The sequence below is a fragment of the Podarcis tiliguerta genome, assembly GCF_965153285.1.
Source record: "Podarcis tiliguerta genome assembly, chromosome: 7".
NCBI classification, from domain to species: Eukaryota; Metazoa; Chordata; class Lepidosauria; order Squamata; family Lacertidae; genus Podarcis; species Podarcis tiliguerta.
In genome coordinates, this window is record NC_139540.1 from 901,423 (window position 1) to 966,264 (window position 64,842).

General features: G+C 51.4%; 2 protein-coding genes across 3 annotated transcripts; one reads left to right on the forward strand and one right to left on the reverse strand.

Moving 5' to 3' along the window:
• The first annotated feature begins 10,519 nt into the window (after positions 1–10,519).
• On the forward strand, positions 10,520–49,859 carry HSF1 (heat shock transcription factor 1). Of its 2 annotated transcripts, XM_083449054.1 has the most exons (14): positions 10,520–10,684; positions 21,506–21,614; positions 22,507–22,643; positions 23,874–23,998; positions 38,383–38,458; positions 39,209–39,270; positions 40,374–40,470; positions 40,588–40,724; positions 42,549–42,806; positions 45,248–45,334; positions 47,474–47,579; positions 47,711–47,770; positions 48,454–48,523; positions 48,905–49,859. In XM_083449054.1, exons 1-14 carry the CDS (start codon positions 10,565–10,567, stop codon positions 49,105–49,107), a joined length of 1,647 nt encoding a protein of 548 aa, XP_083305180.1. In that variant the 5' UTR covers positions 10,520–10,564; the 3' UTR covers positions 49,108–49,859. The 2 variants fall into 2 exon arrangements, with proteins under 2 accessions (XP_083305180.1, XP_083305181.1); XM_083449055.1 differs by lacking the exon at positions 45,248–45,334.
• A 1,682-nt stretch (positions 49,860–51,541) lies between these two features.
• Positions 51,542–60,588, reverse strand: LOC310681385 (uncharacterized protein). The gene is made up of 9 exons (XM_083449113.1): positions 60,492–60,588; positions 58,658–58,713; positions 57,386–57,436; positions 56,874–56,930; positions 56,254–56,289; positions 55,746–55,880; positions 55,018–55,062; positions 54,595–54,639; positions 51,542–53,239 (listed from the first exon to the last, which is right to left on the reverse strand). The coding sequence occupies exons 1-9, from the start codon at positions 60,506–60,508 to the stop codon at positions 53,232–53,234; spliced, it is 450 nt and encodes a 149-aa protein (XP_083305239.1). The 5' UTR covers positions 60,509–60,588; the 3' UTR covers positions 51,542–53,231.
• Between the last annotated feature and the right edge of the window lie 4,254 nt (positions 60,589–64,842).

A 64,842-nucleotide genomic window follows, 5' to 3' on the forward strand; every position in this document is an offset into this window, starting at 1 on the left:
ATTTTTATTGGTTTTTAACATACAAAATGGTTTTATTGGTTTTTAACATACAAAATTAACATACAAAATGGTTTTATTGGTTTTTAACATACAAAATTATAAAACATACCACACAATTTATCACAAATACATTCTTATTGGACTTCCATCAGCACCTCCGTCTTAACCACTTCTTACGCATTTCTTAACTTAATATTGCCTTTACATCTCTTAACATATCACGTCTCCTTCTCCATTTTTGCAATATTTCTAATATTTATATATATATATATATATATATATATATATATATATATATTAGTTTTTTTAACGTATCATTTCCAACAATCACATAACTTAACTTCTTATCTTATACATTGTATTAGACTTCTGTCAACAGCTCTGATGATTTTCCATCTTTTATCACTTCTTCTGCATTTCTTAATATATCTATCGCTCTTAACTGTCATCAACTAATAATTCTCCTCATAGTCTTTCTTGTAATATTTCATATAATTCTCCTTACAAAACTTCTTACTGTCCTACTAGTGTAATCTGTTCATTACTATTACTTTTCAAATAGTTTGTATATTTACTCCAGTCTTCTAAGAATCTCTGATCCCGCAGGTTTCGAATCCTTCCAGTTAATTCTGCATAGTCCATCAATTTCATCTGCATTCTCCCATCGTTGGTAATTCTTCTTGCTTCCATTTTGGTGCCAATAATATTCTTGCTGCCGTCACAGCAGCTTCGGCTGGGGAGGGTGGGATATAAATAAAATATTATTATTATTATTATTATTATTATTATTATTATTATTATTTCCACCACATCCACTGTCAGAGCCGGGATGGTGGACTAGATGGGCCATTGGCCTGATCCAGCAGACTCTTCCCCTGTTCTTAAACAGCAGAAAACTGCAAGACTTCAGCAACAGGCAGCTGTCACTCCAAACCACCCCCCCCCCTTCTCAATGAAAGCTAGCAGCAAAAAGAAAAGCTCTCCTCCTTTCCCTTTGTGTGACTGCTGTCAATCATTGAAACACACGGCACAGTTATATGCAAAGTAATGAAGCACAAGGTTAGTGCGTGGAATTTTGGTCGTAATTTGGACAATGAGGGAAACTCTCAATTTAGTACTCAGATCAGTGGCTCCTAGCAGGGCTGGCTCAACATGCTGGAACCTGAGGCAAACCACAAAATGCTTCCCCACGCCTGTCTGGGAAGAAGGGTAGCCGGGTTGGTCTGCTGTAGTCGAAACAAAATAAAAAAAATTCCTTCCAGTAGCACCTTAGAGACCAACTAAATTTGTTATTGGTATGAGCTTTCGTGTGCATGCACACCTCTTCAGATACCTGAAGAAGTGTGCATGCACACTGATATAACAACATGAAAGCTCACACCAATAACAAACTTAGTTGGTCTCTAAGGTGCTACTGGAAGGAATTTTTTTATTGTGAAGAAGGGGTAAGTGAAGATCTTCATCAGGCTCAAGCAAGGAATAAACTTCTACATTGGGAACAAGGGTGGGAGGAGACCTATTGGCCAAGAGGCCACTGTAGAGGCAGCATGCCGGGCACATTTGGCCTCCAAGGAGAGCACCGCCGGATCTGCTGCCCACTGCCTCACTTTGCCTCATGGGTGGGTTGGCCAATGGAGGCCATGCTCTGTCTACATGAGAAAGCAACGCTTCTGAGAATACCAGTTGCGGGGAACAACAGGAGGGGAGGGTGCTCTTGTGCTCAAATTTTGCTTGCAGCTTCCCATAGGGCAGGTGTTAAGTTGTGGGTGAACATATCAGACGACACAGTGATTCTTCAAACAGCTCTTGTTCAACCAGCTGAAGGGTTCAACCAGCCTGCCTATATAGAGCTCCACTACAACGCAACAGTAACAACTTTCTGTAACTATCCAATCACTGAATGTCACTTTCAATTCCTTATTTGCATATGTGGACCTGAGTGAAAACTATCTACAGTATCCCCCTGCTGTCCCCAGTTGAGAATTTCAGTACATAACAGCAGGCATGTCCAAAGTCCGTTTCAGGGGCCTAATCCAGCCCACCGGTCGGTTTAAACCAGCCCCTGTGGCAGTTTATTCCCTAGGGTAAAATCCTAAAAAAACCTCAACAACTTCAACCCTAAAGAAAAGGTCAACAAGTTCAGTTGGCCCTTTGGTCAGCCCCCATGGCCCTTCACTTCATCAAATAAGGCCCACTTTTAAAAAGGTTTGGACACCACTGCCATAGGGGTATCTGGTTGGCCAATGTGAGTACAGGATCAGAGGATCGTATGAATTGGGTGGAATCCCAATGGTCACCTGGTCCAACCCTCTGCAATGCCGGATGCTGGACTAGTTGGGCCGTTGGTCTGATCCAGAAGGCGGTTTTTATCTTTCCTGAAAACTACAGGGGAGGGTTTTTTGTTTGTATGGGGTGAGTGCAGCAGCAAACGCACACCAGCTTCATCCACACCACACCTATAACCTGCTGCGTTAACAATGGACTACATTACACCATGCCCACGCCACCTCCAACACTCCTTCCTCCCAACATCTGTGATATTAAGGGTGGAGCCAGAGTGGGGGGGATTTTAAGAGCTAGGAACAAGTTTGACTCATTAGCCAGGCAGAATGGCTGGCAGGTGGCCGAGTAAAAGAAAGGTCATGGGGCCTGGACTGGAAGCGCTGCAGATGTTCTGCAAATTGTCTGAAAGCATTATATACCTGTGTGAGAAGGAGTAATCAATTGTGCCTCAAACCCAGTGGAAATTTACAGAAGACCCTGTATGCAGGCAGAGTCAGCAGCTTGAGCGTGCTTCCTGTCAGTTAGACCACAAAAGACCACAAAAGACCACAAGGAGCTTCAGAATGTATAGCTCCCATATTAGGAAAAGAGTGTAGATTGGTCTATGTATTAGAGTTGTGTTGAATTGCAATAGGTAGATTGTAAGCCAAGCCTCTAAGGGAGGGGCGGCAGCAATAGGAACAAAAGTCACGATCCGAAGCTTGCTCGGGGCCTCTCCGTACTCTTGAGTGCGGGGGGGCCCGCCTTTGCAAACGCGTTACAAATAAAAGGGTTATCCTTATATCCAAGGTTTCCTTGTCTTGTTTGGTGACCACGTTCAATATCTCACAAATTGGCGCTCCAACGTGGGGCCCTCGACGAGCTGTGCAGCGACCCCCGGTGAACGGGTAGGCGCCACTCCGATTTTTCGGAGAAACCTGACCCGGGCGTGTCTGTGACGGTTCACGAGGGCTGATTGACGGAAACCTGATATAGGGAGCTGAATCCGAGACTGAGAGGGAGAGATATCGCGGTCGGGGACCGTGAGTACCCAGCGGGGACGCCCGCCTGTTCACTAGTCGTGGGAAACGGCGCTGAACTGCATTGGGTGAGTAAATCCTGGGATTTGTAAGAGGGACGGGGGTGAGAGACTCGTCTCCTGAGTGAAAGAGAGGTTCCATACGGACGCGTGAGTGTGGATCAGGACCTAGTCCTGAAGAGAGGATTAGCTTGCGGTTCCGTGGTCCCGCGAGGGAAACGGCCAGGCGAGTCCGCGTGAATCTGTGAGTGAGCGGTTGTGAGACATTGTAACAATGGGCAAGGGACAGAGTACGTGTAGAAAAGGGTCTAATGGAGGAAAGCAGGATCCCATTGATCCGAATAGTCCCTTGGGGCAGGTCCTACTAGAATGGGATGAAGATGGGGTGAGACAGTATACCAGGGGCCTGTCAAAAGTAAAAAATGATTAATTTTTAGGGTAGTTTGGCCCCAATATCCAATAGGACCTGAGAGAGGTTATAATTGGAATCCAGAAGGGGAAACTGATACATATTGAAGGAAAGAGTGTACGTGACCAGGAGCATGCCTCCTGAGAAGGGAGGGGGAAGAGAGACTGACTTGTCAGTAACGGGTGAAGCAGTTACTGGTGGGGCAAGATAGGGTTGTTGTGCAAGGGGCTGTGCAAGTTGAGATAAACAAGGCTGTTGCGCATGCAAGGAAATGCAAGGAAACCTCCCCACCCGATGCCCAAAGAAGGGAAGGGAGGAAATTGGGAAAATAAGGGAAAGGGAGATGTGAGGAAGTCGAGGAAATAAGTAAATGAAAGATAAAGATATGGAAATTGGATGTGTTTTTAGATGTTTTTGTTTTTTTTTTCTCTTGGTGTTTTGATGTATTGTTTGAAATGGCAAAAATGACTGGCAGAATCTGAGACCAGGGAGAAGAGTCGATGGAAGAAGATTGGAAAAAATTTAAAGTATATTTACAGAAATATTGCAAAATTGAAAAATGTTATAAAAGATTAAGCAAAAACTGACTGTTAATGGGCTAAAGTGGAAAACTTAGACTGTGTTAAGATAAATTATAGAACAAGGATTGAGAAAGAGGGAAAGGATTTGCTGAATTAGCTAATTTGAACTAGAAAAAAAAAAAAGATTATTAAATTGTTTGAAGGCATTTTTAAAACCTATAACCCCACCTTTTGACGACGTGCAGTACCTTCTAGACTCCATCCTGACCACTGAGGAGACTAGAAGAGTACATGCCGAGGCGAGAGCCTTTTTAAGGAACCAGGGAGTGGACGGGGGCCAACTTGACCAGGTCTACCCCCCCCACCACCACTCCACGGTGGAATTATCAGGAGCAGGCTGATTTAGCCAGCCTTACCACTTACAGCCAGCATGTGCTGACCGGAATATCTCCCAACATACCCCTTCAGGGACCCTAGTACGTTCATCTCAACCCCCTGCTGTGTTTTGGGTGGGATACGCCCGAGCTAGACCAAATGCAGGAGCCTTGGAGTCATTGGGGTTGGTGGCTGGGAATTGCAGTGGGAACCCTGTGCTCCTGGATGGCCATTTATTTCTGCTGGCATGAACGCCATAGAATTTGTGGGGAAAGCGCCCTGCAATTATTTCCCCTAGTTGTTCTATTGCTTTTTCTAGTAGGGGAGCCCACAGCTGCCGGAGTTCCCCCTTCTCTGGTATGGGGCCTCAATCTCACTAACCAGATGCGTGTTTGGGGAGCCCACAATCCCTATAATAGACCTGGGAGGGCTGGGACATGTCCGGGTTGGACAGACTCCTACCACGTGGTTGGGTTCAGGGACTCTTTGCAATGTTAATAGGGCCCCTGCTAATTCTTTTGCTCCTCTGCTTGTGTATTCCCTGCTTATTGCAATGCTTGCAAAATATGGTATAACGTTTAATGACAAAGATGATGAATCCTACGGTGATTGCCCTGATGAAGGAATATAAGCCAGTCCCCCAGGACGAACCTAAGTATATTGGGTTGTCCAATAGAAAAGGAGGGTGGTTGGGAGACCCCAGAGGGACAAATGGTACTCCCCAAAACAACTATGATGGGAATCTTGGAGAAAGTGCACGAGAGTGGACATTTTGGGACTGAAGGAATGATTAACCTAGTTAAGCCCCTGTATTGGAGCCGTGACATGTGGCCAATGGCTCATGCCATCGCCTGGAAATGTTTAATTTGTCAGAAGGTTAATAAAACGCGGGCAAAGAAGACAGAAAGAGGGGGGAGACCCCTCGCAGTATGGCCTTTTCAACGAGTACAAGCAGACTTCACTGAACTACCGGAGAGGGGAGGGCAGAAGTACTTATTGGTCTTTAAAGACCACCTGACGGGATGGGTGGAAGCATACCCAGTAGAAAGGCCACAGCTCAAGTAGTCACCAAAAACATACTAGAAAGCCTCATTCCTAGGTATGGAATGATCGAGACATTGGATTCAGACCGAGGAATTCATTTTACCCAAAAGGTGCTGCAGGAAGTCATGGGGTTGGTAGGAATAAAATGGGACTTTCATACTCCTTGGCATCCCGAAAGTAGCGGGAAGGTGGAGCGTGCAAACGCAGAAATTAAAAAACATTTGACTAAATTATACTTGGAAAATGGACTACCTTGGACGAAGAACCTACCCCTGGCCTTGTTGCGAATGCGGGTGGCTCCTAGGAAAGACACAGGGTTGTCCCCTTTTGAAATGATGATGGGACGGCCTTACCTGACACAGCTGGGGAACCCCCAGATAGTATTCAAAGACTTGTTTCTGAGGAAATATTTGCAGTCACTGTCCCAGTCCTTATTATCTCTCCATAGGCAGGGAGTCTTGGCACAAAGACCCCCGTTGTTGGAACAACAACACCTTTCCAGCCTGGCGACTTGGTCCTGATCAAAACGTGAAAGGCGGAGGAGCTCAGCCCGAGTTGGGATGGTCCTTTCCAGGTCCTGCTCACCACTGAGTCAGCAGTACGGACCCGAGAACACGGATGGACTCACTATCACCGGGTAAAAAGGGCCCCGCCTGAGAGTTGGACGGCAACACCGAGCCCAGACAATCCGTTGAAGGTGAAACTCACCAGATCAGGGACCAGGAACCAGGGAGGAGATTAAGGACAGTGATTATTCTCCCGATGTGCCTATTCTGTACTTGTAAATGTTTTTATGAATGTTGCTGTTGTGCTCACTGTGAGGCTTGTGTTTGTTGCGTGCATTGTACAGAGGAGTGCTCCATTGTATTTATAGAGGATGTAATAGTCCAATATTGTAGGATCACTCTACAAGGGGCCGTTCATTGTGAGTTACTAGAGACCCCCACTGTAGTACAGGCCCTAAGATATTTGAGGAAGTGGACACCCCCAGAATGATCCTGAGGGGAAAGTGGGGCCTAGCCCTCCTAGTCCTGGGCGTAGCTCAGGCTAGCGACGACTCATCGTGTATTGAATGCATCCAGACTACTAAGACAGGGAATAAAGTCACCAGGACTTTAATGTATTACAATGTGGCCCCGGAGTGCCTCACACAATTAAGACCGTGTATATATAATCAAACTCAGTATTATAGGTGTCAGACCAAAGAAAATAAGACAGAATGCTATGAACCTCTGGCGGTGGGGCCGATCACTTCAAGTATATATGTATATGGATACAAAGGGGGAACTGCAAACAAGGGGGGGGAAAGGAAGACAATGTTCTCTATAGCCCAAGGCAGGCAGGGGTACATAGCACACAATGTAACGAGGGGAGGGGAAGCAGTCCATGTATGTTTCGATGCATGCACCGCTATAGCCAGGGGACAGGGCCCGAACAACTAGGCAGGAGTGACATGTGGGTCCCACAGCTGGGAACAGTCATATTTACAGAACAGGAAGTATTTGTCCAAACGGATAGGAGAGACCAATGTGGGAGCAGGGAGTGGGACGTGGAATTATTGGTACACAGAGGGGGTCAATTCGAAGCCCACATATAGAGGACCTGAGGGGATAAACCTCACAAGGAGGGGAGCATCCACAGACTGCAAATCTGGAGGATGCAATCCCGTCTGCCTATGGGTCAAGGAATCTACAACAACCACACCGAAACACATATACGTGGGATTGGGGATAGATGGTACAGGGAAGGATCCTTATGGCTACTTAATTATTCAGGTACACACGAGCAAAGTAACAAAGAGACCCATTACGGTCTTTGATAGTTTGAGGAACAGATGCAACAGCTCAACCATCTCCCTCTTCCACCTAAAGCTCACAACATGTTTCTAAACTTAGCCGAAATAATTGCAAAAGAACTAACAGTCAGGAATTGTTTTGTATGCGGGGGCACCAACATGGGGGATCAATGGCCCTGGGTAGCCCATGAGGTGAACTATACTGAGGTCTATAAAAGCCAAAAGAATTTTACCTACCACCATTTGGGAAATGAGATATGGCAGATCTCTAATCAGCTGGTGGGAACAGAATGCTTTCTAAGGAATGACACCAATGGAACATGGGTAGGGAATATGCCCTGCCTAGGGCAATGGAATGGTAAAGAATGGTGGAGCTCGGATAATTCCTCCAAAAAGTGGCCCTCACCTTTAGCCAACATGACTAACATGACCTTTCTGCAGGACCCCCAAAATACCACTTTAGAATGGACAACCCCAGATGGATTTTATTGGGCATGTGGGTCCTATGCATATAACCGGCTCCCTTTAAAATGGACAGGATCATGCGTGTTGGCCACCTTGCGGCCTAGCTTTTTCTTGCTCCCCTTAGAAGTAAAATCCAAATTGGGAATGCCTGTCTACGATGAAATAGGGCCCAGGAAAAAGCGGGCTACTCATATAGGGAATTGGAAAGACACCGAATGGCCCCCGGAACGAATAATACAGTATTATGGGCCAGCGACATGGGCTAATGATGGGACTGCAGGGTCATTCGGACGGGATCCTATTTATTTGCTAAACCGAATAATACGCTTACAAGCTGTGGTAGAGATAATTACTAATGAAACTGCTTCTGCTTTAACTAAACTGGCTAAAGAAAGTGCCAAGAGCCGCACTTATATTATGCAAAATAGATTAGCGCTCATTATTTATTGGCCCAGGAAGGAGGGGTTTGTGGTAAATTTAACCTGACTAATTGTTGTATTGAAATAGATGATAGTGGAAAAGTAGTTAAGGATATAGCAGATCGCATGATTAGGCTAGCACATGTCCCGGTACAAACATGGGAAGGGTTAAACTTTAAAGATATGTTTGGATCCTGGTTTCCAAAATTGCCCGGGCTACAGGCAATAGTGGCCCTTATTGGACTCATAGCTGCTGGGTGTGTGTTAATTCCATGTGTTTTGCCCATATTTGTAAGGGCAATCAATAATTCTCTTTCTCTACTAGCGCAAAGGCAGGTCCAAACCCAGCTAATGTCCATGCGGTATGCCCCTGTGCCTACGGAGGGCGAAGAAGGAGAACATTGGGAATTGTTATGTGAATTTGAGGCAGGGTACAACAAGAGGGGGGGATTGTGAGAAGGAGTAATCAATTGTGCCTCAAACCCAGTGGAAATTTACAGAAGACCCTGTATGCAGGCAGAGTCAGCAGCTTGAGCGTGCTTCCTGTCAGTTAGACCACAAAAGACCACAAGGAGCTTCAGAATGTATAGCTCCCATATTAGGAAAAGAGTGTAGATTGGTCTATGTATTAGAGTTGTGTTGAATTGCAATAGGTAGATTGTAAGCCAAGCCTCTAAGGGAGGGGCGGCAGCAATAGGAACAAAAGTCACGATCCGAAGCTTGCTCGGGGCCTCTCCGTACTCTTGAGTGCGGGGGGGCCCGCCTTTGCAAACGCGTTACAAATAAAAGGGTTATCCTTATATCCAAGGTTTCCTTGTCTTGTTTGGTGACCACGTTCAATATCTCACACCTGCTATGCATAGGAAACTAAATTATCCTGTGTATATGATGCTAATGATATTTTGTGAGCCATTGCGAGTATGTATAAAAGTAAGCAAATGTTTATTTAAATATTTTGAATACCACTCTTCAGCCAAGGAAGACTAGCAGGATAAAAAGATGCCAGGAGCCTCTTCTGGGAAGCTCACAAGCAGAACCTGAGCACAAGAGCAGCTCTCCCCTCCTGTGGTTTCCACCAACTGGGATTTAGAAGCATTGTATGGGAACTATTTACGGAACCGCCTCTCCTGGTCTGCCCTGCCGAGGACCTTAAGGTCTATGAATAACCATAGTTTAGATGTCCTGGGCCCAAAGGAAGTCCGATTATCCTCCACCAGGGCCAGGGCCTTCTCAGTGGTGGCTCCGACCTGGTGGAATGCTCTGTCCCAGGAGACCAGGGCCCTGCAGGATTTAACCTCCTTCCAGCGGGCCTGTAAGACAGAGCTATTCCGACTGGCCTTTAATTTGAATTCAGCCTGATCTTTTATTCCCCTTCCTCCCCTCCCTTTCCCCTTTCTATGAAGATTACTCGCTCTGGGATCCCACAGCTAATTCTCCCCTGGCCTCCTCGCTGGCCCAAATAGGACTAATTTATCCAGCTAGTGTTTATTGGATGAATTTTCCCGGTAAATTGATTTTTTAATTCTGAATTTATTGTTATTCATATTTTATACTGTATTTTATGCTGTTTTTCTTGCGTCAATTAAGTATTTGAAATTTGCTGTTAGCTGCCCTGAGCCCGGTTTTCTGAAGTGGGAAGGGCAGGGTATAAATAAATTATTATTATTATTATTATTATTATTATTATTATTATTATTGCTGCTGCCTCCAGCCATAAGGGAAGCGTGTATCCATCCTGGCGAGTTAACCCTCTCCTGCACAGTTTCACCCCCTTCTGCGTGCCAAGTTCTGAGTTCAATAGGGGCAGAATGGACTGATACATATGCAAACCTGCACAACCTCTAGCCATATACACCCCCCATGGCTGGCGCATGCAAAGCGGGTATTTTAAAGGGACAGTGGCGGCGCATGCGCGCGAGGGGGCGGGGCCTCTTCTCTCCCCGGCGCCTGCGCGCTGCGTGTCTATCCCGCGTCACAAGATGGCGGCGGCCATGCCTGGCTCCTTCTGAGGGGCTGAGGGCGCAGGGAGGAGGAGGAGGCTGCTCCGGGCCCGCCGCGCCCGCCCGCCACCCGCCACCCCCGGCCCGCGCCCTCGCTCGGGGGCCGGTGAAGGAAGCCTCAGGAGGGGTAGCGGCGGCGGCGGCGGCGCCTGGCTCTTCGCGGAGAGGGAGGCCTCGCCTGCGGGCGGCGAAGACAGGCCCGGCCCGGGTCGCGGAGGCCTCGGCCAGGGGCGGCATGGAGGGCGGCGGCGGCGGCGGCGTGGCGGGCGGGGGCAGCAACGTGCCCGCCTTCCTCACCAAGCTGTGGACCCTCGTGGAGGACCCGGAGACCGACCCGCTCATCTGCTGGAGCCCGGTGAGGGAGGGGGCCGGGCGGGGGGTCTGGGGGGGGCGCCCCTCTCCCCTCCCCACGGATCGCAGCCCAGCGGAGGCTCCCCGGGGCCTTCGCTCACGGGCTGCGGCGGACCTGAAGCCGCCTCCCTCCCAGCCAGATCCTTCGCCCATCGGCCCCGCTATTGCCGGCCCTGGCTGGCAGCGGCGGCGGCGGCTGCTCCCCAGGCTGTGGGGCAGGAGAGGCCGCTGGGGGTCAGGAACCCGGGATGTCCTCCTTGCGAGGCGGAGGCTGAGCCGCCTTCTCCCGCCCCTGCCCGACTCTTCGGTCTCTGGGCTCTGGTGCGCAGGAGATGCGCCGCTTCCTGCGTCGGGACCTTCGCCGCTGTCCCGTGCAATCCCCTGTCAGGGCTGCCTGGCGTTTCCAGATGAAGGAAGGGAGCGCATGGCTTCGCCTGGAAACTTGTGTTACTGTTTTGGCTTCATGTATAGTTGGGCCTTGTTGTCCCGGAGAAACTCTCAGTGTTTGGGTCGTGGACAGCAAGTGTCCTTCAACATGCTGCAGGGAAGGGAAATCTCTGGCCATCCAGACTTCATTAAACTGTAGCTTTGGTCAGCAGCCATGCTGTTTGGGGTGAGGGAATTTGGAGTCCTGCAACATAGGAAAAGCCACAGGTCCCCCATCCCTGTGGGAATGGGTTTGGGCTGTAGAATCAATATCAAGTGCGAGTTTATTGGCTGTTGCCGAGTACCATGGCTAATGCTACTTTCCATCTTTCACTCGAATTTTGCACTAGCGTTTCTGAATTTCACCTTTCAGGTGAAATGAAGTTTTGCAGATTCAAAAGATGCCATGGTAATATGCAGTACATTTTCAAGTTTTCCAATATGAATAATAGAATCATAGAATTATAGAGTTGGAAAGGACTCTGAGGGTCAACTAGTCCAACTCTCAACTAAAGCATCTATTATATATGGCCATCCAAACGCTACTTAAAAATCTCCAAGGACGGCCCAACAGCTCCCAAACAAGTTTGTTTCTCTAAATAGCTCTTGTCATCAGAAAGTTTTTCCTGATGATTTGTCAGAATCTCCTTGAAGCTTAAACCCATTGGTTCAGGTTCTGTCCTCCAGATCAGGAGAAAACAAGCTTGGTCCATCTTCCACATGACAGACCTTCAAGATGTTTGAAGATAGCTATCATATCTCCGCTCAATTCTCTTTTCCAACCTAAACATACTCAGCTCCCTTAACCACTTCTCATAAGGCTTGGTTTCCACACCCTTGATCATGTTGGTTGCCAGCGGCACATGTTCCAGCTTGTCAATATCCTTTTTTAATTGCTGTGCCCTGAGCTAGGCACATTATTTCAGCTGTGGTCTGATGAACACAGAATAGAGCAGTACTATTGCTTCCCTTGACCTGGACATTAAACTTCTCTTGATGCAGCCTAGAAGACAGTCTTGGTTAGAAACTCTTTCCGCTGGCCTAGGAGCCCATGCTGACCGGAGGCCACAATCTGCAGGCAGTGTCCATATTCTAGTTGCTCCCTGGTGCTATGTCATTTTGGCTACAGAGATCAGAATTTCTTTACAGTAATTCTGGCCCCTGCCAACAGGCTACACTTACTGGTCCTTTCCTGCCTCTTCCCTATCATTGTAGCCATTGATTTCCCATATCCTTTGCTGGTTTTGTCATCTTCTCCTTGCCCCCCTGCTCTTTCTACCACATTGTTCCTGTTTGCCTTTTTATTCTAGACCATTTGTGACCTTTTCCAATCACATAACCTCCAGTTTATATTTAGCTGTCTTTTTCAGTGTCAAGGTTGTGGTCAGAATTCCAGGCATTGTGGTTCCAGCACAGCTGAGTGAAGCTAGTCACTAGTTTTCGTGGGAATGTTTATGTCTCTTCCAGCGAGATTCAGTATCTGTTCTCCTGATTGTTCAGCTTTAATGCCAGGAGGTGTAGAGGAGAATGCATAACTCTGACCTCTTTGCTTCTTCTCAATTCTCTAAGGTGAAAGCGTGTAGTTAGATTCCCCCTCTCCCCCCACGGACATTCCTTTCCTACCGAAAGACATATTGGGAATTCCTGTCATAAGGAGCACTTGCCTGAGTCTTAGCAAGAGGGCCACTGGGGGGCAAAGGGTGCTTGTTGTGCCCAGCTTATTCTGTTTCAGAGGAACGCTTCTATGTAAAGAAATGAAACAGGAATATCCACAGTGTTCCACCCCATTGGAATACAGGCTTCCCTCAAACAAAGTTTTGTTGACTTTGCACATCAATCTGTGCATGTGTTTAGTTTGTTCTGAGGTATGTGTAGTTAGCAGTGCAACCTTAGTTCTTTAAGCTTTTTGTGTCATCTCAGATGTTTGATTTAGGTTGAAGTCCTTGAGAGCAGGAAAGCAAAGCCTCTCATTCTTTTCTTCTGTACTCTTGAGGGGTTTCTGAAGTAAGCATCAACCTAATGAGAATGAACAGCAGCTTAATTCAATACAGCGGGAAGTAATTCATGGAGTCCCAATTATAGGATTGATGACCTAATTATAGGATTGAAAATGTTGGTTTTATACAGCCATGTTCTCGTTAACATGAGGAAATAGTTGCTTGAAGAGAAGGGCAAATCCCACTCTTCTCTGTAAGTAAAAAAATTATACTATTGTTGGGAGAGAATCACAGGCAGCAGCCTGTCTCTGAACCTCAGTTGCTGGGGAACAATAGCAGGAGCGTTGCATTGTGTTGAGGTCTTACTTCTTGGGTTCTAAGAAGGGGCGCCTAGTTGGCTGCAGTGGTAACCAAATGGTGGATTACAGGTGAAACTCGGAAAATTAGAATATCGTGGAAAAGTTCATTTATTTCGGTAATTCAACTTAAAAGGTGAAACTAATATATGTCATGAGTCTATGACATGCAAAGCGAGATATGTCAAGCCTTTATTTGTTATAATTGTGATGATTATTTCGTACAGCTGATGAAAACCTCAAATTAACAATCTCAGAAAACTAGATTATTAAATGAAATCAGCAAAACAAGGACTGCAAATAGAGCAATATTGAACCTCTGAGAAGCAGAAGCATGCATATGTACTCAGTACTTGGTTTGGGCCCCTTTTGCATCAGTTACTGCCTCAGTGCAGCGTGGCATGGATGATATCAGCCTGTGGCACTGCTGAGGTGTTATGGAAGACCAGGATGCTTCAATAGCAGCCTTCAGCTCTTCTGCATTGCTCAGTCTCATGTCTCTCATCTTTCTCTTGGCAATGCCCCATAGATTCTCTATGGGGTTCAGGTCAGGCGAGTTTGCTGGCCAATCAAGCACAGTAATCCCATGGGCATTGAATCAGGTTTTGGTACTTTTGGCAGTGTGGGCAGGTGCCAAAGTCCTGCTGGAAAATGAAGTCAGCATCCCCATAAAGCTTGTCTGCGGAAGGAAGCATGAAGTGCTCCAAAATCTCCTGGTAGACGGTTGCTTTGACCCTGGACTTAATGAAGCACAGTGGACCAACACCAGCTGATGACATGGCTCCCCAAATCAACATAGACTGTGGAAACTTCACACTGGACTTCAAGCATCTGGCATTGTGTGCCTCCCCATTCTTCCTCCAGACTCTGGTCCTTGGTTTCCAAATGAGATGCAAAAACTGCTCTCATCAGAAAAGAGATTTGGGGAGCCATGTCATTAGCTGGTTTTGGTACATTTTCGAGCACAATTCAAAGTGTCAGTGCTGACCTTTAAGGCATTAAACTGCCTTGGCCCAATACAGTGGTACCTCGGGTTACATACACTTCAGGTTACAGACTCGGCTAACCCAGAAATAGTACCTCGGGTTAAGAACTTTGCTTCAGGATGAGAACAGAAATCGTGCTCCGGCGGCGCGGCAGCAGCAGGAGGCCCTATTAGCTAAAGTGGTGCTTCAGGTTAAGAATGGACCTCCGGAACGACTTAAGTACTTAACCCAAGGTATCACTGTATACCTGAAGGAGTGTCTCCACCCCCGTCGTTCTGCCCGGACACTGAGGTCCAGCTCCGAGGGCCTTCTGGCGGTTCCCTCACTGTGAGAAGGGAAGTTACAGGGAACCAGGCAGAGGTCCTTCTCGGTAGTAGCACCCACCTTGTGGAACACCCCACCAACAGATGTCAAAGAAATAGACAACTATCTGACGTTTAGAAGACATCTGAAGGCAGCCCTCTTTAGGGAAGCTTTTAACGACTGTTGATTTAATGTATTTTTAATCTTTTGTTGGAAGCCGCCCATAGTGGCTGGCAAAACCCAGCTAGATGAGCAAGGTATAAGTAATAAATTATTATTATTATTATTATTATTATTATTATTTACAGTGCTGCCAGATAGAGATGCTAAACTACTTGTGCTCTTTTGGACTTCGTACTAATATTAAAAGTTACTGGAAGGCAATTTTATAATATAGATAAAATAATAAATAAAAGAGTTATACAAATAATCCCGTATTCGTTTAAAAAAATAGTAGTGAAAGTCCATAACCCTAGTTAGGTGAAAGGGATTAGCTGCTCCCAGTATTCCTGATTACTTCAGAGGCAAGGCGGCTTAAAAAATTACAGAACTGCAAATATAATGAAAGTAGTCATAAACAATAAACAAAACATCAAAAAGTACACAACCAAACAGAACAATTTCCACACAAATCATAGGATCCAAAATAAATATACAAAATATTAATATTGCCACCCCCCTAAGCAATACCCTAGTCCAGGAATGCTGCCTGTTTGTAACTTCTACTCAAGTAGTGGTTTCTTTCTTTGTTAATCAAGTCATGGCTCTTCTGACTTTGGCAGAAGGTGTGTTAAGGCCGCCCATTTAAGGACGTTATCCAGCTGCAAAACTGGGTGGAGTGTGGAAGGTGCAGGGGCTTAGTTTTTGGCGCTAAAACTGGTAGCTGGTAATTTCTTGTGTCTGAGGATGGCCCACCATTACCACCTCTTAAGGCCCTCCCTTCAAAATGGCCTTGCCATAAGATTCACTGTTGAATAGGGGTTTAGTGGAATGAATACTTCTAGGTGCGCCTTAAAGACTTTGAGATCTATCCAGCATGGAGTTCTGTTCCTTTTCTCTCCCCATGCCCACTCAAATTCAGCTCCACGGGGTCTTCCAACAGCTACTGGAAGGAGAAGCAGACCCTTTGCGAATGTGTTGACTGTCTTCCTTGGCCTCCGTATGTACAGGGTTAGAAACCAGAGACAAGTATTCTTTCCGTCTTTATCTTCAGACTTCCCGGTCATAATTTTGTGGGCTGACCAAAGTGACAGCCGGTCTGGAGTTGATTTGTGTGATAGCTTCCATCTCAACGGAAGGCTGTCACTTTATAAATGTGCCTCCATTAATAAACTAGGAAGATTCCTTGCAGTCTTGATAAAATGTGGTGAACATAGATGTTAGAAGTATCCCTTGTAAGCAAGGCATGGGTGTATATTGTAAAGTGCCCTGTGATTATGTTGCTAATAATTGTGTATTGATTGGCAAGCTGACACCTTTAGCAGCTAGCCAGCTCCATCAGGCTCCTCCAGCCTCTGAACTATGCCAGCTGGTCAGTATAGGAGAAGTTGGTGCCTATGTTTTGAATTTTATTTTCCTCTTCCTCTTCCTCCTTGTCCATTTCCCTTTGTGTGTTGTGTATTTATTTATTTATTTATCATATTAGCCTGTAGGTAGGGAGTGTCTTGTTTTGATTTCATGTAAGCTGCTCTGAGGGACGCGGGTGGCGCTGTGGGTAAAAGCCTCAGTGCCTAGGGCTTGCCGATTGAAAGGTCGGCGGTTCGAATCCCCGCGGCGGGGTGCGCTCCCGTCGTTCGGTCCCAGTGCCTGCCAACCTAGCAGTTCGAAAGCACTCCCGGGTGCAAGTAGATAAATAGGGACCGCTTACTAGCGGGAAGGTAAACGGCGTTTCCGTGTGCGGCTCTGGCTTGCCAGAGCAGCGATGTCACGCTGGCCACGTGACCCGGAAGTGTCTCCGGACAGCGCTGGCCCTTGGTCTCTTTGAGTGAGATGGGCGCACAACCCTAGAGTCTGGCAAGACTGGCCCGTAACGGGCAGGGGTACCTTTACCTAAGCTGCTCTGGGAGCATTTTTGGCTGAAGAACAGGGTACAATTACTCTAAATAAAATAATAAATATACTATTGCTTACTAGCATGGCCTCTTCACATGGTCTGTGTCATATGCCAAATTAAGTTTTTCTGACTTCATGTAGCTCTCCCAAGTGCCTTTATTGACTCAGTCAATCTGAGGTCGGCTGCAACTTGCCAAGATCAGAATTTAGAAATGTACCCTAAACCTGGATGTTAGATTTCTGACTCATCTACCTTATTAAAGTTTTGATTGATGGTGACAGATAATGTGCAATGGATTTTAATTTCAAAGAGTTCACACCCTCCTGTTTTGGCAAGGCAGCCAAAGCAGCTAAAAATAAAAAAACCAAGTTTAAACTGCAACCAACAAAGCAATAAACAAATGAAAGCAATAAAGCAATAAACAAGTGAAAGGCGGCAGCAGCAGCACACACTAGACCAGCAGGTAAAAATTAATCTGCAGAAAGTGAAAGCAAGAGCACCACAAACCAACAATTTCCACAGGCCAAGCCAAAAGGCAAAATTCTTAACAAATGATGAGGCCAGGTGGATCATCCTTGATACTTTAGGCATTCATAAAGGCAGATGTCACAGCCAAAAGGCCCTGCTGTGTGTGATCATTTTTTCAGGGTAAAAATGGAAGGGAGACAGGGTGGATAAAAATCAACAAACAAACCCAAAAACCAGTTTTTAAAATTTAAATCACATTTTAAAAAATAAAACGCTTTGGGAGGAAAAATCTTTCTAAAGATAGTTTTCTATTTAAGTTACATTATAGTCCAGATGTTTAAATTTTTTGGTAAATGAATTTTCCAGAGGTTTCTGTAAGATTATTTGGGGCAGTTGTAAATATTAAGATTATACCAGCAAGAATGAGTCTTTCTGTAAAAAGGTCTTACTGACTAGTGTTTTAAATTGTGATTTAAATCAATTTGATTTAAATCAAATCCATCCTGGAGGGAGAATTGACATACATTCAAGACTCTTCAGCTGAAAAAGTCTTCCAAAGTGGCTTACAGTGATTGATAAGAAGGCAGTCTTCTCCCTCAGGCTCACAATCTTAAGACACACAACAGAAGGGAAACAGACTGGAAGGGATAATGAAAAAAGTCAGCTCAGGCACTCGTTCTTAGTTACAGAGGTAAAAATGTAAAGGACCCCTGGGCAGTTAAGTCCAGTCAAAGGTGACTATGGGGTTGCGGCACTCATCACGCTTTCAGGCCGAGGGAGCCAGCGTTTGTCTAGTTCAGGGGTCTGCAACCTAAGGCCCATGGACCCCCACCGCCCACTCGGTTGGCTCCCATGTGGCGTGCTAAAGCAGAGCAGAGCGGGGACTGCCTTCCACGACGTTTGCCAGCTTCCCATTGGCTGAAGGAAGCTCCTGCAGCCAGTGGGAAGCTGCGCATGCCTCCTCCGCACCGGAAATAGCGTTTGCGCATGCACGCACACTCCGGCCCACCACAGCGTCTGCGGGATCGTGAACTGGCCCAAGCCACAAAAACTTTGCCGACGACCCCTGGTCTAGTTACAGAGACCTTGTAGTGAGCAGCAGGAGTGAAACGATTTGGAGAGGACCCAAATGTTTGTGGTCTTGCAGCAGAAGCAATGAGGAGGTCCTGCAGTGCTGCTGCCCCATCAGTCTGATGGAATGGAATCTATTGTGCAGTTATTAGATCCTTTTGGAGATCCTTTTGGAACTCTTCACAGTCTGTCTTCCATTTTATCACCTCAAACAGTTTGGTATTATCAACGCACTTGGCTGCCTCACTTCTCACCCCTAGCTTTAAGTCCTTTGTGAACAAGTTAAGCACGGCTCTCAGTACTGATCCTTGGGGTTGGGGGGGACTTGGACTCCTTGCCTGCAAAAGTTAGTTCAGGCGCAGCAATCTGCTCTGCATCTTCCGCTGTGAAGACAGATGTAAATAATTCATTCGGCTTTTCTGCAATCTCCTTATCCTTCTTCAGCACTCCGATGTGATCCAAGGGTTAAACTGCCCCCCCTACCCAAAAAAGTGGGCCAGTAGGAGAGAATAATAAGAGGTGTTTTTGTTTTTTAGTGTTTCCCAAAATTTCCAGGTTTTCCTTGGGAAATAATTGAAATAATCCTCAGGAAAATTCAAGAAAACTTTTCCCCGTTTTAAAATTTGTGTTTTCCCCCTTCTGGGCCCTTCACATCTCACCTTCTGCAGAGACTAGCTTTAGTCTCTGCAGAAAATGACAGAAAATGAAAAACTCGGCACCTTGTCTCTTCCAGCATCAGGCTGCCCCGTCCCTCCAGACTCTTGAATCTTGGCTTTTTCAGAAGGCAAATAAGTGGACAGTAAGACCCTGGTTATTGTTGGCTTTTGGTATTGAGTGATCTAAGGCCATGTGCGTACTAAAACTTTGTACAGCACCTCATTATTTTAGGCACTTCGTGTAGCAAATGGTATTTATTTCCACTTGAGTCAGTGGTGTTCTGATCCTTTCAAGCTGGAGCCTCTTGTGTGGATAAGCCCACATCTGGTGTTTGGAGTGACTAGGAAGGGCCTGGCGTAGATGTGGGGGGGGGTGACCTTGCGCTTGGGGGCAATGTGCCAAGTGATCCTTTTGCTAGCGGTGGCTCCAGAGACGGGGCTCTTGTAGCAGACCCTCGCCCAGGGTAGGCAACCTTGGAGAGGTGCAGGGTGCATGTGAGCAGGGCTTTGGCGGTCGGTGCATCCTTCTCTGCTGCATTTTTGGGTGGTCCGAGATGCCGTCCTCTTGCTCTGGAGCTAGCACACTTTTGTTGCAGGGTTGTGATTTGTCTACAGCTGGCCTGGTTTGGTTCCCACCTATCCTAGTATTGGCATTAGCTGGTTTTGTTCTCCCACCATATGGAATTGTCTTAAAAAGAAGATGACTCAGTGGCAGAGCTTTTTCCTGCCATGAAAGGAAATCCAGTTGTAAAAAGCCTTTCACTATTTTATATCACTCTGCCAGATTGAAATTTCTCTCTCTCTTTGTCTCCTGTAGAGACTATTATATTTTGATAATAAAATTCCTGCTATGTGAGACAGAGAAGTCGTGTCATCTTGCTCAGTAAAAATGGTTGCATGCCTTTCGCATAGCCAAAGGTTGAAATATTGCTCCTGCTGGACAGCTTCTAGTCTTGAGGCAATTCTGAGCTGGGATGGCTATTGTCAAGCTGGAGTTCCTGGGCAGCCCTTTGGCTCAAGTGAGCGTGCAGGAGGGAAGGGAAATTCCTCAAATGAAGGAAAATGTGGTTAAGACAAAACAAAAAATTGCAATCAAACTTTGGTTGTCGAACGGAATCTGTTCCAGAAGCCCGGTTGGCTTCTGAAAGGTTTGACAACTGAGGTGCAGCTTCCGATTGGCTGCAGGAGCTTCCTGCACTCAACCGGAAGCTTCGTCTGATGTTTGGTTTCCAAAAAACATTTGAAAACCAGAACACGTCTTGAGTTTCCGGTGTTATTTGACTGTATATGGAGAAAGCAGAGGGCAAGAGGGGGCACGTGGCTACCTGCAGTGCATCAAGAGAGGTGCTGTTTGTGGGCACTTCTCAGTGCCTTGCTCCAGCTCCCCTCTGCCCTCTGTCTTTGCATCTCCAAAGAGAAGGCATGTAAGAGAGCCCCAGTTAGCTACTGCCTTGGCCAGTGCACTCAAGTAAATCTCAAGGCTTTAGCTTATCCGTTCTTCACATGGGGACACACTGAGCGGACCACAGGCACTGTTGGGTCCCTCACTTCATAGGTCTTTCCCTAGTCTGCCATGGAGCTAAGAAACTTGGCTCCTGTGTATGTAGCTGAAACTCTGGGGCTGCCGTGCCATCCAGTGGGGTTGGCACCAGTTAAGGAATGTTGGGTGAGTCAGCCACACATTCTTGCCGGCTGCCTTGCCTCTCTGTCCTCCCCTCTCGCTCCACCCTCCAGCTCTTGGGAACTCTGTGGCTGAGTTAGGAAGAAGGCAGCCTGGCTACTGAGGCAGTAAGATCAGCAGATGCCACACAGTCTTCCAGCCATTGACATGGGCTGCCTTTTTGCCTCATCTCTCTGCCCACTTTGCCATAGTTACAGCAGGCGGGTTTTTGCATCTGGCAGGCCTACAATAGCTGCTCAGCTCCCCCTGCAAATCTGTGGTCAACCCTTTGCCTGTGTGGATTTCTCAAAGGGCTTTGGCCTCAGGGAGTTCCTCAGGTTTAGGATACTAAACAAGCCACACTGGCGTTCTGCACAGGCCTCCTGAAGAATCCTATTGGTCAAATCTTCATATGGACCAAGAGTAGTGTAGAAATAGGAAAGTTTTGCCAGGGGGGTAATGGAAAAATTGAACCCCTCCCCCCCAAAAAAAAACATTCTTCTGGGTTTTTTCCAGGCGTTGACATTTTGAGAGTGATGTGTGAGCAACCACACCCATTGTAAAGGGTGTAAAAATCCACTTGTCAGGTGACTAAGCCCAGTGTACCCACCCTTCTGCTTCCCAGACTTCCCAGTTTCTCTTGACTGAATGCCGTGATCAATGATTACCTGCAACCACTGTGGGCCTTTATGTTTTGCCCTTGTGTGCATTTAAGTAGCTGCCATGTGGTTCTTGATTGCCTGAATCTGCCCCTATTTCTACTGGCTGAAGCCCTGTTTTCACATCCATCGGTGCCTGAAGGGCGACCCCTCCGTGTGGGGTTGCCAGCCATGGGGGCCAGCCCAGCTGCTTGAGGTCAGTGGCAGTGCTGCCGCACAGCCTTGCTCATCTCTCTTTCTGTTGTTGCAGAGTGGAAACAGCTTCCATGTCTTCGACCAAGGCCAGTTTGCCAAGGAAGTCCTTCCTAAATACTTCAAACACAACAACATGGCCAGCTTTGTCCGGCAGCTGAACATGTGTAAGTATATTCTCTGTTTGGTGCACAGTTTGTGCGCTTCACTTCAGAAGTCTCTTGCGAACACGAGGGGCTTGCCTGAAGGTAGGGGTAGGGCACCTTGGCAGTTCGTCAGAACATGAGCTGCACCGTGCAGGACTTGTGGGCAAAAGTGCTGGGGCTTCTCAGATTGGCCTAGTAGCTTCTTCAGGTGTAGTGAAGAAAAGAGCGACGTCCTCTTCTGCCGTCCAGCGGATCATCTTGGCACAATTAGGTTAGGATCAAATGTTTGGCACTGTTAACATAGAATTGGCATTGTCTACGAAAAGTGTCTGGGTTAAAGAAAAGGTTGAGTACCAGGCCTGCAAGCTGGACCACAAGGGGCCTGTCACGGAGGAGCTTGTGCCTCCTTACATGGGACTCAAACAGGAGGTAGAAGGTTCATGGAGAATATGTCTGTGAGCAGCTAATGGCTCTAAATGTGAAAAACGAGAACTCCATCTTCAAAGAGGGCGTATTCTGAGTTCTAAAGAGGACCGTCCATCACTGCTTGTGGCCAGCCAGGTGCCTCGGGGGGGACAAGTTTGGACTAGGTGAACCGTGCTCTGCTCTAGCAAGGCAATTTGTGTTTCCTCCTCCTGGAACACCTGCCTTGCATTTTGGGAGCTGAGATCATTCGCTGATGTGCTGTTTTGTATGATTCACTTTGGAAAGTTGGCTCAGGAAAATGACAGCATTAAGCAACCTGCAGACTCAGCAGATACTACTTTCTGGTTCTGATGCTGGGGGAAAGCAGAGTCTCAGAGTTGGGAGGGCCATTTGCCCTACAGGCTTACGCTGCATGTGAAATACAGGCTGGCTTCTCCAGCATTCCCCTGACCTTCTTGCCAACCTGCTCTGCTCCTTTGCCTTCCAGATGGCTTCCGGAAAGTAATCCACATCGAGCAGGGCGGTCTGGTGAAGCCCGAGAAGGATGACACTGAATTCCAGCACCACTACTTCCTCCGCGGCCAAGAACATCTCCTGGAGAACATCAAGAGGAAAGTAACCAATGTGAGTCCTTCGTAACAGTCGCTGGCCCAGATTCAAAGGAGCTTTTGAGGAACTGATGGAACGGAATGGAAACAGCACTGTTTCTTTCAGCCATTACCTGCCTTGGTGCTTCAGGATAGTGCAGAGAGCAGATTTCTGCTTCTTCCTTTTCAGTGTTTTTGGCTTTTGCCTTGTCTTGTCTGAACTTTGGTTCCGATCACCCAATTTGAGGTGGCCTGTGATAGGCACCTGGGTGGGTGAGTGTGTGCGCATGCATAAGTGAGCGCACAGAAGACTGTGAACTTGCCAACGCGCCACCTCCTCCTGTGTGCTTCTGTGTATGGCAGGAGGCCCTGGCAATCTCTCCTCTTGTTGAACTTTTCTTTTTGCACTGCTTGCCTTGCTGAGCAGCCTGGAAGTCCCTGGCTCAGCTGAAGCCATCCTGTAGGCTAGGATGTGTTGCATATCATGTCACGTTAATCAGTGCACCTCTCTTGCATTGAGAATGCTCCCTAAATAAGCCTGTGTAAATTCTACAGTCTGTTGGCTGTCCTCATGTCTCTTCAGTCTCTGCTTATCTGTAGTGCTGCTTGTTCATGTAAACTGTTCACCAGAAGCAACAAACCGTGTTCCCAAAATTGTTTCATGAAAGCAGCAAATAGCTTTCTCTCTGAAATTGAGATTAGCGGTTCTCCTAACTGAGGAGAAGGCAGAAGCTACACAGAACCCTTACCTATGTGCCCCTGTTTCCATACTCTCACTGCTCCGCCCCCCACTGTTCAAACTTGCTTGTTTCTGTTACTTCCCTGAGCCATACCCCCTGAGCCATGCTTGAGGGTGTTTTTTTAACAGTCAAATGTGTGTGTGTGTGTGTATGTGTGTGTGAAATTGCAGTACACACACACACACAGAGAGAGAGAGAGCGCGCGTGCTAGCAAATTCAGAAGCACATCACTCTTTCATGCAGTAGCCAAGGTTGGATAGCAGAGTGGCAGTGCATGCACAATCAAATAAAATTACACTTCAGTGAACGGTGTGCTTGCCTGCTGTGCTGGCAAATGGGTGATCCTGGAACCGCCTTTGCCAGGGTGTGCAGTTTATACGGCATTGGTCTTCAGCATCTTTGTTGACTCTGACTGCAGCTCTCTTTGCGAAGAGGCAGTGCACACTCTCTCTGTGATGCTCAGCCAGCTGTTTTCTCATTTGGAAGCCATGAAGAGCCATAAGTAAGAAATCTTCCTCTGCCTGCAGGTATCTGGCATAAAGAATGAAGATATCAAGGTTCGCCAGGACAGCGTGACAAAGATATTGACTGATGTCCAGGCAATGAAGGGCAAGCAGGAGAGCATGGACTCCAAGCTGATAGCCATGAAGCAGTATGTACAATGCAAGGGGCAGGGGGGAAAGGGGTATTCTGGGTTTGCTCTGTGTTCTAGCACCCTCTGCTGGCAGGTAGCATAATATGCTAACCTCCTGATTGCTGCAGGAATTGAACTCGCTCCTTAGCAAACTTTCTTGCCCGGTGATGGACTGCCGTGTTTTTGTCTTCAATTCTCTCACCCAGCATGTTGAGTTTTCAATGCTAACGTTGTCTTTTCCATCTAGGGTGGTGTATCACCCATTAGCCGCCAGGTTAGCGTTAATAATAGCAAAGCAACTATTGATGCTCCCATAGCACAGTTAAAATGACAAGCGGCAACCACAGTTGTTAAACTAGTTAGCAGCCCTTCTGACGTGATTGCTGTGTAACTTGCTGCACTTTACCATGTGGACTTTGCCCTGTTATTGATCAGTTTTCCTCTTGTACAGTAGTGCCCCTGTTAAGAGAAGAATAAATGCTGTAGATCCCGGCATATTAGGTGACTGGGTATATAAGACGACCCCCAACTCTTGCTGTTCAATTTTAGAGTTATAGAGTTTGAGCGCTGCCAGGGGCAGAGCACGCACCCCTCCACTGCCTCTGCTGTCAACAGCAGCAGCAGCCCAAGGCGAGGCGGGTGGGCGAGTGCTGTGCTCAGAAGGACTTTCCACGTCCCCTTCTGCGGGGATTGAGGAGGAGCGACAGCAGAAGGGGCATCTCTGCTTACCGGCTCCCTTTCCTCCTTCCCAATGCATATACCCGGCGTATAAGACAACCCCTGACTTTTGGGGTGATTTTCCAGAGATAAAAAGTCGTCTTGTATGCCGAAACATACGGTACTAATTTTTTTAAATTACATCAGCAGCTAAGATTACATTTTTTTACAAATTAAACTCTTGGTGGAACAGTGCTGCTTTATTTTGACACTGACGGATATAGGCACAGGCTGGTTCTAACTTGGGAGGGAGCAAGTTGGCAAAGGCCTTCTTTTAGACCACCATAGTTGTGAAGGACAGGGGAAAGGCATCTGCACTCAGCATGTCCTGCTTGCGGGCTTCCGCTTTCTGTTTGGCCACTGCGAGAACAGGATGTGGGACGAGATGAGCCCCCTTCGCCCTGATCCAGCCCCAGGGCTCGTATGCTCTCCACTTGGAGTTGACAGAGCAGGGAGTTTCTTGCACGTGTGGGACAATTGCTTAACATTTGCTTATCCCAGGCTATTGAGGACTTGAAAAATTTGCCTTGCCTTCTCTCCAGGCACAGGTGGAAGGTGAGGCATGCAGTGAGCCGCTGGCGGTTGGCAGTTTGCATTCTGGCTCAGTTGTAGGGGAGAGCCAAGAAGGAGTGTCTGATGTATTCCCTTGGGGAGTGGAGCGTCAAAAAGAGGGCTTAGCTTGCATCGGTATTCCCCAGAGCACCTTTTCCTGCACCCACACATTTGAGAACTTAAAGGAAAGAGTTCTGGAGCCCAGGGGACCTTTATTCAGGCTGGTTTGATGGCCAGCAATGAAGCCCCGCTCTAAATCATCTGCAGCTGCAGAGGATGGCTCATATCGGTGGGTGGGGGCATGAAGGCAAAGGCTTGCAAATCCCACTTTTCCTGGAAGATTAGTCAGTGGCTTGAAGCAGCAACCCCTTCCTGTTTTATGGCTGCTGTGGTGCCCCTCCTGGCAGCTTTGGGCCCAGCTGTTCTCTTGCCAGGACAGGAACCCTGATCCCTCCAGCCGTAAACAGCTTGACTCCTCGCCCATGGAATGTGGAGCTTGATGGCCACTCGGTCTCTTGAGTCATCCAGCCTTGCGGCTTTCTGGTGGGGCTTTTGCCATTCTGAATAGTTGCTGGCCAAGGTCAGGTTTTGCCAAGCTGCTTGAAACCGCTTACAGAAGGGAGGGTATTCCAGGCCGACTTGTTGCCTGGCTGTGCCCTAGAGTTCCTCTTCAAGCCCAGAGACCAGGCCTGCGTGCTTCTTGCTTGCCCACAGCGGTGCTGCATGGGGTCATAGTGTGGTGAAGCTTGGCCTCCCTGTCTTGGTTAGACTGTGATGTCTGGGAATTAAAGGCTTCAGTACCACCTCCCTATCTGGCAGAAAAAAGAAGCCCAATGGTGCCTTTTCGGAATCTCATTCTCCTTGGTGTAGACCCAGGGGTGATTCAGCTCCACGGTGATTTTGTTCCTGCTCCACCAAGACTCTGCCAATTTTGACAATAACTGCAAAAAAGGAAAAACAATATTTCAAAGTAGACTCAGTGCTGGGTTTGGCAACTTGCCTCCTCCCCTCATCATCAGTTTGAGGCTGTGATGAGTGGACAAGGGAAGAGGGGAGTGAGTTGCCAAACCCCTTCTCATCTGTGGAGGAGGGACAGTGTGTGTACTGGTGTGTTTTTGTCCGCGTGTGTCTTGTTTGTATATGGTCCTCATGTAGACAAGGAAATGGCTGACTTAAGAGATCAAAAAGCTGAGGGCGTGCTTTCTGCTGTCCGTAGAGGGCACAAAGCCTACTTGCTTAAGCATAAGCTCTGAAGTTCTTGAGGAGCCAGGAGTGTGAAGGTTTGTTAGCTGTGCTTCATCTTGGTCCTCCCCTCTGGCCAATCCAGGGTTGTTGCAAACTCTCACGGGCCCCAAAGAGAGAAGCCTTCCCAGGGCAGCTTCCTGGGCTGATTCTTCTTAGCTTCCGCAGGGCGTGCAGAACTACTGACCACTACTGTGGCCTGCTGGGAGCACCTTGTTCTCACTGTGCAAAATCACAGTGCCCCAGAAGAAGGGAAGGGTAAGGACAATACCTACAGTGGCCTTCTTGAGTTTAGTGATCCTGAACTTGAAGGGTCTAAACACAAGATCCACATAGGAAGATTGGCCCTCTTTTTCGTTAATTGTAACACCATCAGTTCAAGTGGCACCTCAAGGAGTACAAAACAGAAAACTGGTCCCTCATTAGCCCCCCCCCCCGCACCCCCCCAAAGATCACTCAGTCTTTGGTTGGGAGGTAAGGGAGAGCCTGGCCTAATGTGGGGTGGCTGTGATCAAGTCCACCTCCACATAGCTGGCCTTCTTTTTGGTATGTCCCATGGAGGACCTTACAGTCTTCAAACAAAAACATCTTGGAGGTCCTGGGCCACAGGGAGGTTAGGCTGGCCTCAACCAGAGCGAGGGCTTTTTCGGCTGTGGCCCTGATCTGGTGGAGCGCTCTGTTACAAGAGACTAGGGCCCTGCGGGACTTGATATCTTTCCGCAGGGCCTGCAAGACGGAGCTGTTCCACCTGGCCTTTGGCCAAGGCACAGCCTGACCCCCTCCTTTGGTAATCCTCACAGAACTCTAGCCCAATGGTTGCCATTAATTTGATTTGAACTGATTTTATAATGAATTGATTTTAGAATACTGTATTATTTTACTGTTGTTAGCAGCTCTGAGCCTGGCTTCGGCTGGGGAGGGCGGGATAGAAATAAATTATTATTATTATTATTATTATTATTATTATTATTATTATTATTATTAGGAAAATTAGTAGGCCCATGTTTTGGCGTGCATCCGAAGAGCTTAGGTGCTGCATCCGACCAGTGGGCCCTCTGGGGAGACCACAAGCAGGACATGGGCGTAAGAGCACTCTGATGTTTCTCAGCATGTGGCATTTAAAGCGCTGGGTGTTAAAAAAAAGAGGGGGCAGGGGAGATCTGAAGGAATAAAGTGTTTGTAGCGAAAGGTTGGATGGGTAAATGCAAGAGGCCATTTTGGCCCAGGGGGGCTTTTAGAGCCCTGGCTTCGAATCCTGCCCTGACTGCGAAAGGGAATGTTTTTATTGTCCGCCTCCCTTGCACTCTTGTAAAGGCCGATGGGCCTGCACCTTGTGGTGCATGGTGCTGTATAGGAGATGTTAATGTTTAATAACCAGCCAGTCCCTCCAAAGCCAGAACAACACTTAGGGGGCTGCTGTGGGGAAGGCAGGTGGGCTTTGGGGGCCCAAGCTTGGCAGTGCTTTGCTTTGGAAAATCTCCCTCTCGGCCTTTGAGAGCGTCAGCTTCCGCTGGCCTCTCTTTCCCCTTCCTATGTTTTCATTTGTTTTCAATCCCTAACCACCTCCTAAAAACGGAATCTGTGAGCCAGAAGCTTCCTTTCAGGGATTTTTTTTTAAAGTTTGGAGCGGTTGTGGTTTTGAACCTGATAGCTGCCTTTTAAAAGCTGCTGTTGGCTCTTTCATCACGAGACGTGTCGCTCCTGAGCTTGATGTCTCCTAGGTGAGCCTAGCAAACGCTTCCTGGGGGTTTGGGAAGCCAGACTCATGTCAAATGCAGGACTAATGGCCTTACACCTGGTTCCAGATCCCACATCCAGCTGGGCTGAGGCTGAGGGTGGTGAGGGAAATGGCACCAGGTGAGTCGCGTGCGCTCTGCTTTCGTCCTCTTGGCTGTGGAACCATCCTTGCAGTGGTGGGGCAGCACCTGACACTCAAAGTACGGCATCGGGGTGGGGCGTTTCTGGTGACACTCAAGATGCTGCTGGACTCTGACTCCCAGCATCCTCCCTGACAGCTGGCCAGGCTGACTGGGACCAATGGGGTGGCTTGGAGCCAATCAGCGTTTAGAGGGCGGCCGTCCCTGTGCTATGGACATTAGCCCATTTATTCTGGCCTTTAGTGGAAAGTAAATCCACATATCACTACAATTATGCAACATGTTTATGGCCTGCCTGGAAATTGCTAGTTAGTGTATGACTGTTTTGTTTGTTGGCTTGATTTAAATTGTATCATTTATGTTATTGTAACCAGCCCTGGGGTCTCCTGCTGAGGGGTGGGATGGTGACAACAACAACAACAACAACAACAACAACAGACTCTACCAAACTTCCAGTATAGGAGTCAGGGTGGATTTCATTTAAATCAGATCGATTTAAATCAAAATTTAAATCACTAGTCAGTAAAACTTGATTTAAATCACTAGTCAATAGGACTTGATTTAAATAATTTTTTACAGAAAGACTCATTCTTGCTGGTATAATCTTAACATTTACAACCAGATGAAGACTTCATTTTTGGAAAAATAAATTTTCAGAGTAGTTTTTGCAGTTATCAAAAATCACTGATTTGGTTATACTACTAGAAATACATAGACAGATAATTATGAAATTATTGCGAGGTTTCATAAGTTAACTGTGAACGCTTATTAGTTGACTGGCAAGCACTTCAAGGTGTCGCCAAGGACTTAACAGATTTAGTAAGTGAACTGTTTATATTTGGACAACTTTTCTGCTGTACTTTATTGGAAGGAGAAAAATAATCATTTCCTTAATAACAATTTAAACAATTTATTTAACTAAAACAATAGCATTATAGCATATGTATCTATGTTTGTTAACGGATGTGGTTAAACAATTTTTTTTAAAAAAGAACTTAGACTGAGTTTTAGCACACATGAAAAACTTAAAACAAATCCTTAATTCCTGATGAATAGCCTTTGGACTATAATGTAACTTGAATAGAAAACTATCTTTAGAAATATTTTTCCTCCAAAAGCATTTTATTTTAAAAATCCAATTAAAATCAAAAAATCCGATTTTTTTGAAACTTTTTTTTAATCATTGATTTTTATCCACCCTGATAGGCGTATTTTGGGGGGATAACAAAAGAAAGGGTGCAAATCATCTTAAATATGATAGCTTTGATAAGTTCACCACCAAGTTGGGGAAGGTGAAATCCGCCGGTCCTGCCGCTCTCTCTCTCTCTGGGCTCTGAATCCTCGCAGGCCTTTCTTTCCAAGCCGGAAAGCGAGGCAGGAGGGCTCTGGTTGGTCTTGCTGCAGTGTCTCCTCCGTGAGCCTAATTCTAAACAGATTTCTGGGAGCGGGGGCCGAGCGGGGTGAGTGCACCTGTGTTTACCGGGGCCTCCCCCCAGCCGCCTTTGGGGGCTCCGTTTAGCTTGGCTCGGCATGTCGAAGGCCTGCTGCGGGGACGCCGCAAGTACTTCCTCCTGGCCAGACTGCGTTTACAAGGCCCTGCCGTTTTTACAAGGCCCCCGTCGCCCACAGAACGAGGAGGTTTAAAATTTCTCTTGGTAAAAATAAATCCGAGCAGACACCCTTATCTGGCCTTCTGCCGCCACCATCCTCTTCTTCCCTGCAACGGAATTAGTTTCCCTGATGCGGCACCTCTCCTTCTCCTCCTCCTCCCCCTCCCGCTAAATCATACCAAATAATAATTCTGACCTGTGTTGTTCTCTTTATGGTTCCAAAAGCAACAATATATATTATCCTTCTGACACTCACCAGAGGGGATATTTTTTGCGCTGGAACATTTGCAGAAAAGATTGTGTCTGTCAGTAACGGGCTGCAGAAAAGCTGAGCTTGGGCCTAATGGAGCCAGAGAAGAGATGGCCAAGCTGGAGCCGCCAGCCGCCTCGGAAATGCCTCATTAGAGGAAGCTGCCGGCCTGCAGGGACCCGGGGCCCGAAAGCAGCCTTGGCTAGCGGTGGACAAGCAGGAAAAGGGAAAAGGTCTAGGCTGGGAGCGGCGGCGTGAGGGTTCGCTGCTTCTCGCGACTCCCCTTCTGCATGCAGATTGGGTCCTGATTGTTGGTTTAAGCCGGTGCTTCCCAAGCGTTTTGTTTCGGGGGCTCTGCCCTCTCGGTTCAATCAACTCGTCCCCAGTGCCCCCTACTGTATAAAAAGCATTATTCAGATCAGTGGTTTGCACAGCCCACTAAGGAGGATAATGGCACAATAACATTCAAAACAGTAACAATGAATTGCACATTTATTCCAAACCCAATGAACACTGTGTAATTAAATTAAATTAATTCAATTAACTTGATCCAGTGATACCAGCTTTTCAAAGTCGGATAGCCATTTCCCCACTTCTGCCCCCTCCCCTCTTAGCACCTCCCTGGGTACTCACCCCCAGGGGGCGCTACCACCCACTTTGGGAACCACTGGTTTAAGTGGGGGATAGAAGGGGATCTCGGGGGGAACCCCCCCCGTGTGTGTGCGCGTGCATGCACTTCTCAGTGGGTTGGATCAAGTTTACAGCTGCCAATTTCAGCACTTTTCAAGACAAGTATTTTGAAAAGGAGGCTTGGCCCATCCTTTGCCAGCCCTTGCCAGGATCAGCAGCCAGCCTCTTGAGTTGCCCGGTTCTAAGACTCCCCCTGCCCGCTGTCCCCCAGGGCAAGGAAGGAGGCTTCCCTGCCGACACTCTGCCGTGTGCTGCGTTGAGAGGAGGCCAATACCTTGCCTATGCAGCTGGCTGAGGTTTGGGAATGAGACATCACTTGCAAGGCCTGGACAAGGGGAAGAAGAATCGCTGTAAATCTCAGGGAAGGGAAATAAATGCCTTGCTTCCATTAAGGAGGTGCAGGAGACTGGAGCGCTGGCGTGGAGGAGGCTCCCTGGCCTCTGCCTTTCCAGCTGTCTCCTATTAATAAGGCTTCATCCCTAAGAAAACCAGAGTGATGGCAAGGTGGCCTCCTGCCTCTCTGACAGTGACCCCGGACCCCTTGTGCACAGAGTTTGTGTGGCTCCAGACTAGCCTAGCCAAGGAAGGTGGCTGGTCAGTTGTCTTCTTCCCTCTGCCCCCTGGCCCATATTCCCAGGTTCAGCCTTGCCTTGTCAACAGCTCCAATTAGCTGGAGCATCTGAGGGGCGTATATTGAAGTCAGATGAAGCTTTCTGAATGTTGGAAGATTCTTCATGCAGCGCAAAATGTGGAACGCCTTCCCCCAGGAGTCATTGGTGGCCACCAACCCGGATGGGTTTAAAAGAGGATTAGGCAAATTCATGAAGGAGAGGGTTGTTGAAGGCATGGTGGCTCTTCTGTGCCACCAGGGTCAGAGGCAGCAATCCTTTAAATCTCAGTTGCTGGAACCTGCAGGTGAGGAGAGGGCTCTTCGGCTTGGGTCCTTTGGACTTTCCACGGGGGCATCTGGCTGACCACTGTGAGAGCAGGTTACTAGACTGGTTGGCCACTGGCCTGATCCAGCAGGTTCTTCTCATGTTCTTTCTAGTCCAGCTCCACCCCTCCACTTCCTCCTTGTGGGGCTGGTGGGGAATGTGCTTCTGCTCCATCTTCTGGGCTTCAGGTGTCTTAAGCCACGACCAGTGTTCTTGAACCCCAGATGTTGGGTCGCAACTCCCACCATCCCCAGGCAGCTTAGCTGCTGGTCAGGAGTGATGGCAGCGGTGGGGTGACTCCACAGCCTGTCTGGAGGGCTGGTCTCCCCCCTGCACCCACACACATAGTGTGCATGGCCCTCTCTGCCTTGCTGACTTTAACGACTCCAGTCTTCTGGCTGATCCTGCCTGAGGCAGAGACGCTGGGCCAGGCTTTTATGACCTCTACATTAGACGGTTGTAATGTGGTGTGTTACTGCCTCTCTGTGCGAGATGCTGCATGGATTCCAGCTGTTCTGGCGAGTTGCACCGCAGCCCCTGCTTGTCACGGGGGACTTTGTTGGCCCGCAGTCAACCGTCAGCTTCGTCTCAGAATTGCTTTGATGGGCTCCGAGCAAGACACTCGTTGTGAACTCTCTCGCTCTGCGTCTGTCTTTTTTCCTTCTCCTTTCTTCCTCCTTGCGCACAGCTGCGCTTTGGGCTTAGTCACTGCTTGAGATCATCTGAAGCTGGTTTTACTGGCCACGGTGTTCCATGAGGTTAAGGACTGCTGGAGTCGTAGTTTATGGCGGGCTCAGATGTGTGAGCCGCTGCCAGCTGTGGCCTGAGGCCGTGCCAGGAAAACCTGTGCTTCTGACTGCAGGCTTGCTGCTTTGTGTGCCGAGGCACCTTGTCCTGCGTCTAAAGTGGCCTCTCAACAGGCACCCACCACTTGCCCCAGGGAAGGGTGCTGGGGGAGGGCTGGGAAAAGTACCGAGAGGAGGGGCTTCATCTCTTCAGAGACATGGTGTTCAGCCTGTTCTGGGTGCAATCAGGTTTTGTAGCCGGGGTTGGGGGGCTACTCCTGGCAAGGGGACACTTTCATCATCTTGGGCTGGTGGCAGGAAAAACCTGGGCACAGTTACATATGAAGTGTCAAGGCCCACCTTAAAGGTAAAGGGTAAAGGGACCCCTGACCATTAGGTCCAGTCGTGGCCGACTCTGGGGTTGCGGCGCTCATCTCGCTTTACTGGCCGAGGGAGCCGGCGTACAGCTTCCGGGTCATGTGGCCAGCATGACTAAGCCGCTTCTGGCGAACCAGAGCAGCACACGGAAACGCCGTTTACCTTCCTATTTATCTACTTGCACTTGATGTGCTTTCGAACTAGGTTAGCAGGAGCAGGGACTGAGCAATGGGAGCTCACCCCGTTGCGGGGATTCGAACCGCCGACCGTCTGATCAGCAAGTCCTAGGCTCTGTGGTTTAAGCCACAGCGCCACCCTCGTCCCTATCCCACCTTTAAAGCCCCATGCAATTTAGCAGCACCATAGAATCATAGAGTTGGAAGAGACCACAAGGGCCATCGAGTCCAACCCCCTGCCAAGCAGGAAACACCATCAGAGCACTCCTGACATATGGTTGTCAAGCCTCTGCTTAAAGACCTCCAAAGAAGGAGACTCCACCACACTCCTTGGCAGCAAATTCCACTGTCGAACAGCTCTTACTGTCAGGAAGTTCTTTCTAATGTTTAGGTGGAATCTTCTTTCTTGTAGTTTGGATCCATTGCTCCGTGTCCGCTTCTCTGGAGCAGCAGAAAACAACCTTTCTCCCTCCTCCATGTGACATCCCTTCATATATTTGAGCATGGCTATCATATCCCCCCTTAACCTCCTCTTCTCCAGGCTAAACATGCCCAGCTCCCTTAGCCGTTCCTCATAAGGCATCGTTTCCAGGCCTTTGACCATTTTGGTTGCCCTCCTCTGTACACGTTCCAGTTTGTCAGTGTCCTTCTTGAACTGTGGTGCCCAGAACTGGACACAGTACTCCAGGTGAGGTCTGACCAGAGCAGAATACAGTGGCAGAGCAGAATACAGAATGCAGCCCAGAATTGCATTGGCTTTTTTAGCTGCCGCATCACACTTTTGGCTCATGTCAAGTTTGTGGTTAACGAAGACTCCTAGATCCTTTTCACATGTACATGTACCATGTCACATGTACCATGTCACCGACAGTACCCCAATCTGAGGTGGGTGGCGACTATTGAGACAGTTTTGCAGTGGTGGCCCCATTATTGTGGCATTCCCTCCCTGTATGGACTTGCCAACCTTGTTGTCATTTCAGCACCAAAGACATTTTAATTCTCCCAGACCGTGTGTGTGTGTGTGTGTGTTTAATTCGTTGTTTTGTATAGCCCATCAGATTTCTGAATAACAGAAAAAACTGCCGGCCTTGCGGAGCTTGTGGTGTGCGGTCTGGGATTTTTGTTTCCCTACTGTGGACAGGCAAGCTTTGACCCTGTGCAGCCATTGCCCAGTTCTGTTTGATTCTGGAGAAGGGAGCAGCTTTGCATCCCGTAAAGTGAAGAGGCAGCAGGCTCAAGCCAGCAACAAGCCCACCCCTCAAACAAGATGGCTGCATCTCCCTCCTTCCTTGGCTGCCTCTACTTGGGCACCTGTTGTCATCGCCCTTGCCATTTTTTTTTAATATTATTTTTTGCAAGACTCGCCTTTCCCTTCCTCCCAAATTCCTGCCAGCAGCCACGTGATGAAGTTGCTATCTGGCTTCCTCCAGGCCTTTGAGAAGGCCTGTCTGCAGGTGCGGCAAGCCCCTCTCTGCTCTTTCTGAGTCGTACCATCCATCCTGGATCCCTTTGATGTTTAAACATGGGAGAGGGAGAGGGCAGAGGCTCAGCAGTGCCGTGCTGGGACCCTCGGTTGATGGCCTCATCTCCCAGCGCTGTAATGACCAAATGGGAGGGGGCTCCTTTCAGAATCCTGTTAAAATAGTTCCCCTGAGGATTTTAATTCTGAACTGCAGGCACAAACCACCCTCTGCACCCCTGGTTTTCCCGCCACATGGTACGCCTCTCATCGTAATGACTTGCGAGGGTCTGTAACACCCCAGTCCCAAGGCAGGTCCCCAAGTGCCCTGGCGCAAGGGCCTTTTGTTTAAAGACTCTGGCCAGGGGAATGTGTGGATGGAGAAGCTCCTTCTCTCCTTTCTTGGAAGGAGTGGGGTGAACCCACACGATAATAATAATTATTATTTATTATTTATACCCTGCCCATCTGGATGGGTTTCCCCAGCCACTCTGCAAAGGAGTTGGTGGAGCCGGTGGTTGCCTGTTCAGTTTCTAATAAGCAGGTGCCTTCTGGTTTAACTTTTAAATGTCTACTGAAAACTCTTATTCCCCCAGGCCCATGCAGGCAATTAAGAATACATTTCCCTGCAATGGTTTATTGATGTCTGTTTATAACCCTTTTTTAAAAAACATGTTTTTACTGCATCGTTTTATACATTTTTGTTGCAAATTGCTTTGATTTTTTCAAATGAAATCGCGTTCTATAAATATTTTTATAAACAAAAAGTGTTTTCCCACCCTGCAGAGAATAAGTCCTGGGATCACAAACACCCACCTTCTAATTGAGAACAACCTTTCATTCCTTCTGCAAGGGACCCCTTTGGAGACCCCACCTTAGGACAATGAGGGTGACCAGCAGACACCTTTCTTTAGCACATCCCCAGAGCTTCCTGCAAGCAGAAAATGGGTCTTCTGCACTCAGGAAATACCAGGGCAAAGTAGGGGGTGCCTGTGGGAAGGAAATGCTGGTCAGAGTGTTGGGTGCAACTGAGGCTGTGGAAGGAGTCAGCTGTCGCTTGCCGCCTTGAGCAGAGCAATTTTGTGTGCATTTGTGAGCACCTTTCCTAGGGCGGCTCCAGGAAAGCCCAGGGGGCTGTCCGTCCTCTGCAGAAAGATCTGGAACCCATGTGATGCAGAGTTTTGGCCGAGCTTGGACATGATGCTCACCAGGTGACCCTGAGCTGGCTCCCCAATCCCCATGTGAGCCATATATAAGGCATAGGGTGCCGTTTCTGCCACCCACATACCCACCCAGTACACTGCCTCCCGTCATCAGCAGAGCAAAGGGACAGTCTTCTTCCTCCTCTAGCGGCCTCATAGTTTTTAGGAGAGCACGCAGAGGGGCGGTGATCTCCAGAAGGCCTGCAAAGAGTTAACAGCCCTTTTTTTGAGTGGGAGGAGGGAAACTCAAAGACTTTCCTTCGCACACTGTTTTATAGAGCAATTAAATGGCGGTGAAGAGTTTATATGGGCTGACTTCAAAGGTTTCATTTCAGGGGTTATGAAAAGATCTTAGGAGTGTTTTATTTATCCAATTTTGTACCAGAATGACATAAACTCTTACCCTCTGCCCACCTGCCTCTCTTAAAACTCCCCCTCCCCGCCCCCAGGGGAGGGCCAGAGTCCCGGCTCCCAGGCCTGCCTTTCCACATCCTCCCCCCAAGCAGTTTGTAGGCAGGTGGGGCTCAACATCTGACCCAGGATCTGACCGCCCTGATCCTGAGAGGCGGCGAGGGCCTACCTTTGTATTTGCAAGCACAGTTTGTGGGGAGGGGGCTTTTTAGTGGCAAATGAACCTCAGTAGTCTCAGTCTTTGATGAGAGAGCATACCATGGCTGCAGCTACATCACCAACAGCACCTAGCTGAGATTCCTTCATTGCAGGGGATTGGACTGGACCAGACAACCCTGAAGGTCCCTTCCAACTCTACAATTCTATCCAAAGTCACAATAAATATACGCTAGGTTTGAGAGTTTCTAAGCCCTCTTGTCCTGCTTCCAGTTCTGCCTTGCTAATGCGTGAAATAGGGAAGGGTGTGAAATGGGGTCTTCCCAGTTTGGGGTACTTCCCTAAGAAAACCTGCCGGAAATTATGGTCAGGGTTTTCCAAAGACACTGCTAGGACATCCCTCCTGGGCCAGACCCAGGTCCTCCTCTAGCTCAGCGTCCGGGTTCCACCAGCCGCCACCCAGATGTGCCTGGGGAGCCCACAAGCAGAGGCATGAAACAGCCGCCTTCCCCTGGTGTTCCCCCACCCCAGTCGCTGCCTTGCTACCCCTGAAGGGAGGGGCTCCTTTAGCTGTGGTGCTGAATAGCTGCCCACCGACCTGCCTCCCTCAAATTGGCTTCACTTGGGGGACCACCCACCCGCCTGCCTGTATGCAAAGCTTCCCCAAGGAGAGAGTGCTGGGTGTCTGTGCGTTTCTGCTGCTTTTTATTACTTGCCTGCATTCTGGGTCAATTGCTTTTGCAAATTTTGTGATGCTTGCTTTTACACGGCTAGCTGCTGCAAGCTGCTTTGATGTTAAAAGTGTGATGCAAATGAAGGGCAGTATAGGAATTTAATAAATAGTAATAATAATAACAATTTTAAAAATAAATGAAGCTTCCAGTATGTCTAGCCCAGGATAAAAATGGGCACGTATATTTTTCAAATATAAATAGTAGAAGTATATATATAAAATAAACACTATTTTCCATCTTTCTGTAGGTTTTGTTTAATTTTGAAAAATAAACTTCTAATTTACAGTTGTTTATTTTTTATATTTTGAATTGGATATTTATGGGGGCACCGTATTTTAAGTGCTGAGGGCCCTGTGAGATGTTCTTTCAGCCATGCAGGCTTCCTTAGGCCGGCAAGAAAGCTACCGCTCCTAAACTGATTGGAGCTGGGGCAGCACAGATTTCTCAGCATTTCCTAGGAGTCGGTTTCCATCAGCTTCTCCAAAGGAATCGGTCACTGTGCTGCAGCCTTTTCTGTCTTCAGGCCATTTTCAGCTGCAGTCCTGAGCCATCCCCCTTTCAGTCCCCAGTCCTCTGAGCCATGAAATAATGTTTCCACAGTCTCTTTGGAATACAACCTGGAGACTTGCATGGAGGGGGAAGAGTGGGCAGGAGGGCAGCACTAGCTCAGGTGGGGCAAGGGTCCTTTGTCGGGCCACTGGCTGGAGGAGCGAGGCTCTGAGCCATCCTGCCCACCCCACGCCTGAAGTGCCCAGCCTCTTCAAAAAGCATTGCAGAAGGCAGCTGCTTCCACGTCCCACCTGGGCATTGGGCACCAGCATGAAGCAGCCCCCTCCCTAACTCTTTGCTTGAATTTTGTGGCAGGAAGACATTCTCTTTAGTGCAGAATTCAAACAAAAAGCCTGGGTCGTTTAAATGCCCAAATTCAGAATGAGAAGGAGAAAGTAGAGACATGGAGGCTGCTGCAGTCGTGACTCTCACAGACATGACCAGAGAGCTGTCGGCTGCCTGTCGTCCCACGAGTTCCTGGCAGGGTTTCTGTACCTACTCTGCTCCTTTGAGGGAGTTTTGTGAGGGTTTCCACTGTTGCCGTGCTGGGGCTGTGCTGCAGACGACCAGGCTGGACAACCACGTGTTTTAGTTTAAACTTCTGCAAGGCGCTTCTTCCTCTTCCTGCAGTGGCTGCTCTCTCTGCCCAGGCTAATTTGGCTGCCTTCTTCCTTTTCAGTGAGAACGAGGCGCTGTGGCGGGAGGTGGCCAGTTTGCGGCAGAAGCACGCCCAGCAGCAGAAGGTGGTGAACAAGGTGAGCCCAGCCTTCACTTCTCAGCAAAGGGCAGCTTCCTCCTTGCCCTGTGGGCCACACAGTCAGCTGGAGGCCTGGGGCTGCTGACCTGCAGGGGGCTTGGCCAGTGGACTCCCCAGGGCCTTGAGGGTGAAGGGCCACTGTCTCTTAAGGACAGGAAACAAGACCTCTTGCAGCCAGCTTCCCGCTGCCTTGGCATGATTCTAGATTGGAAGTTTTATATCACGGTCTTTCCGATCCAATTTTTCTCTCTGCGTAGTTGGCCCATCAGATCCCCGCATTCTGTTTTTTCAGTCATGGATTTGTGTTGCTGTTCCACCACCTGCCATACACACCAGTCAGGAGAACCTTTCAGAATATAGGGGGATTCCCCCCCTTCCACCTGTTTCGGGCACATGCACAGATATTTTTCCCCCTGAGTGTGCACCATTCTAAAACCAACAACAACCATTTCCCCTGTGTGCATGAGCAGTGCCAATTCCACACTCATGGACGATGAGACTACAGAGCATGCGCAGAGAGTCTTCTGTTTGCTCCTGAGAGAACCCCACATACCTGTCCCTGGGAGTGAGGTCTTGAGTCCAGCCTGCTGGGTTTTCCATGCTGTGCGTGTGCTGGGGGAGGGGTCTCAGAGATCTGAGCAGGGTGGTCCTTTCCAGAGTGCCTTTGGATCTCAGTCCAGCAGGATTCCCCCTCCTCCAGCTAGAAGTGTGCATCGCGCTTGGTGACATTTCGTTTTCTCTCCCACAGCTCATCCAGTTCTTGATCTCGCTGGTGCAGTCCAACCGGATCCTTGGAGTGAAGAGGAAGATGTAAGTGGGCCTCATCCAGAGGCCGTGCTTTGATTCTCCTCTTGGCTGGGAGCATCTCCCAGGGTGACTCTGAAGGACCATCTGTGGCGTTTAAGCCCAGCCTCCCATTGAGACATTTGCACCTGTCTCTGGAAAACTCCAGACTTGCCCTTGAGAAGCACCTCTGGGAGGAATTCCCATCTGCGCCTGCCTCTTCCTGCCCGTGCTCTTGCTATGCCCTTTCTGCAGGAATACTTTGGGTGTGGTTATCTGCTCATTCCCCCCGAAACACTCCTGATCCATTGGTTATGTTTCTGTTGTGCTTTGAGTCTCCTTTTTGTAGCTTTATGATCAGTGATTCCTATATGAAGGGGTTGGACTAGATGACCCTTGGTGTCCCTTACAATTCTATAATTCTGTGATTCTTAATTTTCTTCCTCCGCGTAAGGCTGAGAAGCACCTACATGCTGCTTGTGAAGTGGGGGGGGGGGTGTCTGTTAAACCAAGTACACATGAAGGGCTATGGCTATATGCTTTTGCAAGAGGGCAGCTCTCTTTGCTCCAGCAGGAAAGCAGGATATGCCTTAAGGCTACAGATGGGCTCAGATGCTCCTTTGCAAGAAGGCAGTCCTGGAGTGGAGCACACGCAAGTGGCTTTGGTCGGCTAGTCCCACACTCCTGGGTCCAACGAAACCCCCAATGCCAGCTCAGTCCCCTGTGGGCTGCACACCTGCTCTGGTCCCTGGCAGCCAGATTAGCAACACAACCTGCAAACCCAAACCCGTTTCAGGGCTCCTGATTCCAGAAAGCATCCTGAGCTGACCCTAGAGCAGGCATAGGCAAACTTGCCCCTCCAGATGTTTTGGGACTACAACTCCCATCACCCCTAGCTAACAGGACCAGTGGTCAGGGATGGTGGGAATTGTAGTCTCAAAACATCTGGAGGGCCGAGTTTGCCTATGCCTGGCCTAGAGGGTGGGCTGCCTGAAACTGCCTGTCAGGAGCGATCTCTTCAGAAGTTCCGTAAGCAGGATGATGCCCTCTGCAGTCTGGTAGCCCCTTTGCTGCATGCCTGCTGCCTCTGCTCTCTGTGCCTCATGGCTCCCTCTGGCTTTCCCTTCCAGCCCCTTGATGTTGAGCGACAGCAGTTCGGCCCACGCCATGCCCAAGTACAGTCGCCAGTACTCTTTGGAGCACGTCCACAGCCAGCCTCCCTACTCCGTAAGTATTTGGCTTGGGCAGAGGGAAGCTGGGCTCCGGGGCAGCCCCAAGGAGGCAACCAGCTTTTGGACCCTCAAGGCTCCGAGGGCCTCATGCCAATATCTGTCCTCCTCACAGGCCTCCCCCCCGGCATACAGTGGTGCGAACCTGTACTCCCCGGACCCCTCCGCCAACTCCGGCCCCATCATCTCTGACGTCACAGAACTGGCCCAGTCCAGCCCCTCTGCCTCTCCCAGCAACAGCCTTGACGGAAGGTACGCAGCAGCCCGCCTTTGCTTGGTTCCCTGTGTGGGCGCCCAGATGGGCCTGGAGGGCACCTCTGGTTGCAGGGGGAGGGGACGTCCAAGGCACAGAAATGGGGAAGCTGCCTGGGGGGGTGTGGAACAGAACTGCCGACTGCACAGGCCCCAAGGCTCTCTTGCGCCTTTGGCAGACGTGGCCGGCAACTTTCCCCTCTGTGTCCAGGATGGCTGAAAAGTGGGTGGCTAAAAATTCATTTGAGTCCGTCAAGATTTTCAGCAAATTTCTAAACCAAAGTGATGGGGTGTGGCATGGAATTCACCAAGGGCCAATCAAGTTTCAGAGGCGGTAATCTCAGGATGGTTCTTCCCATAGAAGAACTGCTCAGGCCAGGCCTTGCAGGGTGTTCATTTACACACCGTTTGCAGAGGTTAGTTATCCTGGGTCACTGTGTGCTTCTGTGGAAGCCTGAATTCTGCCGTCCAAAGAGGAGGGAGAGAGAAGCGCCTCCTGCTTTTTGTTCGCAAGAGGCTTTGCCCAGGAGCCCCCCTTCTTCCCAGGTGTGGTTGATTTCCCTTCTGCTCCCTTTGACCTGTGACTCACCCAAGACTGGCGGACTGAGCTGAGCCCCAGGATGCCTGGCTGTGTCCATGGACCCAAAGAGTGTGAGCAGCAGTTTCTGTTGGTGCTTGGAATGCCAGCCTGAGATTCGCAGCAGATGCAAGTGCTTTCTTGCTGTGTCGCTTTGTGTATGGGCAGAGCTGCCTTGGCCTCATTGAGGACACTCCCTTTGGAGGATCTGCACTGAGCCCACTGCTGCCCCACTGCAGCCACATGTTGTTCCCCATTCCTGCGCGCAGAGCCTGAGCTCCTGGAGGGACACCAAGGGCGTTTTTCTCAGAGCCCTTGTGCTGCTGAGCCATGAAGGGTCCGCTTGGCAAAGCCTTCTCTGCGTACAGGAACCTGCATCTCCCAGCCCTTGAAGTAGAGGGGACCTTCCTGGTTCTCTGCCCCAGACAGTTCCCAAGGCCAGCTGAGTTGTGAGCCGGACGCTGCTGGCACTGGGGCAGAATCACTCGCCACAGCGGCAGCCCCCGTCTCTTGCCCTGAGTGCGCCTCTCCGCCAGGAACCTCCGCTCCGAAATGGGAACCAGATGCTTGCCTAAGTGGGTCATCACAGCTTTGTTCTTTTATACCTGGCGACAATTCCAGTGGGGCTAATTGAACCTCCCACATAAAGCCGTTTCGGGGAGTTTGGGTACTGGAGGGAATTTCCATCTGCCAGAGAAACTAGGTTCACCCCCCCCCCCCTTTCCCATCCTCGTCTCTCTTTTAAAAATCCCCGCTGCTGAGAAGCCACGGGTGGAGGAGGGGGTGGCAGAGCTTAGACTGATTCATTTCCCAAACCTCGGAAGAGAGGAAACGTGCGGCAGGACGAGCAGATCCAAAGGGCGGAAGCTTCCTGGGGTTGTCTGAGAGTCCTGCGTTTCCCAGAGTGAGCCGTGGTGTCCCCTGGCAAGGGGGCTCTGGGGGTGTAAATGACTTTGGAAAGCTGGTAGCACTGGATCAAGCTCATCAGTTTAGTTGAATTAATGAATTAAGTTTATTGAATTATTAATCTTCTGTAATGGATTGTGCAAACTGCTATTCTGAATAATTTTTACAGGGTAGGGCAGGGGGCACTGGGGAGGAGTTAATGGAACCAAGGGGGTTGGGGCCAGGAAAAGTTTGGCACCCACTCTTGTAGAGAGCAAATGGTGGCAGCTGCTGGCCATGTAGGAATACCGCTGTCTGCCCAGGGCCTCACGTCTTACTTTCTTTCCATTCTTCTGTCTTAGGAGTAGTCCCATGATCCACATCAAAGAGGAGCCCCCCAGCCCCTCTCGCAGCCCTCTGATTGAAGAAACCAGCCCCATCGGCACTCCTGCCATCGAGAGCCCCCTCTCTCCCTCCGCCTTCATCGACTCCATCTTGCAGGATGAGAAGCCCAGGGGCGTCATGGCCGCAGCCCCTCTTGCCGACAGTGGCGGCAGCAGCACAGCCGCTGAACAGGCCCAGTCCCCCGAAAAGTGCCTCAGCGTTGCCTGCCTGGACAAGTAAGTGTGGGGTGTGCAGGGAGCACCTGGCTGCCGCCCGACGGTTACTGGCTGGATCCAGTGGGTCCCTAACCTTGTCCTGCTGTCACCATCGCCATCCTTATCCCTCCCCCCATTCTCTTTGCCAACCTGCTTCTTTGTCTGGGGGGAGGGGGTGGTTTTATTGACTGCATTATATCCCAGCTTCCCCCCCCAAAGAGTTCAAGGTGGTGCACTAGGTGCTCCTCCTCATTTTATCCCCACAAGCCTGCAAGGGAGGTTGGGCTGAGAGGAGGCAGTGACTGGCCCCAGTGGCGATGTGAACCTGGTCTCTCAAGTCCTGGTCCAGCGCTGCCTCTCGCCAATGTGGCTGCAGCCCATTCTCCAGGCACAGTGCAGCCTGGATTGCCAACTGCTGCAGCTCTGAGCTGAGCCGCTTTGTCCCAGGCTCGAATCCTGCTTGCCTGTCTCCCTCTGGGGCACCTGGTTGGCCACTGTGGGGCAAGATGGGTCACTGGGCTGATGTAGCAGCCAGGCTCTTCTCATGCTCTCGCATCAGTCCTGACAGAGGCAGTGAGTCTGCAGCTGGACTGAAGCCATTCGATCTGAAGCTGGAGGCTATGGGGCTGGAAGAAAGCTAACTTGCCAGGGAGAAGATCACTAGGCTAGTCTGCCCCCCGGCCTGCAAGGTGCGAGGGTGGATGAGGTTCTTCCATAGAGTCATAGAACTGTAGAGTTGGAAGGGACACGCAAGGGTCATCTGGTTCAACCACTGGCAATGCAAGAGTCCTTCCCCCACATGTCCCCGGGTGGGCTCAAACCACCAACCTCCAGGTGCACTGTTTCATTTTGGCCTCTTAAGCCCTCTGCTGCAGCCGAGGCTCGGGGGGAGCAAGCCGGGTTTCTGCATGTCTCCGTTTGTCCCGAGAAGAGGAAAGGCCAGGATTCCCCTCCAGCCCAGGGGTCCTGAGATCTGTTTCCAGTGCCAGGAGAGCCAGGCGTGGATGTCTTGTCCCTCCAGGTCTCGGAGCAGACTACCTTCAGGCTGGTTTTAAACTTCTAGCCAGCCCATCCCAACAGCTTAGCCACAAGAGCCAGCGGGTGGTCAGTGAGGGAAGCCAGAAGCACCTGGTTCCCAGGAGAGCAAGAGGCAGCAGCCCCTTCCCTTCCCTTCCCTACCCCCCTCTCTCTCTCCAGTCTGGTTGTGGACTCCTGGCCTCCCTCATCATCTGCTAGAGTGGTGGCGCTGTCAGCCGTGGTGGAAGGAAGGCTCCAAAATCCAGGAGGGGGTTCCCTGGGCCAGATAAGAGGGTGGTCGTGCAGCACGGACAGAGGCACAGGGGTCCTAGCAGAGGATGCCCAGTTCTCAGTGGCATATTTGGAGACAGGTGTGGGCTGTTTCTCCTCCTCTGCAAGCGTTGGGTGTGGGCCTTGCCAGACCACGGGACCACTCACAGGTGCTTCACAGTGCTGGTTGCTCATGCCTCTGTGCCCCTCCCACAGTTGCAACTGTATCCGGACAAAGCAGCCTGGCTTCCCAGGCCCATGGCCCTCCTTGCTCTGTGCTCTGGGCATTCTTCAGTGCCCTGTGTGTGAGGAAGCAGAACTCCCAGGGGCTGCTTGGCAGATATCAGGGGGTGCGGGCCAGTGGCCCATGCCACACGACAAGCATGTCCACACACAGATTGCAGACTTTCAGTGGAGGCCTGCTAAGGAAGCTGGAGATCTGGAACTGAAGGGAGAGGGGATCTGTCGGGGGTTGAGGAGGCACCTACGTTTGCTCCCCAGGAACAAGGAGAAGATGGCGGATCACAGAAGTGCTGAGAGGGCTGCTGCTTGCCTGTTGCTGGAAACCGCAGGAGGGGAGAGGGCGCCTCTTGCACTCGGGTCCTGCTTGCGGGCTTCCCATGGGGACACCTGGTTGGCCACTCTGGGAATAGGATGCTGGACTAGATGGGCTATTGGCCTGATCCAGCAGAGTTCCTCTTAGGTTCTTACCACCAGGGGGCAGAGGACATGCACTTCCTGTCTTGGGAAAGTCAGCAGTTGGATGCAAAACAAGCAGGTTGAGGCCAGTGAGTTGCAAGTACCTGATTCTGCTGGTGGAATTCGGAGGTTTTGGCCCTCAGTCCCCCAGAGAAGCGCAGTTTGGATCAGGCACCTGCCCCAAGGAACAGGAATCTGTTGCCCCAGGAATCCAGTTGCTGGTTCCCCTGTGCAGGCAGCATCCCACCTTCCCTTCTCTCCCTGCCTGCTCCGATGTGGGATCCCTCCAGTCAACTGCTCTTTGCTCTTTTCCCAGAGTTGATTCACACCCAGGGCCTCCCTCTTGCTCTTCCTGGAGGGGGTCGGCTGCCTGCCCTTCCTTGCCTTTTGAAAGTAACCTCCGTTTCCTCCCTGAAGGTGCCGAACTCTCTGGGGCTCCTGAATCCGAGTGTTCCTCTTCTCTTTGTATCTTTCAGTTTGGCTCGCCCTCCGCAGATGTCCGAAGTCACCTGCCTTTTCCCCAGCCCTTCCTCTGCCTCACTGCACTACAGACCACAGCAAGGGTTAGCATTTACATTGCTTGCTGCCCCCCAGGCCCTGCGCCACCAGGGAGTGCTGGGGGGAGGTGTCCCTTCTGCCAGGCCCTCCGGCGCTCCTTCCACATTGCACTGGGAGGGTCATTTACTTTGGGGATCGGGTGCCACACTCGGTTCAAACCGGAGTTGAACCCACAATGTTGAAAACACCTCTTTGAAACGCCCATCCCTTGTGGCTCGGGGGGGAGATGGAGAAAGGTAAACCCTGAAGCACCTTCGTACGCTGAAGTAATCCCTCCCAATATGGGGCACCCCATTGAGGGACACCGTATTTCCGTGGTGGAGCGCCAGAAGATCCCAGGTCCAATCCCTGCTGCAGGGCCCGCCCGCTCATGAGGCAAGGCAAGGCGACTCCCACCTTGTCCACAGATCCTGCCCCTAAGAACTGCACCCCCCGCTTGTTCTGTTGAGTGTCCGTCTTCTGCGAACTGCAGCAGTCCCTCCTCTGCGTCTCCCTGCTTCTCCCGGCTACAGCAGAGTATCTTGCGCAGCGGTGCGCCTGTGCGGAAGGAATCTCAGGCATGCAGAGAAACTCTCGTACAACTGCTTCTTGTATTCTACGAAGCGTTTATTGTACAGCAGCAGCAAAGCAACAACAGCCAGGAGAAAGCGAAGACATGCTTCTCCTGTCGCAGCCAAAACAGAAAGTGAAGACGTTTTCACTTCCCTAGAGCTAACCCTGTAAGCTCTGGGTATCCTCACACCGTTAGTGCTGCAATGGCAGCAACAGCCGCAGCACACTCCTCGAAGGCCAGGTCTGTGCCCCTGCCCCAAACGTTGCCCCTACAGCGGCCTCTTGGCGAACAGGAGGTGCTGCCGGTCTCCACCCCCCCTTGATGTAGCTCTTCACTTGTCCCTTCTTCCTTGGTGGGGTTCTTTGTGGTTCGCCTCAGGTGAACTCCAAACGGCAGGTAGCAGGTTTCCTGGCTTTTTAAACGTGTACAGAACTGACCTCCTGCCTGAGCTGTCAAGCCTGCTTCAGGCGATTCGCCTTTGGACTGAGCGGCCACAACTCCTGGTGGAGAGTTTGCCCCAAATGCACATCCCTGGGTCCCCGTTTGTCTTTGAATGGCTCCGCCCTTCCCAGTCCCCGTCTATAATCTGATTGGGCTACTCCGGGGCGGCTCCCGCCTTCCACTCCACAGGAGGGGCTTGGGCCCAGCCCTTGCGTGCCCATTGGCTCTTCACCAGCACCAGGTTTAGGCTGCTTCTGCTGCTTGGGGAGGGCACCTGCCCTTGAGAGCCCCAAGTCTAAGCAGTGAGGCTTTTCCTGCTGATCTGTAAACTGAACCAAGGCAGGCTTGCAGAAACCGGAAGGGTTACACATGTCAGTGTTTGTTAAAAAGAAAAAAGGAAAGGGTTCTGACCTCCCTTTGTCTCCTCAGCCTGGTCCTCAGACCCTTGTCGGCATAAAAGAGTCCACAAGAATATCCTTGCAGAGGGCTTTCTGCTTTTATTCTTAAAAGTCTTTGTGCAAAAGCGACTGCCCAACTCCACTACCAGCTTTCACTAACCAACCAACCCAACAACAAACTAACATTTCTCATTCTCTCTATACAACCCAGCGCAGGCCGCTGACTCATGCTGACCCAGCTTTTTAAGCATTAAAGAAACAGCGGCCATTTTAGCCATGACAACACACTGGTAGCTGTAGCCACTGGGTCTGTGGGGGGTGGGTGATGGCAGGCCTGTGCAACAGCTATTCCAGAGCAGGCAGGAAGGGATGTCTTGCTCCTCTTAAGGTTTTGGGCCAGGAGGCTTCTGAGAGGCAGCCGGGCTCAGAGCCATTTCCTCCTCGACCAAAGAGCAAGCTGGAGCCCTTGGTAGGTGAGCGCAAGGGGGCCAGGAAGATGGGGTGGAGATGCACTTGGAGGACCCCTAGGAACCACGAGGAGAGCCCTGCTGGATGAAACCCAAAGAAGCCCTCCTCACCTTGTGGCCAACCAGGTGCCTCTTGTGGGGAAGCCCCTCGAGCAGGAGTTGAACTCTGTGGCAGCCCTCTCCTCCTTCCTGCTGGCAGTTCAGGGACCCGGGCCTCTGGCCCTGGAGGAAGCAGGCAGCCATCCATCCTGGCCCTCGCTGCCATCTCTTCTTTTGTGTCCCCAGGAACGAGCTGAACGAGCACTTGGACACCATCGACTCCAGCCTGGACAACCTTCAGACCATGCTGAGCACCCACGGCTTCAGCGTGGACACCAGCGCCTTGCTGGACGTGAGTCTTCCGCTTGGGAGTCCTTACGCCTAGCGGGAGGGGCAGTTGGGGGGGGGGTTGTTCCTCACTCTGCTAACATTAATCTCTGCTTTCCCTCCCTCCCTCTCTCTCTCTCTCTCTCTCGCCAACAGCTCTTCAGTCCTTCAGCGACAGATTTGAACTTGCCAGATCTGGACAGCAGCTTGGCCAGTGTGAGTTTGCTGAGGGAGTTATCCGTCAAGGACCTCCCCTTTCCTCAGGCCAGCCCCACACGGCGAGTCTGAAAGTGCTCTCCACCCGCCGGGTGATGTCATCCCATCAGCACCTCTTCTCAGGCACTGCTAATGAGGTGCTGAGTGGGCCTTTCTCAGCGCAGCCTTCTGATCAGCCCCGCCATCAGCTGAGCAGACTCCCCAGAGTTGCTCTCTGGATGTGATGATGGGAAGATGATGCTGAGGCTGAGGCTGCCTAACTCCCAACACATCCCTCTAAAGCCCTTCCTGCGTTTCTTCACCGCCACCCACCAAGGCACAGCCTGGAGGCTGCAGAAGACTGGCCCAGATCTGATCCTGGAGGGTGCAGCTCCCCAGGAAGCTCTCCTGCACCAGCCCCATTGAAGTGAAGGGGAGCTCTTAGGCAAGAGCTCTTCTGCAGCTCTTGTTTATTTCATTGGGGCCTGTGCAGGAGAACTTCCTGCTGGATTGTGCCCTGGAGTCAGGGAGGTGGTAGACCCACGTAGTGCCAGCCAGCTAGGGGCTCTCCTGTGCGTGGGGATGGCTGGGGGCGGGGAGTACGGCTGGGACTTGACTCCCGTGAGATACGGACACCAAAGCCGCCTCCTTGCTCTCTGGGCCTCGCAGGCTTTGGCTCAGCAGCACCTCCTCTCCCTTTGCAGATCCAAGACCTCCTCTCCTGCCAGGAGCAGCAGAAGCCGGCAGAAGTGGAAGACTCTGCAGCAGACACAGGTGGGCATCACGGCTGCTCCTCTCCTCTCCCTGCCCCCACCCGCCTGCCAATTCCACACGCTGCTGCTCTGCATCCCTCCAAGGCCAGGCAGGAGCATGGACATCCTCACAGCTGAACGAGCCATCCTGGCCCACGCAGGGGGAAACTGAGGCATGCGGGGGGGTGGGGGGGTGTTTCTGTCGCCTGTTTGACCCGCCTCCTCTCCCTCCAAGTGGGGGTCTGCCTTGCTCTGGGGGCAGTCATGACTTTCCAAGAATCCTAGAATTTTAGGCTTGGGGGGACCCCAAGGGTCATCTGGCCCACCCCTGGCCATACAGTCCTTCCACCTGGCCCCCTGGCCCCCCACCCCCTTTCCGATGGTGTCTCTGCCCTTCCTGTAGGCAAGCAGCTGGTCCACTACACAGCGCAGCCCCTCTTCCTGGTGGACTCGAGCTCCATGGACGTGGCCAACACGGAAATGCCCATCTTCTTTGAGCTGGACGAAGGACCCTGCTTCACGGAGGACGAGTACTTGGAGGACCCCACCATCGCCCTCCTCTCGGGGGCGGAGACGCCCAAGCCCAAGGACCCCTCCGTCTCCTAAGGCCGGGCCGGGGCCAGTGCGGAAGGAAGGCCGGACTTGCGGAAGGGCCAGCCGCCCCCTTGCTTTGCTCCAGTGACGTTGCGGACGAGCCCCCCGCTCTCCCCTTTGGCCAGGCTGCGAGGGTGTGTTTGTGTCTGTGCTTCGGGTGCCCACCCCTCCGGGCGGCGGCTCTGGGGGGCCACTGTGGCTTGGGGGGTGGGCCAGGGGGGAAGCCCATTGGCAGAAGACGTGTGTGTGTTCCTTGGCTGCTGCCACCGCCTGTTTCGGGTGCCAGGCGCCCTAGCCTGGACGCTAAGCGCCGACCCCTTGCCCTGCCCTCTAGGCGGAGAGGAAGGAGAGCAAGCGAGCGAGGAGGGGCTCGCTCTCACTGGGGAGGGGAAGGAGAAAAGGAGGTGGAGAATTCCCCCTCCCGTCGGGATGGACTTGTTGGCATTTCAAGAGAAGTGAGAGCGCCTCTCGCACCCGGGGCTCAAGGGCTGGGTCCCTTTGTCACGTCTGCTGTTGCGTGTGTCCCCGAATGTTACAGGGCGCCTGGGCAGGAGGGAGGAGGCTGCCCCACCCCCTCCCCCATGGGGCTTGTTTCCCTTGGCTTAGCAGTAAAGAATTTGTACATTTGCATTTTGATTGTTACTAGAAGAAAATTGTATTTTGGATTTTTACATGAGAGAAGAAGCCCCCTCCCCCCCTCAGCCTCCCTCTCTCCTGCTATATAAATACCTATATATACATATTCAAATATATCTATATATATATCTATACATGAAGTGGCCCATCACTCTCTAGGCGCTGCACACTTTTATTTCCAAAACGGACGAGGGGTCCATCCTGCCAGCCAATACTGGGAAGCGGATCCCAGTTGCTGCTCAAGGAATATTCCTCCCACTCACACTGGAAGCGGAAGAGTGGGGAGAAGGGCCCCATCCACCTTCTGTCAGGCTACGGGTCCTTTTCTGCCCCCGCCCTCACAATACCCTGTCTCTGCAAAGGTCTAGATAGAGCAGGGTGCCCGTGGTGTCTGTCTTCACTGCCCCCCCCCCCCGTGGCCTTTTGTCTGTCAGGTTCACTCCTTCATCAGCTGGACACTTCCTCCTCTGCTCTCAGGTCTCTAAAGTGGTACTGAGCCTTCCAGCTGGCCAGCCAGCAAATCCTGCTAAGCTCCATTTAGCAGCTGGAACCAGCTGACGGGGGGGAGACCAGAGCGCTGAGTTTGCGGATCAGGATCAGTGAACTGTGGCCTGCCTTGCCCAAGCAGCCGGGGGGGGGGATCCTACAGAGAAGCCAGTGGGTTGCCTCCCACCCACCCACTCCAGGCAAGACTCTTGGTTGCAGCAGGAAAATGAGACGGTTGCAGCCTTCAAAAGAAAAGCAAGGCAGGGGCCTCTTCCTGCTGATCTTCTCAGACTCTCCTGTCCAGAGGAGGTGGAGAATTTGGGCCCTCCAAGCAGGGAGCAGAAGGGCCTTGCAAACTGGCCACCTCCTTACAAAAACCAAGGTGGGGGGCTGTGAGGCTCCAGCCAAGCCTGGGGCGTCCGTCAGCCCAGTACGATTGCCCCACAGCTCACGGGGCTTGCAGAGGGGCCATTGTGGGGTGCCAGGGACCTTCCCAGCTATGAAGCTTTTCATGCTCCAAAGGCTTTTTATGCTTTTCCGACTGGACCTCCTCCCTTACAATGGTCTCCATGTAACAATCCCCGTTTTCTCATTGGGCAAGGGAGGATCAGGCCACTGGTCCAAGACCTTTAGGGGAATGTGTCAGCGGAGGGGGTGGCATGTGGAATGTGACAGCGAGGCCAAGTCAGGGGAGCACACACGGAGTCATAGGGCTTCTGGTCAAGAGGGGCTGTGTGGGTTAGGGAGAAGAGCTGGCAACAGACAGCTAGCCTTAAAATTGGCTGCAAGTCTCCTGGTCAGTCACAAATTCAGCTTGGTGAACTGCTGAACTCTGACAGCTCCAGCCCTGCTACACTGAACTGGGCAATAATATGCCGAGCTTGCCCTGACATGACCTTTCGGGGTGGGATGTGGTTTTGGTTAGCCTTTTCAAGCCTTTAGAATTATGGAATTGTAGAGTTGAAAAGGGCACCCCCCTCCCCGTTCGCATCCTGAATGCAACGTAAGACGTGACAGCACATGTGCATGGGTCACGTTTTGCCGCTTCCGTGCATGCACGTGACGTCATTTTGAGTGTCTGCGCATGTGTGAGCGGCGAAACCCGGAAGTAACTTTCGGGTTGCTGCGGAGCGCAACTCAAACGCGCTCAACCCGAAGCACATTCAACCGGAGGTATGACTGTAATCCCTGACACCCCACATTCCCAAGGAGTCTGTTCCATTGTCATATGGCTCTTTCTGAAATTTCACTCCCTGCCTCCCTCCCGGCGTTCTGAAGCCCCAGTTGGAACATGGCTCAAGGGCCAGCGCCACCCCTGCTGTGCTGGGACACCAACTCTTAACGTGGTTTGCTTGTCTTTATTGAACAAGGAGGCAGGCCCACACCTGCGTGCATGAGCAGGACACAGGACGGCAAGAGCAAGTCAGGACAGCAACAGAAAAGGCACCCCAACCCCCAGGGCCACAGGGAAAAGGCTGGCGAGGCACTGGCTAGCCACACAACCCCTTGGGAACAGCAGCAGCCCCCTCCCCAAACCAAACACACACAGCAGCCTGACTCCTGGCCAGCACCTAGGCGCTGCCTCAAGGTGGGCACTGCCCTCAGAAATCCAAGCCTCAGAATTAGGATGGGGCTCCTCCGTCCTGCAGCAGGCCTGGTCACAATCCAGCGGGGGGAGGGGGTGGAGCTGATGGCAGAAACAGGTGCCCACCAGAGGTTTTGGACTACCTCTCCTGCCTGGCAGGGGCTGATGGGAGTTGTAGCCCCAAACACCTGGTCTAGTCCTAAGTGCTCCGCCTCCCCCCCCCAAAAAAAATTCTGGGGCACGAATCAGACTGGCTCTGCTGTCATTCAGCCAGCCTCCCACCCTGCAATCTAGAAAGCTGTTTTCTGCCAGACTGTTGCTCCACCTAGCTCAGTATTTCCTGCACAGGCTGGCAGCAGCTCTCCTGGATATCAGAGAGGGAATCTCAGCCCTTCCTAGAGAGGCTATCGGCAGTTGAATCTGGGAGCTTCTGCTTGCACAGCAAATGACGTACCAGTGACCCCAGGACTGCCTAGCTCATTGCTGGCCAGTTATGGTACCTTGTGCAGACACAGCAGGAAACCCCTCTGTTCTGCGAGCCACTCTAAGCTCCCAGACAACCGGACTCTTCTTTGTTCTTCCTCTGCTTCTTGGGGCCTCGCCTTCCATGCTGGGACGCGTTCTCACACCCCACCAGTGGCCCAAAGGCCACAGAAAGCTCTGGCTAGAAACTTCCTTGGGCTGGCCAAGAAGGCAACCAAGACTCCTGAAGGCTGGGGTGAGAGGGACCTGGGGTACCCTGAGACCCAACACGCGGCTGGGACTGGCTGCCTAGGTTCCGGAAGCGAAGGCTGGGGAGGAGGCTCCTGCAGCTGGAAGCAGGACACCAGAGAGCAGCGGGTCAAAGCTGCTGTCCCAGGTTTTGCTCTGCTAATGACCAGGCTTGGTTCCTTGGCAGCGGGCAGGGAGAGGCCTCTTCCTCTAGGACACCTTCATTTGGGTTCCTGTGTGCAGGCAGGTGGCGTGTGGCTTGGCTCTCTGACTGGAGCTTTGGCTTGTGCCCCGCCCCTTGCAGCCTGGCACACCTGGGGCAGTGGGCAGGTTCCTGCATTTGAGCACAAGAGTCAGGCTGCATGGCCCTGGGGTCCCTTTCAACTCCAAGGCTCTAGAAAAAGCCCCAGTCCTTGAGCCTCTGTGTCCGAGGAGCAGCTCAGGCGGGTGGGCATGGCTGGAGAAGAGGAGGAGGAGGCTGGGGGGCTCAGTGCGGACCGGGGGTGGCACCTCCTGCTCCCCCACCCCCAAGCATCTCCTGTGGCCAGCCGTGGCAGGAAAGGTGGCGTGAAAAGCACAAGGGGGGTGGAGAGAGGGGAGTCCGCAGGAGGAAGCAAAGGCTCAGTCGGCAGCGCAGGAGCAGGTGGGCGAGGGCTGTCCACGGGGGCATCTCAGGGCCTTCAGCAAGGGGGGGAGGAGGAGGAGGCAGCAGCGCTCCTCACATGCCTGTGGAGAAGAAAAGAGAAGAAGCCGCTCACCTCATCTCCCTGGCCGGCACCTCAGGCCAACCGGCCAGCCCCACAGACCCTTCTCTGGACGCATCTCCAGTGAGCCGTGGGTCTCCTGCATGCATTCCCTCCCAACTCTGATTCTGTGGTTCCTGAGCAGAGTTTGCCAAGCAGTCAGTGCTGGATCTCTTGGACCAAGGATGGTCCTTGGTGATGTTTGGAGGGGGGTGGCAGTTGAAGGACCCTCCTGGGACAAGCTTCCTATGAAAGGGTCTTGCAAGGAGGCCTGGAGCTGCTGCTTTGGGAGGCTGAGTGCGGCCCCCACCAGGCGGCCACTGTGTTGCAGGAACACAGGGAATCGAGGCTCATGCCTGAAGTGTTCTGGCACAACAAGTCTACTTTGAAAATTAAAACATTTTGATAGGACAAAATGCACCAGGAAACGAATTCATGGTGGTGGAGGAAGGGAGATTTGGATGGCACATAGGGCGCTCCCTTGTACCATGTCAGAGCCCTGGTCCATCTAGAGCATGGGTAGGCAAACTAAGGCCCAGGGGCTGGATCCGGCCCAATTGCCTTCCTGCAGATGGTCCAGGAATCAGCGTGTTTTTACATGAGCAGAATGTGTGCTTTTATCTAAAGGCAGCTTCCCTGTCTCTGAGCTGTGGTCTCTGCCGCAACCCGGAAACACTCCTGGCATTAGACCTCCCAACAATCCGACGGGAGCGAATGCTCAACAAGGAAAGGGGGTCGTATCACCTCCTTTGCAAGGTTCCTGCAAGCAAATCTGGTTGGGTGCCCCATGGGCACAACCTGCCCCACATGCTCCCTCCGTGTAGGGCACGGGGTGGGCCTGGAGGGCATCAGGGTTTCCCCCCAGACACGGCAGCATGCCCACTTTACAGGGCTCCATGGTGCCAGGGAGGAGGTCTTTGTTCTGAAGCAGCTCTGCTCCCTGACACTCGAGGGACACTAGGACATGCGGCAAATAGGTGACCCTGCAAATGTTGTGGGACAGCAGCGTCATCACTCCCAGACTGGGGCTGGTGCAAGCTGGAGCCTGGCAACATCTGGAACACCCCACCCCTGATTTTAGGGGTCAGAAGTGCATTTCAAAATTTGGTAGAGGCCACGGCGGCCTTGAGCAGGAACCGACCCCAACTGCAATGCCTTCAGGGGTCAAAAGTGGGGACATTTCAGGGGTCAGCATGAAAAATCAGGAATGGGGCCCCAGCAGTCAAGAGCATTGGAGAGGCATCCAGCTAACTCAAGGTGAAATGAGCCTCAGAATCAGGCCAGCAACCTGTTCTCCCAGGGGCCAAACAGTGCTGTGGCCCCTCATAGGACACTTATCTTGGGAGGCGAGGGTCTCCTCTGAATCCACTTCATGGTCCAAGCCTGCAGGGGAAAACATCCCAGTTACAGCTAGAATAAGGGGAAGAGGAGCCTGCAGGATCGGGCCCAAGGGACCCCACCCAGTCCAGCATCCAACTCGATGCCCATTAAGGGAAACCCAAAAGCAGGATTTGTGCGCAAGAGCCATTTGCCCCCTTGTGATCCCCAGCAGTTGCCATTCAGAGGCAGAAGCACCGTGAGTAGCAGCCATTGAGCCAAGCCTTCCCCCAGGCGGGTCTCCCCTGAGTCTCCCAAGCCTTGCACAGCCCCCTGGAGGGGTTCTCCCCACACAGAGACTTCGCATCAAGCGCAAGAGACCCTCTGGGGAGCCGCCCATTTTCCAAGACCCCTGATGCGACTCCCAACCCAGGAGGAACTCACTTTCTTGGGACTCATGGGAATGAGCAGGAACATCCATGGCGGGACCTAGAGAAACCAGAGAGAGACAGAGGTCCCTTCCATATCCCACAGATGGGCAGGTGGGGCTCAGAGGTGGCCTGGGCAGCGATGGGTCTCAAGGACCTTCCACTGCCCTCCCAAGGGGGTTTTCAAAGGTCTCCAAGGAGCCAGCAGCTCTTCTCCGTCCCCAAGAAGGTACATCTCCCATCAGCTCCTGCCAGTATGACCAGGTGACACTGGGGTTTTGCGAACATAGGAGCCATCTCCTAAGAGCCCCCCCCCCCATTTGATGGGCATTGCCATTCAATTGTTGTGCGTGTGACCGCATCATGTGATCGAGGGGCGGGGCTTAGCAGGACGCCCCATATTTTATTCAAGTTGGCACCCCTGGACCCGAACATTGAGAGGCTCAGAAGAGGCACTGGCGGGGCTTTCTGTGGAGTCAGAGCCAGGCCTGGGGGAGGGCTGGCTTGTAAGTCAGGGCAGCTGAGGTCGGAGCCCCCATAAGAAGGCAATAGGGGAGTTGACAGGAGGGGTTGCTAGACAGTGGACTGGACTCCCTCAGAAGGTGATGGACTCTCCTGGATGCTTTAGATGAGGTTCCTGCATTGCAGGGGGTTGGACTAGATGACCCACAGGCTCCCTAAGATCCTATAAGTCTATGATTTGGACCCATGGGAAGACAAGGGCAGCCAGACTGGCAGACGTACCACTCTGGGTGTCTCCGGGCAGCGGGTCCAAGCTGAAGGATCCGAGGTTGGAGGCATCACTGTTGAGCATCATGTCCCCGTTGACCTCATCCGTGTGGGCGCGATTGGCCCCTGCAAAGCTCACGGGGGCCACCTCTGTCCAGGGATGGAGCGAGAGAGGAATCAGCAACCAGGCTCTGACAGCCCCCTGTCCTAAACAGGGGCATTGCCTCTGGGTACGAGGAGGTCATGCTGTGGGGCTGGGGGCCTTCAAAGTGAGCCGGGGTGGTGCCAGCCCAGCCCAAGGCATTTTGCCACCTGAGGTGCAAAGGACTGGCAGCTGGGTCAGGCCTTCAAGTGGTGGGCTGGCAATGGGGGCAGCACACCCTGTACCTCGCCTGGGGGCAGCCGGTCCATTCAGGGGTCCCAGAATACACAGCTGTGTCCTCCAATAGAGCAGGGGCCAGTTGGAGGGCTCAGGAGGCCAAGGGGCACAAAGGGGGCCAGGAGCTTGCTGGGTCATGCCTACCTGTGGTCATGGGATCTGCAGGAGTTCCAATCTCACCTGTGGACATGGAGACAGGTGTTCAAATGATGCAGGGCAGAGAGGCTGAACCCCACTCCATCTTCTGCCTCCCCACAACCCTTTAGCCTCTAGACATTGGATGAAATTCCAGTCCAGGCCTCCATCTCTCTGTGGGCTGTGGGAGCCAAAGCGAGTCCCAAGCTTGAACAGCTCATTGCAGAACGTGGACCCAGCTGAGGGGCTGAGCCTCTGCATGGCCAAGGAAGGTGTAAGGGGGGGGGGGTAGCAGCAGCATGCAACTCATGCAGGCAGCAGTTTGTGGCCACCCTTGGACTGCTAGAGCTCTTCTCTAGCTGGATGTTGTGAAGCAGCAGCAAGGGCGAGAGTGTCCCTGGGCATGAGCAGAGGGCATTGCTCTCGCACCTGAGGCGCCACAGCCATCTCCCCCTGGCTTGAGCCATCTCAGAGATTCTTTAGCTGTGATTCCTGCTGGATGAGCAGGATAAAAATAAATTATTATTATTATTATTATTATTATTATTATTATTATTATTAGGGGCTGGACTTCTCTGATTCTCTGATCCTCCTCTTTTGCCATCTCTGGCCTCCACGATTCCACTTACTTTCTCCCGAGGCCTCTGATTTACCAGAAATGATGGGCTCTGAGTTTGCCATGGGCTCTGAAAGAGACGGGGGGAGAGAGAGAAGCTGAAGGGGGGCTGGGGGTCCCGTGCAATGAAGCCCCTTTGGGCATTTCCCCCTCAGCCACCCAGAGCCCCAAACAGGTTCAGGCCAGCTGCCCCCAACCTGGCCCCCTCCAGATGTTTTGAACTACAGCTTCCAGCAGACAGCATGGCGCCTGACTCAGGCTGATGGGAGTTGTAGTCCCAAACATCTGGAGCTGGAGGACTGTGGGAAGTCCGCTTTCCTTCCTTCTTTCTGGGGCCTTTCTGCCGCTCTCTTCATCGCAGGGGATTCTGGAGCAAGAAAGTGAATCCCTGGGACCCAGTCCTTCGCTCCAGAAGCTGAGCTGATCACAGCAGCACTTGGTTCCTGCCCTGGCAAGTGGAGCAGCTGCTCTGCCTGCAAAGGGGAAGGACTTTGCCCCTCAAAAGTCAAGCCCCCTTAGACGTACCTGTTGTCTGGCTGCCTGCCGGGGACGTGGGACTTGGGGAGCTCAGGGGCTCTGCAAAGAGGGAGAGAGAAGCGGTTGTTTATGATCGTTGTCATGGGTTGTGAGGGTCAGTCTGCATGATGCCCCAAGGCCCCTCCATTTCTCGGGGTCCTGTAACCAGCAAGGGTTTGAATTGGACAGAGGAGGCTCCTGGACTAGTTGGTCCAGCCTCTTTGTAAGAGCAGGGGTCAGCAAACTTTTTCAGCAGGGGGCCGGTCCACTGTCCCTCAGACCTTGTGAGGGGCCGGACTATATTTTGAAGAAGAAAAAATAAATGAATTCCTTATGCCCCACAACTAATCCAGAGATGCATTTTAAATAAAAGGACACATTCTACTTGTGTAAAAAGACGCTGATTGCCAGACCGTCTGTGGGCCAGACTGAGAAGGCGATTGCGCCGGATCCGGCCCCTGGGCCTTAGTTTGCCTACCCCTGGCCGTAGCTGGCTGTGTGTCCTCATCAGCATCACAAAAGCGTGAGCTGGGATGCAAGAGCTTCCACTAAGTGAGGGGGCCCTCCAGGCTAAGGGGGGGGGGGGCGGTTTGCCACCCTTCCCTCTCCTGGCTGCTATTTAGGAGAACAATAGCCAGAGCCAGTGTGGTGTAGTGGTTAAGAGCGGTGGACTCGTAATCTGGGGAACCGGGTTCGCTTCCCCTCTCCTCCACATGCAGCTGCTGGGTGACCTTGGGCCAGTCACACTTCTCTGAAGTCTCTCAGCCCCACTCACCTCACAGAGTGTTTGTTGTGGGGGAGGAAGGGACAGGAGAATGTTAGCCACTTTGAGACTCCTTAAAGGGAGTGAAAGGCGGGATATCAAATCCAAACACTTCTTCTTCTTCTTCTTCTTCAAGCAGGCTGGGAGCCGGAGACACAGACACCTGCTTGATCTGTGCTGGATCCAAAGCTACGACTAATATAGCAGCAGGATCTGTTGTGGGGTTAATGCTATGAGCCCCTCCAGCCTATGCTCATTGCAGATATGTCTTTATGAAAACCCTGTATTCTAAACCGCCCACCTTCTTCCCAAGGAACCTGAACAGTGGGAAAGTGCTGGGAATCCCTGGAGTCTCTCACCGCTCGGAGGTTGAGTATTTGGGGTGCAAGCTGCTTCTCTGCTTTGCAGGATGCTGGCCAGCTTCAAGTGCCTCTGCCTATATTTTTCCTTTATGGGGGTCCCACACCCCCAACTTCAGGACCCCCCCTCCACCCACCCAAGTGCCGACTGCAACTCACCATCTGCCACCACAATGGCCAGGAGCAGAACCGCAGCTGCCGTGAGCAAGAGGAACCTGCGGGGTGGAAAGGAAGAGGGGGCTGAGAGCATTAACATAACAGTGGTTAAGAGTCTGAGCTGTGAGCCACACCAGAAATCTCAGCTCAACCGTTGGCTCAGTCCTTGGCCCTGCCTCGTGGCTTTGTTGTAAGGATGGCTGGTTGTGCAAAGGTATGGGAAGAGCTTTAAGCGCTTAAATCAGAAATAATATCGTTTTAAAAGTTCATCAGGTTCTTCAGCAGCAGAGTTGGGCCTGCTGGGAAGTCACACCCCTGATCCCAGAAGTGGGGGGCATTCTGTACGTGCTCAGTGGCACTCCCATTCAACTTTGTCTTCTAGGCTGGCTCTTGGAACTCAAAACGGATATTGGGAGTGAGACCTGAATCTCACTCTGGCTTAGGGTCCTCCAAATCTGTGTTACCAGCAAGTCTTGCATTGTTTTTTAGAAGCCCAGGAATTGCCAGAACCACTCTGGGGCTGCCTGAGGTGGGAGGGCGCCCCCCTCCAAAAGGCAGCCGTCTCCTCCTCTCCTGCCCAGCTATGATGGGGCACGATCCCCTCAGAAAATCTCCTGCAGAACAACCACATGGCAGTGGAGAGGAGTTGCTGGAGAGACCCTGCTCACTGCAGAGGAGAAGCTGTAGAAGTGAGACCCTGCTGATTCCTTGATGATTTTATTATATATACCCCACCCATCTGGCCTGGTTTCGCCAGCCATTCTGGGCGGCTTACAGCACATAACAAATTGTAAAATGTACATAGCTGTCATACACAGGAGAGTCCTGGCAGTTTCCTGCTTGAGTTTTCCCTTTGCCCCTCTGCCTTCCAAGGGAAAACCCGCTCTTTAGTGATGCATCAGAACAAATGGCAATCTGGGGAAAACCCAAATTCCTGTTAGCTCCGATTGAGCACTAAAGAGCAGGGCTTTTTCCAGGAGGGTGAGGGAAGCAGCAGAACAAGGGGAGGTGTGGATAAGCCAGTCGGTATATACATATGTTTTCATTGTGAAATCACTTTGGGAAGCTTTACAAGAAGAAATTCATAAAGGAAATTAAATGAATAAATAAATATTCAGCTGAACAGTGCTTTGGGGTTTACATCTTTGCGGATAAAACATACTGTTGAATTTGTCAATTCAAAGTAGATTATAAAGCACAGCGACTGTTAAATATTGCATTTTGGTCAACATTTGCAGGAGGAAATAATTAAAAAGTGCAGTGGATACTGAGCGACAGAAGCAGCTCCCCATGGTTCTAGGGAGAAAAGGAGTCTTTTATCAGGCCCACCAGGAGATGCCAGGGGGAACTCAGTCTGGGACCTCTGAGTCCAAACAAAAGCTCCACGGCTGAACCACAGGCCAGGGCAGGAGCACAGCACCGGAGGGGGGACTCTGGGGACCCTGGCTTCCCCCTCCTCTGGGTGCCACCTCCCACGCCTCCTCCGCTTCTGGGGGCAACTTAGCAGGTGCCCAGCCCCCGATGCACATGGACCGACTCTGCTACAAGGCCATCCTTCAGCAGGTGACTGACTCCAGACCACCCGGTGCCCAGTGGGGTCCACAGTTGGTCAGCTTTCTGGCTGACAGGCCTCCACCCCAGGCACTGAGCCAGGCTTCCTGGCAGCAGATATAACGGGAGGGAAACTGAGGAGAAGAGACAAGGGAAGGCCTGTTCTGCAGGGAGGCCCCACACCTGGGCAGGGATCTAAACCTGGATTCACCTGGGGCAAACAGGTGCATGGACCCAGTCCACCCACAGGGCCCCCTTTCTGCACCCAAGCAAAGTTGGCACCCACCTGTGCTGTGCCCGCATGATCCTGGGCGTCTGGTGCTTGGGACGGTGCTGGGCTCCAGTCTCAGGAACTCTGGGGGAGGCAGAAACACTCTGTGTGCTGAGCCACAGGAGGCCCATTATATGGGTCTGTCCCCTCCAGGGGGGAGCCGGCTGCAAGGGGCCAGCCAATCCAGAGGCGGGCAGGAGGGTGATGGGTGGCTGCTGTGGGAGGGGCAGAGCCACAGAGGCCCCTGGGCTCCCTTCCTGAGGGGCAGGGGGCTCTCCCCCCACCACCACCTGCCGCTGTGTAGCAAAGGTGGGGGGTGCCCAGCCTGACACCAGCCCAAGTCCAACCCTAAACCTGGGCACAGGTACCCCGGCATTGCCTGCTTCTCTCAGGCTGCCAGCAGCTCCTCAAGCAGAGAGAGAGGGAGAGAGGGAGGGAGGGGGGGGGAGAGAGAGAGGTCCTTCCCAGGGAGACTTTGCTTGCTGAGATGCCTTTAACTGGAGGGATTATTTACGCCATGATGAAAGTCTCAGGTGCCCTTCCTGGACCTTGGCACCTGCTCCCCATCACTTAACCCAGGCAGCAAAGAGGGGAGTTTGTTCGGTGGAACGCAAGGGCTCCTTTATTAGCACAAAGGACAATTGGGAGTTCGGTGTGGGGTGGGAGGGAGGTGACCTACTGCAAAGACTGTGGTCAGCGTGCACACACAAAACAAATTCACGCACAGGCGTCTTCCAAAAACCCAACCCAAACACCCAAAGTCCCATTGCGATCGGCAAATGCTAACAGAGGCAGGATCGTGAAATTTGGAAGCCCCTAGTCATGGACCGGCTCATGGGCGGTGGATACAGATTCAGTCATTCTGACTCAAGGAACGAGGCAGTTGAGCAGCTCGGCAGCTGTATCCATGACTGAGCGGCCCTTTTTAGGATCCACTCTAGTCACCCCGAAAAGGGGGAGGGGCTAGAAAAGGTGCCCTAAACGTAGTCTGCCTCCCTTTTCCCTTGACTGGATTACCGTGCCCAGTGGGGTCACCACCCAGTCCCCACTGTGGAAGGATGTGTGGATCCAGAATTGGCCTCCACAGTCACTTATGGACTCATTGTTAAAACAGTGTTTATGGAAGACAATCTTACTCTGCTACGAGGGATCGCCAAAGAAGTGTGGGTGCAAATACTACAAAGAACAACTTTGCTCTGATGATAGATTATGTATACAGTGTCCGTCTGTCTGTCTGTCTGTCTGTCTGTCTGTCTGTCTATCTATCTATCTATCTATCTATCTATCTATCTATCTATCCACCCACTCACAAGCCATGACTGTAGGAAGAGCCTGCCAGGACGGTCCAGGCCTGGGGTCCTCCCTCCTCATCGCCTGAGCAGATGAAGCCCCCCATGCCCCCCCCCAGCCAGATACACCTCTCCACGCCCCCCCCCCCCAGCAATGCGGAAGGTGCCAGCGCCAGAACAAAGCTCCCTTTGTGGCTGTGGAGCATCTCAATGGGCTTTTGTTCAGGGCCTCTCTCGGCTCTCCTGGATTAAAGGCTTTCTCAGGGGTGACACCGGGCTTGTGGGGCTGGATCCGGTTGCAAGGGCCATCTAACTGCCTGGCCCTGGGGAGGACTGAGGCAGCTGCAGTGGCCCCTGGCACCAGTGCTGCTCCTGTGCCAGCTCCCCCACCCACTGCCAGCGTCTTCTGCCAGGTCCCTGTCCTCCTAAGAGGGTCTGAAGCGAGGGGTGGGGGTTGGACGTGGTCCGTCTCCCTGCCTCTTCCTCCTCAGAAGGGGGAGCCCCCAATCTCCCCACAGGCGAAAGGGCTGGCTGCCCAAGGGGTCCCCTGAACGGGGCCAGTAACTCGATACAACTGGCCCTTGGAGCGTTCTTGCCCATCTCACTGCTGGCCCATTTCTCTCTTTGTGGAAGCCGGACCGAACCTGAACTGAGCCCCAAGCAGAGAGAGAGCAGGTGTGGGGTGGCATGCTTTTAAAATAAAATGCTATTGTATTTATTTAAAAGATTTATAATTTGCCTTCGGAGCACACACTGCATAAAGCAGCTCACATATATGACCTGAAGCCACCATAAGTATCTGCTTGTAACAGCAGTGGCATCAGAGGGACTGAGAAGGAATCTGCAGCCTTAAATTGCACCAGTTGTTCCTTCGCTTCCTCATAGCCGAGTAAGATTGTCTTCTGCCGTTTTAACAGTGAGTTTGTAAGTGACTGCAGAGGCCAATTCTGGATCCACATGTCCTTCCACAGTGGGGACATTGATTTCTGGGTGGGAGTTGATTGCAATTATCCTTGGCAAGTGGGAGGGTTGTTGTTGTTTAGTCGTTTGGTCGTGTCCGACTCTTCGTGACCCCCTGGACCAGAGCATGCCAGGCCCTCCTGTCTTCCACTGCCTCCCGCAGTTTGGTCAAACTCATGCTGGTAGCTTTGAGAACACTGTCCCACCATCTTGTCCTCTGCCGTCCCCTTCTCCTTGTGCCCTCCATCTTTCCCAACATCAGGGTCTTTTCCAGGGAGTCTTCTCTTCTCATGAGGTGGCCAAAGTATTGGAGCCTCAGCTTCAGGATCTGTCCTTCCAGTGAGCACTCAGGGCTGATTTCCTTCAGAATAGAGAGGTTCCTGGTGTTTTTTAAGGTGGTGCCGAATGCAGACCCCCACTGGATGGAAGACTGATGGGAGTGTGGAACCAAAGCAGGGTGTGTGTGTGTGTGTGTGTGTGTGTGAGAGAGAGAGAGAGAGAGAGAGAGAGAATGTTAGAATTAGCAAAATTGTAGAATTAGAAGAACACACCCCGTGGTCATCTAGTCAACACCCTGCAAGGCAGGAAACTTAGCTACAGCTTGGCAGAGCATGAGACTTGTAATCTCAGGCTCATGGGTTCAAGCCCACCTTGGGCAAAGGATTCCTACACTGCAGGAGGGATGGACTAGATGACTTGCGAACCCTTCCCGTTGGCTGGGACCGCTGCTGCCTCCTTCCTGCTTGCAAGTCCAGGCCTTACTAAGGCGACTGCCCTGATTCTTGAACAGGGAGCAGCAGCCTTTGATGTGCATCTCGGGAGACAAAGGGCTTGGAGGAAGCAGAAGTCTTAGTAACCTGGAAATTTGGCCCCCGGACAATGCAGCCGAAGGAGTGGGGAGCTGCGGGGGGGGGGTCCTGCTCCCCCCTCCTCCCACCTGCCTGGAGAACACTGTGCAGACCCCGGCCCAGCAGCTGGCCGGCGACCAAGCCGGGGCGCATGAAAGGCAGCCGCCAGGCTCCCCGTCGGCTCGTAAAGCCTTCCCCGGGATCAGCTCTCGCCTGCAGCCATGTGCGCGGGCTCCAGGGAGCCCCCGGGGCCTGGCCCTCCGGGACGGGGCTTCTGGCACCTGGCTCCAGGCGGGGAAAGGGGCTGCGCGGGCCGGCGCGCCGGATGAAGGGGGCCAGCTGCGCGAGAAGCCCCGCCGCACCTGACCTGGGCGGCCGGCGGCCGGCGGGGCAGCGCGCATCTCGGGCGCCTCCGGGGTCCCAGCTGAGCAGAGCCAAGCCCGGAGCGAGCGGTGGGGAGGAAGGCGAGGGGAGGCTGCCAGCAGGACCCCCGCATGCGCCACCCCAGTCTGGGGCGGGAGGGCGACCTCTGAGCAGAGGAGGGCTGCGGGGGCACCCCCCCCCGCCCCTCACCAAATGCCTGGGGCAACTTAGTCGGTCGAGCATAAGACTCTTCTTTTTTAAAAAAGATTTTTATTAAGAATTTCAACATAACAATTTATCAAAAACATATCATCCTCATTGCCCCCTTATTTTCCTCTCCCCAAACCAGAACCCCCCCCCCAACTTCCCCCAACTCCCCAACTCTTCTCTCTGTTTTTTCAGCACATGTTAATCTCAGCATATTATAAAATTGTAAAGATCCTTAATTTATCTATCTTCATGTTACCAATAATAAATTTGTGAATGTTTATTCAAAACCTGCCAAGGAGTCCAGCTCAATTTGTTGTTTCTTTAAGTACTTTGTGAAGGGTTCCCATTCTTCTTTAAAGTCACAGTTGTTCTTGTCACGCAGTTTGTGTGTCAGTTTCGCCAATTCCGCACAGTCCATCAGTTTCTCTTGCCACAGTTCTTTGGTCGGTGTTTCCTCATTCTTCCATCCTTGTGCTATTAAGACTCTTGCCACTGTTGTCACATACATGAAGATGTTTTTCAGTTTCCTTGGCAGGTCTTTTCCTACAATCCCTAACAAAAATGCTTCAGGCTTTTTTCACAAATGTTAATGGGAACATTTTCTTCAACTCATTGTATATTGAGCACGAGACTCTTAACCTCAGGGTCGCAGGTTTGAGCCCCGTGTTCCTGCCTTGCGGGGGGTTGGACTAGATG

What these genes read in the sequence shown, in the direction of transcription:
- LOC310681385 (XM_083449113.1), bottom strand. An exon ending in GGCCATTGTGGTGGCAGATG is followed by an intron (nt 57,437 to 58,657) that starts GTGAGTTGCAGT and finishes CCCTCTTTGCAG; the next exon opens with AGCCCCTGAGCTCCCCAAGT. An exon ending in GCCCGGAGACACCCAGAGTG is followed by an intron (nt 55,063 to 55,745) that starts GTACGTCTGCCA and finishes TGGTTTCTCTAG; the next exon opens with GTCCCGCCATGGATGTTCCT.
- HSF1 (XM_083449054.1), top strand. Translation starts at nt 10,565, where the DNA reads ATGGAGGGCGGCGGCGGCGGCGGCGTGGCGGGCGGGGGCAGCAACGTG. An exon ending in CTTGGAGTGAAGAGGAAGAT is followed by an intron (nt 39,271 to 40,373) that starts GTAAGTGGGCCT and finishes TTTCCCTTCCAG; the next exon opens with CCCCTTGATGTTGAGCGACA. An exon ending in TGGACAGCAGCTTGGCCAGT is followed by an intron (nt 47,771 to 48,453) that starts GTGAGTTTGCTG and finishes CTCCCTTTGCAG; the next exon opens with ATCCAAGACCTCCTCTCCTG.